The 72,089-nt window shown below is 39.4% G+C and overlaps 1 protein-coding gene across 1 annotated transcript; it reads left to right on the forward strand.

The window, feature by feature from the left end:
• Window positions 1–56,004: 56,004 nt before the first annotated feature.
• On the forward strand, window positions 56,005–59,641 carry LOC134500399 (phospholipase A2 inhibitor alpha-like protein). The gene is made up of 4 exons (XM_063307714.1): window positions 56,005–56,110; window positions 56,438–56,538; window positions 57,086–57,169; window positions 59,199–59,641. Exons 2-4 carry the CDS (start codon window positions 56,454–56,456, stop codon window positions 59,534–59,536), a joined length of 507 nt encoding a protein of 168 aa, XP_063163784.1. The 5' UTR covers window positions 56,005–56,110; window positions 56,438–56,453; the 3' UTR covers window positions 59,537–59,641.
• The last annotated feature ends 12,448 nt before the right edge of the window (window positions 59,642–72,089 follow it).

Genomic DNA, 72,089 nt, shown 5'->3' on the forward strand with positions numbered 1-72,089 from the left:
CATAGGAGGTGAGCACACTGTGATGAAAGCATGACATCAGTCTGAAACTTTGCTCAACCGTATATGAGACAACCAATTTTAATATTTCTGTTAAAGCTTGATTCCATTTTAGCCTTGGTTTTTAAAATACACATTCATGATGGTTTGCAATGAACATTTAAAACAAAGGAAACAAAACAGAATGCTAATCAGGTCATTTTTAGAAAACAAATTTAGTTTGGTTGATTACTCATTCCTCTTCCTTTACACTTCCCTACCCTCCTTGTTTCCAGGTGGATTTTTTTTCTCTTTGGAAAGGCAGAAGTTTGGCAAAATAATTTCTGCAAAAAAGGAGAGTTCCCTCTGGCCTAATTGTCTTGTAAGTAGACTACTGTCTTTAATTAATTACTTGCCTGAATTCCCCTGCTTTTGCTATACATCTTTTCTTTCCTTGCCATGTTAGAAGGATTTGATTCTGTAGCTGGCAGCAACATCTCATCTTATGATGAGCATCAGCATTGTAACATGCATCTTAATTATACTTGAAACCCTTTGGACTTGAGAAGAATGCTTTATTGAATGAGCTCTGTGCTTCATACAATTTTTTCAACAGCATATAAGTGCAGATTGGGGGGCGTGGTGGCTCAGCGGGTAAGATGCCAGGCTTGTTGACTGGAAAGTTCCAAGTTTGGTGGTTCGAGACCCAAGCGCCACACAATGGGGTGAGCTCCCGCACTCGTCCCAGCTCTTGCCAACCTAGCACTTCGAAAGCATGCAAATTCGAGGAGATAAATAGGTACCGCTTCGGTAGGAAGGTAACAGCATTCTGTGATGGTCATGCTGGCCACATGACCACGGAAGAGTCTTCGGACAACACTGGCTCTTTGGCCGTGAAACGGAGATGAGCACTACCCCCTAGTGTTGGACACGACTAAACGGGAACCTTTACTTTTACTTTTATCAGTGCAGATATGGAGTCTCCTTGAACACCATCGCTTGATTCAGATACTTACTGGGCTGGTTCTCCAAACCATATGGTAGCAGAAGATGTGCATTACTCCTTTTTTCCTGTTCCTTGAAATGTATCATTTTAGTTCATCCCCTTAGCAGTTCTGGGTGGTTTACATGATACATGAAAACAGCAGATATGAAACACTAAAGCAGGCTAAAGCAGGCTAAAGCAGTAGTTTTGGGGAAAGAAATAGGTTCTGATTCTCTTCCTAAAAGCCTCTTCCCAGGAAGGTGGGGCTTTCTTTGACTACAGTGACAATTTAATCTATAATATGGACCATGGAGGAAGCCCATGGGCTGTAAAAAATGCCCCATTGATAAACTACAGGCTGGTCTATAGGAAAGTAGGTAGTACTGTAAATAGCTTGGGTTTCAGCCTTGTGTAAAGCAAGCAAACAAGGCTGAGCAAAACAATTGCAGTAGTTTTCCAGTTTACTTTTTTTTTTGTAATAAATCAGCATGTGTGCTCTGATATTTTTGCCTGCTTTGTTTTTAACCAAGATCCTGGAAAGATCTCTGCAAAAGCCTTCAAATGTTTCAGGAAATTACACAGTCCTTGAGCTTTCTTATGATCCAGCTGAGCTAAGGTTCAGGCAAGGGCACTTCTAACATTACTCTAGTCCTCTTCTTAGTCCACCTGTTGGTTGAAGAGAAGATCACTGGACGGAAGTTTGCCAAGTTTGGGCAAAGAGGCTTATAGACATATATTCTCAGCAGGCTTTTGCAAACAATTTATGAAAGTGTTCTATAGGAAGGGCATTTTTATTATCTTAACACAAACTCACTCCATAAGTATCTGAAATGGATCACAGTGATATAGTGAGAATCTCTTTTCTGAGACAAACAAGTCAAATGAATTAATGCATAAGGATCTGTTTGCAAGGATTACCTTCTTTAGTGCTTGCCTGCTTCTTAGATGAATCAGTTGCCTGATCACTCTTCATCAGCCCAACAGACCATCTGAGCTCTTGAAGATCCACAGATTGATTCAACAGATAATGGTGGGCACTGGGACCAATTATCTGTCTCATAAGAAAATTTTGGAAGTACATGGTTGACAATGTGGCAATGGGCCAGTTTGCTTTATATACTTTATACAGGAAGGGTGTTTTACTATAGCGATGATTTAATCTATATTAATATGGGCCATGGAAGAAGCCCAATTGCTTGGTGATGTCAAATGCATCTGTGACAAGACCTATAAAAGTGGCCATTTGAGTAGGACCAGGCATTTACATTAAGTGGCATGTGTATGAATCATGCCCCATGCTTTTGGGAATTTTGTGGTGTGGAATACAGAGATGGACAAGATTTGGAGGTGTCTTCCTGGAGATGTAGGAAGAATATGGTTGGCTAGTCTAACCAGGGTGAGAAGGTCCCACCAAACAAGCTCAGAAGCTTGAATCCTGTCTCTTTCTACTGCCTGTACAATAGCTCTGTAGAAAAGCTCGCACGTTGTATGACTGTTGAAGCCTTTCCAATCCCCTCATAAGTAAGGGGGAGGATGACAAGGTATCACTTTTTCAGTGGTCTCCTTATCACACAAGGCATATGATAAGAATTTTGAATCTTGTGCTTCCAGCTTTCTTGAGACAGTTGGAGGAAAGCAGATGTAGCCTTCAGCTTACCTTGTTCTCCATCCTGCTTCTATTATATGGTCCTGAGCCATTGCTTTATAGGCAAGAACCTAGAATGCAGGACATAGTAACTTATCAAGTTTGTTCCTTGAGCATGACTGTGGGTGGCTTGACATCCAGGATGCATCTTTAATGGTCCAGAACTGGTAGTTGCTGACTTCCTCCCTCACCCCCATTAGGAAAGCTGTAAAGGAAGCTTCAGTACAGCAAACTCACTATTTTCAGTGGAAACTGTGTGTGTGTGTGTGAGGGGGGGGGGTTAATTGCCTGGAGCCATGTGACAAGGCAGCCTAACTAGTGGCATGGCAACTTGTCGCAAGAAATCACACGTGACGTGGTGCTCTGATGGAGAGAGTCTCTATCACCCTGGTAACCATGTGCACCTGCAAATGGAGAAGTGAGTCACAATGTTGAGATCTGGCTTTTTTTTTTAACAGAACACACTGCAAGCTATTCATAGTCAAGGTTGCAGAAAATTGTCTCCTCCCCACCTCTTTTTTTTTTTAAAAAAAAACCACACTGCAGATCCTTCTTCAGACAAGAATAATATCTATCACAGATAAATAAAGTTGCCTTGTTAGATCAGATTCAGATCCTAGTCAAGATTTTATTGACAGGTCATTTTCTTATTCCCTTAATGAGTTTTATTGCCACTGAACATGCTGCTCCTCAACCTCTCTTCCCTCAACCCTTCTTCCCTTGCAAAAAGCTGGTCAGTTTTGCTCCTGAGTATTGAGTAGTCCTATTGCTGATGACTATCACCCATTGCCAAGGTCAAGAAAGAGAGACAGCAGGGATTCTCTATTGTTGTAGGGTAGAATGACAGAATCTTGAAAGCCTCTCAGGGTTCTCTCTGACCTGTCTTATCAAGGCAGGGTTCTTTTGCATTTCCTTCTCATATGTTTCTCTTTCTCAAGACCGAGTAATCCTTTCTAAGTGCCCCTCTTGATAGTTTGAAGGGCCAAGTCCACATTCCTTCACCCCCACCAAAATAGTTGCTATGGTAGAAAGAGCCAGCTCTGCATCTGGCCTTACCCATCTGGTGCAGCAAGTCTGTTAGTTCCCCTGAGAATCTGCATGGGCTCAGCATCCGTCTATCCTAAGACAATCTGGATAGATTGCCCCTCCAGCACTGAATCTCATCCTTCCCTGGAATCTCTTCCACCCCAGTTTATGTTGGCCTTTGCTTTGGTGGGACTGATGGGTGTTGTTTGAAACAAGGCACTGAGCTCTTGCCATGTATCAGTTTATTCCAAACCAGAAACATTCCTGTTAATAAGTTTGAAGCTGGATTAGGAGCTGGCATCTGGCTTTGCAGGATGCCAATTTCTGATTGAATTTTTATCAATTAAATAGAGCCTCTGTTGAATTGATTTTGACTTGTGGTGATTTCATACACATATCCGTGCTTTTTTTTTTCCTTGGCAATAGGATGGAAGTAATTTTCCACTGGCCTCTTCCCAGATGCTTTTTTGATTTTTGAGCCCATCCTTTGGAATCAAAATGGTGGTCTCTCATGTAAATACCAACCAGATCCAGCACTGACAAAAGCTAAGGTCAGCTATGCGGGCTTTGTAAGTTAGAAGAGTCTTTTTTTTTTAATGTCAACTGATGCAGAGGACCTTACTTGAGTACAAATGTGTCTACTATTATTTACTTGCAGGCAATCTGCAAATATGTTGTTTTTAGTATTCAGAGTCAGACAGGTGCCAGAGATCTATCATCATATAGTGCCATAACTGCTAATTTAAAAACTGGAGTGATTCATTTGAAGGCTAGCTTTGTTTTGCTTTAATCCTTCAGATCTAATCTGGCTAAGATCAGTTCATTTTCTTAGTTACCACTGTATTTTAAAAAGGCAATTTTTCATTTCTGCAGTAACATCATTTATCACCCCTGTACAAGGCTCTGACAAGGCTCTCTCCTCGTGATAATACATAATATCAGCTGCCCTTTTTCGAACTTCCAAATTATGCACTCTGCTATCTTTGTACAGCAAATGTACTTTAACTTCCTTGCTCCATGCCTCTTACTTCCTGTATGATCTTACTGTAACAAGTTAGTTAATTCCTCATTGTCCTACTTCATAATAGGCAGGACATACTTTCTTTGCTAATTGCAGGGGTGAGGGTAAGGGGCCAGGACTGTCCAATTGTTTTAACTTCTGAAGTAAGAGAGCAAATCTGGTGTCTTCACTGCTTGAATGTCACTAGATTAATGTTGCAGCAAAGGGCAAGAACCAAATCCATAAGGGTTTCAAGAGAACAAAAAGGGGTGACATTTAGGGGACCCATGTTAGGAATCAATTTTCTGAAAAATAGGATCAATTTTTCAGTAACCTCAGGAAGCTTAACTATCACACTGCCTCTTTAGTCTCCTCTGTTCAGTGCATAATTGGTATAGGAAGCTGTCTATTTCATCAAATGTTGGTTAACATTATTCAATTGGCCATTTCCAATAACTTTACCAGGCTACAAAGCCATGGAGTTATAATGAAAACCTAGTTCAGGGATATGTGGCCTGGTGTTCTTCAGATATTTTGAAGTATCCCCATGCCATCTCTTGCCATTGCAAAGTTGGCTAGAGCTGATGGGCACTGATGTCTGAAATTTCTAGAGAACACTAGGGCACTAACTCCAGATCTAATTTTTCAGCAGAAGTCCCTGATTTAGTAATCTTAATGAATGGACCTACTTCAAGCAAAGGTAGTCCCATATTCTAAGGTTCATTCAATGATACAGATTTAAAAACTGCACATCCCAGTATATTTTTCTTATTCCTGAAAGATGCACTGTTCCTTAAACTGCTGTGCGATTAATGTGTAATAGTGTATTTTGTGCTGTCACTGAATTTTTTTGTAATCATGTATCTATCAGAGCCAAATCACATACCAAGTGTTGATGGCAGAAAAAACGCACAGGTTGTCCCTGAGCAATTGATGCCCAGATCAGATGGAAGATGATGGTCACGCTGGAAGAACTTCCCATGGTTGCCCTACTGATGGGATACGGTCCTTATAGTAGATATTAAAGCATCATGATACAATTGATGGTTAAGAGGCTACCAAGTCAGGAATATATCTAAATGTCTATATTGGTAATGCAGTTAAAATTAAAACAGGATTGCTGTGCTTGTACTTCAGCACAGAAATTATCATTATAATTCTGCTGGATTTTCACCAGTGCTGCTGATGCATGTGTGATTTGCACCCTCTCTCCTGATCAGCTAAAAACAAGGTCCTCCTGTCAGAGATCCAGAAATAACTGCATTCTCATCATGAATTTGAATATCCAGCTGGGATTTCAAATTGCACCCCTAGAGAGCAAAGGGCAATGCATTAAAGTACATTTCTCATTAGCACCTTGAGTTTCTATATTCAGCTGTGCTAAGTCTAAAAGGGTTCTGCTGAAAAGCAATGCAAAGAATGGCATATAGATAAAAATAAACTAAACTGGAAGGGTTAGATATTTCCACTATTGCTTTTTTGTAATTGTTACTGAGAATATCATCCATCTCACCTTGATCGCTGCTGGAACTAATGAGGTTTTCAAAGTTAACCAGAACAGAAAGCAGTCTCAACTTAATCAAATTAGATTAAAAGCATTCGGGTGGCATCTTGGCTGTGTAACCTTACCACCTTTGACCTGACAAGGGTATGCCATTTGAATGGATAACAAGCCCTGAAAGCTGATGCTTTATACCTTGTCCTTCTAAATGGTTGTCCCCTCTATGACCCTATACAGAGGCTTTGGTGTTACAGCTTAGAAAACAGACTGAGCCCCAGCATACAGGTTACTTGGTCTGACTCTTTCCCTCCCAAGTGAGACACAGTTCTTTAAATCATAACCGTTTATAAATAGACATCTATATATATAGAATGCAAATCTCATGCAAAGCTATGCTCTCTTTATCCCTCCCCCCTTTGCCTTTTTTTTTTTTTTTTTGAGTGATGATGCCTTTTACAGGTAGCAATGTAGCAGGTGGCAACTAATTTGCGGGCCAGTACCCTTCTATATTATATTACTTGAATGGATTGAATTGGCTAAAACATGGGTGGGGAATTCCAAATCATTAGGCATCAAGCCATCATCCCATATGTCGTTGGGATGTTTAGCACCTTTCCCCCCACTCCCACATTCTAAATTTCAGGGCCATATCCATCTTCTGTGTGAGTAAAGTGTGAGTTTGTGGAAGGGAGGAGGGGATAGGCATTTTTTTTTTAAACAATAGAGCTTGCTTGTAGATGGTGTGAATGTCCTCTCCTTGTCATGCCCAGTGACAGCTTGCCGTTAATGCAGCATGAAATGTGGAATTAGATATCAAGACTTTGTGATGGAGGATCAGAGGTGGGATTGTAGTCATGCTCTTTCATGTTGTAAATGCACACAGTAGTAAAAAAAAATCAGCCAGCTTTACTCTAGGAAGGGAATGAGAGACAGATGTGAGACAGACCGAACATGGTCCTCAGGCCAACTTAGGCTCACATTATCATTGACATGGTTCCAAGCAAGGCCTTTTAAAGACTTTGAGAAGTCCAACCTGCAAAATATAAACCTGAATGCTTTCCCCTCCTCTCTAGACTTTTTTCTCTTTGCATGGTTTTCTCCATTCTTTTTTCTACTGAAGTCAACAATAAAGTCATCAGAAGTATGTGAGAATACCTGAAACAGGGAAACAGTTCTTGCCATAATATTGAGCTGATTAGATTTATTGCTTTGAAAGACAAACACTGATCCATAAGATACTTTCAGATGCTAACTTTTACTTCAGATGAGGTCTTTTACCAGTGTAGAATCTGGGGCAATTAATCCCAATCCTTCCCCCCATAAAAAGCCCCTGGTTTCCAGTATGCTTGCATTTCATTGGTAACCTGGAATAGTAATCTTGTGTCTGGTTATATGATGAAGCCCTTGTGGGTCCTCAGATCCTTCACACATGGAAGTTGATGCATCTTCACGAGCAGACAGAAAAATCTGCACTACCTGTATAGACCATTGAAGCTGCAGTCTTTTTTCCTATTTCTGGATCACTAAGTGCATAAGATGGAGCTGTTACCACAGTGAAAAGGAGCAGGTATGATACGGCATCTGATTAAAGAATAGTCCTTTTGAGGAGACAATTGGCTGTGTCCAAACAAGCTGAACATAATTTCTGGTGGCAACCATTAGCAGAACAAGTGTCTGTGGTATTTTGGGGTAGCTTAACCACATAATTGTTGGAAGTGTTAGCAAATCAGCAGGCCTCAATTAGCATGTAAGTTGAGTTTGTTCCCAGGATGCAAATCTCCATGCTTGTTAGAGGAAGCTGTTTGTTGCCACTCCCACTTCCTCTCTCCCTCTCTTCTTCCTTCTTCCATCTACTGAGGAGGCAGCAGTAGTATTCTTTTTCTGTGCACAGCTTCTCTGCTGTGTTAAGCTCTGCTCCAGTTCTGTGGTCCTAGCAGGCCACTAATGGCTTCAGTAATAACCCTGAGGTTGCCCCAGTTTGAGCTTGCCCATTTGGTAACTCCTAGACCAAGCTATGAAGACTCTTGAAATTTAAAATATATTTTTTTAAAAATCTCATCTTTTTTATGTTGAAGCAGTCATCTTCATTTTGTGTGGAACACACCCTTCCCAGTTCAACATGCACAGCGGTTTCGTTTTATTTCTTTGACTTTATTTTTGAATGGTACACAATGCCCAGAAAATGGGCTGGGATCTTGAGTAGTTCTCCTAGGAGCTGGTTTATCCATTTAGATAAATTTAAAACCTCCCCTGTCTCAATGAGAATAGAGAAAGGAGGATGTGTTCTTCTTTTTGCTTATTGCTTTGTTTTGCACAGTTAAACATTAATGAAATTTTGCAGTTTAGATTTTGATTAATTTGAACAAGCTTTATTAAATCTAAGCACAAGAAGGTACCTCTGAAAGCAGATTCAATCGCGATTCATGCAAGCAAAATCGTATTGTTCATGCTATGTTTTGCTTTGGAGAAGATAATGATTCGCAGGTTTAGTGGGGAGTCAGATCTGCAGTGTCAAGGCCATATCACCTAGGCAGGGATCGGAGATGAATAAGGAATCAGAACAATGGAGTTGAAGGATGAAGCAAGAACTAAGCGGGTGGTAGGAGAGAAAAGTAAGTATGTATCTTTGTTGTTCTTTACTCATGACTTCAAACAGACCAAATTCCAGGAAGATGGTGTTGACTTTTGTCAACCAGGTACTTTGACTTCCATACTAAAGGTTTACAATGCAAAAATAGTCCCTGTGTTAACCTGCAGTGCAGAATTGTGGGGCCTCTGAAAATTTTTGTATTTTTTGTATTTATTAATTATTAATGTTTCAAGAATTAAGAATGAAATGCTCATTTTTAAGAAATATTCTGGGAACTGATTAAGAACATGCTGGGCCCTGCAGTTATAGCCAAAATAGGCATTGATCCTGTAAGTCATCAATTACTGGCAGACCATCAACCCTGGTAGGCTATGCAAAATGTGCCTAGAAGAACAGATACCAATAGTGCAGCCCACCACATGGACAACCCAACTCACTAAAGACACCTTGTAGCATGAGCTATCAAATCAGTATTTACCCTCAGCTGAACACCAGGCCAAGGAAATCTTCAGACAGAGAACTTTGGATATTAGCGCCCAAACAGATTTACAGTTGGGCTTCAGGGTTTAGTGACCGTGGTCTACAGAACAGATTTCCTAGTGTTTCACTGGCAGATACCGGCCGTGAATACCTACTCCAGTATAGTGATATACAGTCGCTTGCAAGTTTCTAATCTTTAAAGCGCCTGGCCAGGAACAAAATAATATTCCAATTCAAAAAAATATCTACAAGCGGGCTTGGCACAGTATCAAAGAACAGCCCTTACTGGAGCAAGTTCTGAGTTGCTGGGCTCCATCATAAAGTCTGGATTCTGCTGCGTGCCATGCAGTGAGAGGAAGTGCATCTGTGGAGTCTCAGACATAGAGATCATTGCCATGTCTTGTTTAAGGTCAACTGTTCCAGCTAGGGCCCAGTATCTAGAATCTTTACTGGACAAAATAACTATTGGGGTCTTAACAACAGATTGTCTTACCTCCTTCAGGGCAAAAATAAATATATAGCTAGCAGAATGGCCAAGTTTATTGTTAAAGCTACTCAGCTGAGAACTCGTTCCATAGAAGAGATCTGGGTCACATGTAAAGGTGATGCATTCATTTGAATATACCTTGATTTGCACTGTGGAACATTTATACTTCTTTATCCTTTTGTTAGTTGACACAGTGTTGTGCCTTGATACAGTCAATTGACTGACTGATTACTTTATTATTGTATTGTGTTGCCATTGGCTTTTGCAAAACTCGTCTAGAATTGGAGAGAAATTTATACATCTCCTTGTCTAAGTCTGCACTGACATATTTAAGGCTTTCAAGACAGAATTAAATAAATACAGTGCCCCAAAACTTCACAGAGGAGGGGAAAACTTTTAGAAGTTTTCAAGTTATTTTAAGATGAGATTGTTTGGTATAAATATCATTTCCAGCTCACCCAGTATGTCTTTAATGGACAATAATCTGTTGGGATGCACCATGAGGTCCATATGTATGCATGTGTGTGAGTGTGTGTGTATACACACAACCATATGTATTAGCTATTCTGAAGGTGCCATGGCACCTTAACTCCAGAAGGGAGGAGAGACAAGATGAGGGTTTCCCACCAGTGGAGGGCAGATATTTTGCCAGGTGAGACTGTTCAGGAAAAATGTACCATCCCTTCTGTGAATGGAAAGTGGAAATTGTTGGAATTGTTGTTGTTTATTCGTTTAGTCGCTTCTGACTCTTCGTGACTTCATGGACCAGCCCATGCCAGAGCTTCCTGTCAGTCATCAACACCCCCAGCTTCCCCAAGGATGAGTCCGTCACCTCTAGAATATCATCCATCCACCTTGCCCTTGGTCGGCCCCTCTTCCTTTTGCCCTCCACTCTCCCTAGCATCAGCATCTTCTCCAGGCTGTCCTGTCTTCTCATTATGTGGCCAAAGTATTTCAGTTTTGCCTTTAATATCATTCCCTCAAGTGAGCAGTCTGGCTTTATTTCCTGGAGGATGGACTGGTTTGATCTTCTTGCAGTCCAAGGCACTCTCAGAATTTTCCTCCAACACCACAGTTCAAAAGCATCTATCTTCCTTCTCTCAGCCTTCCTTACGGTCCAGCTCTCACAGCCACATGTTACTACGGAGAATACCATTGCTTTAACTATGTGGACATCAGTGTGATGTCTCTGCTCTTAACTATTTTATCGAGATTTGTCATTGCTCTTCTCCCAAGGATTCAGCGTCTTCTGATTTCCTGGCTGCAGTCAGCATCTGCAGTATCTTTGCACCTAGAAATACAAAGTCTTGTTGGAATTATCAGGGGTCAATTCAGCATTGTCTCACAAGCATAGTAAGGGGGTTTCTCTGGTAGACGTGTCTCTATTGTGCTTGTGGGATGTCACGTGGGTCACCTGATTTCCACTTCCTCCTCCTTCTTGGGCTTGGGGATTAACAATCTCCATTACCTCACTGGCAGACCTGCAAGCAGGAGGTGTTGCAGGAATGCAGCCCTCCCCCTACCATCTCACCTGCACACAGACTTTCTATTCCCCATAGAAAGTGTCTACAAAGAACCAGTGATGATGAAGTGCTTTCTACTATGAACCTACCTGTATCCAGATCTACCAAATAAAAGTAAGCTATCTCTATTTTCTTAACCTAACTACAGTGTGAAGACTGAATTTATTTCTGAATGTAATTAAGCTTAATGTGCAAGTTCTCTTTTTTGGGGGGTTCACACTTCTACTCTGCAAGATTGCTGTTTGCTGCTTGGAGTTCTTTTACTAACCTTTAAAAACTCTACCAGGAATGAATGGTAAGAGTTTGAGAAATGTGGTTCTGATTCTGTAATGGTGTAGTTTGATCCAGTTAGGGGTCATTTTGCTGTCTCTTGCAAGGTAGTATCAGGTGAGTTTGTCACAGGTTTATTGCAAAATTCATTTCTGGCCTCATGCATAAGAATGTAGAGAGCCCCAGAAATAATAGCACACCAAAATCCCAACAGTTAGCACCATCTTATAAGGCATGTGGTTGAATGTGTGAGGCTTGAATTTTACAGGCATCCTTGGGTAATGCATGCTGGCTCTGCTTCATTGGTATTGCCTTTGCTTCTGACCTTCCTTTGTTCTGATTCTAAGCACATTGTGCTGAATAAGCATTAAACCTTCCATATGTGCTGAGCTTGCACACTCAACCCACCTTATGGCCACATCTTGCATTTGTAGTAAAAGCCTGGAGAGGACTGTTGAAAACATGGATGCTCCATGTATTGCTGGTTAGTGGAGTCCTTGGTGCTCTCTGAGCCTGGTTGTTTTCTTGCAGACGTGTCATTGCCAGTCTAGGCAACAACATTGGCAATGAAACGTCTGCAAGGAAACAGCAAGGCTCAGAGAGCACCAAGGACTCCACAGTTCAACCCTGAGCTACAAATATTCACTTCAATTGCTGGTTAGGTTGCAACATAGCATAACAACATAGAGATTCTGAGCTTTAGCATGATTTCCAGGAGGTTCATGGAGGAAGCCTAACCCATGTTATGTGTTAATTTATTATCAGGAGTAATTCATACTTGCAAGCTTCTGCTCTCTCCTCTATCAGCCATACTCCAGTCTTGGAACTTTAGAAGAGTAGCCTAAAAATACATTTATCTGTGGGGGAAAAAAATCACTAAGACCTGATATAAGACACCTCTACATTTAATAGAGCCTTCTCCCAAGAATATTTTCTAGAGTTTGGAGTGAAAATCAGAGATTACAAAGAGTCTAGGATTTTTTGACTTCTCCAACCTTCAAATAATATTTATTTTACTTGGAAGAAAACAGTGGTTGAAACCCTCAAAGTTCACTGCCTGAATCTTCATAGTACCAGCTATAGGTTTAATTGTTACAAGAACTCAGTAAAGGCGGATGACTTTGGGGAATACACACACACACACAACACACACACACAAACATTCATGTGTATGTACAGTCCTGAAGTAATCCCTGTCCCCTTGAAAGAACTTTCTGTCTTGTCGGGGAAAGAGGTAATATAAATCTTGTGGAGTACCGTTGTATTATGGTACTTGTTTTTTTCTGTAAATATATTGCAGGCAAGGATGAAGGCAAGAAATGGAACTATTAGTTTTGATGGTACAGTAGAGTAGTCCAGAATCTCAGTAAAAAGAATAACAGCCTGTGACTGGCCCCTGGTTGTGGTTGTTGTTGTTTTATCTGTGCTGAACACCTTTCATCTGGATGTGTTTGTTAATCTATTAAATAACAGCCTACAGCTTTGCAAATCCAAATCTCACTGCTTGCCTTCACTTTCCCTGACTCCTTTGCTAATTAAGTGGGATGAGAAAATGCCTGAATGTAAGAATGGAGGGGAGGAAACAGACTGTGTTAAGGCAACCTGCAATTTCAAAGACGACAATCCCCTTCTTCTTCCGTGTCTCCTTAAAAATTGCACAGAGATATAGTGGGTCTTTCTTTTCTTTATAAGCTCATCATTCTTTCTCCAGCTGTGACCTTCATCTCAGTTCTATTTAACATATTTACAGAGAGGAAGATGAGTTTTTTTTTGCTCCTCCATATATTTACTTGGGAGTTGGAGATGGGGTTGTCTCACAGTTGCTAAGAAGAACAGAAGCAGCTATGGAAAATGAGGAGAGCTGCAATGTTAAAAAACACATATAAAAAATAGAAAGGGTGGTTGTTCATCAAGAAGTGTTGCAAGTAGGCTGAGAAAGACCTGAAGCTAGTGAAGAAAGCTATGAAAAATGTTTTCTTTATGTACCTTCGGAAAGAGAGGAAAAGAAAAGAGTCAGTATACCAGCTGCTCAATAAAAATATTAACATCTTAATGGGGAACAAAAGGCAGAAATACTCAGCTCCTAAATTGGTTCACCTTTCTCCAGCAAAAAGATAACAGGGCTCCAACAGGAAATTGTGAAGAGCAGGATGAAAGGGAAGATTGAAACCTAGAACTGATAGAATTGGCATTGACCAGTAAATACCTCTTTAGTTTGAATGGGTTTAAATCCCCAGGGCCATTTGAATTTCACTGAACAACTTAGAAAAATGGGAACAGTTTTAAAGAAGAGCAATGAGAATGATTAGGGAACTCGAAACTAGACTCTGAGAAATAGATTGAAAGGTCTGGGTGTGTTTATCCAACACAAAAGAAAACAGAGGGGAGATGATAATAATAATAATAATTTATTAAATTTATATGCCGCCCAACTCCCAGTGGTTCTGGGGGATAACAGTCTTCAATTCAGATCAGAAAGATTTTTAAGTAAGTATTTATTTGGTCAATGACAAGCAAATTTAAACAACAACAACAACAACAGAGTAAAACAAATTAATACAGCAGTATGCTAAAAGACCAATCAAACAATACTATTACATAGACTCCTCCAGTACTTTAATAATACATTGATTACCTATGTGATGATAAATTTAAAAACTAAAAACTATTATATACAGTGAATATTCCCTGGCACCTTTTTAATTAAGAAATATCGATCCAAAAATGATATTGTAGGTAAAAGTGGGAATTTTTTAAACCAATTACTTCTTTACTGGGTTTTGCCTTATTTTCATTGCAGCAACACAAAATTTGGCTACTGCAGATGTAGTAGTGAGTTTTAAATCCTGAAGAAAATAATTTAGATAAAATTATTAGAACAATTTGTTCTCCCTCAATCCAGAGAGCACAATAAGGAATAACGGGGTATTTATAAATTTCAGTTGTAATTAATTAATAAGTTGTAGTGCACAGGTCCAAGTGGGTAACATGCACACATGGGGGAAAGGGGAGCTCTCTAGAATTGATTTCAGGAGGAGTTGGCAAGCTTCAATCTGTCATAATATGGCCCAAAATAAATATAAACTTTTAACGATTTACGGCACAGAACAGTTCTTTTGTGGAACAAAACTAAAGAGAATTACCTGAATTAAGGAAGTAGGGATAAGGCAGTAGTCAGAAGCCATCTGGTGGGGGGTGGAGGGAGGCAACAACAACTATTGAAAAGAACATGGGAAGGACATTCTCTTCCGCTCACCTGCAGTTCCATTCCTCTTATGTACATTTGTTGTTCTTGCTAATTCAGTCTCAAATTCCCTAGAAAATGTAACGTTGTGAAGGAACACCTTGGAAGTTGCCATAGGTTGCAGCGAGATGGGAGTCTTCTCTGTTAAAAAAAAAAAAATGGGCTGACGCTTGCAATGAATGTGCTCATGGACAAGCAAGTTTAGCACAGTGGATGAAAGACTTTTATAGATCCATCACAGAAAGTGAAGCTGAGCATTGTCAGCTCACAGAATAAGGTTACTCTATTTTTCTAGCCTTACACTTCTTGCTCCCTAGACAACCCTGCTGATTATTGCCATTGAGAGAACATGATAGACTTTATTCAAACACCTGCTGGGCTTCCTTTATGCCACTATTTTTTCCATCTGTTCCTTCCCCAGGAGGAACTTAAAACATCTCTCCATGATAAGAGAAATGACTTTGAAGCTCAGCTTGTCAAATTCTCCAGAGTTTTGAATCCACGGAAAGCATAATGGCCATTAATGAAAATTATGAATCATTGAAAAGCACTTTGGTATACTGCAGTGGCTTCTGCTCCTCACATCCCTGTTTTTTCAGGGAATGGCTGGAATATGAAGCTTTCTGAAGATGCAAAATCGCCAGGATGGGATGATACCAGAACTAGCATCTTGGACAGCAGCCTCCTCAATTTGTGGTTGATGTGTCCTCTCTGTCCAAAAGAATCTTTTAGATTATTATTTATTCCTGGGGAATAAGCACTACAGTCCCATGCTCTTTGGCTGAATCCCAATTCCTTTCCGTCCTAACCAGTAATCCGTGATGCGGGAATTTTAATCTACCAACATCTGGGGAAGGAGAGGTTTCCCACCTGTACCTTAAGCAGTTTGAATACTGTACATTTCTCCTTTTTAACAGGACACTATGATATTTCAATGAATCCATGAAAATCCCTTGCCAGTATGAACAGGGCAGTAGGACAGCATCAGCCAACATGGGGTGGCAAAACCATCTTTGCAGGAAGGTGAGCATTCAGTAGGAAACCTGGTGGATCCTTGTACTGCTGCATAGATTTCACAGAATCATATGGTTGGAAGCCTCTTCAGAGATAATCTGATCAACCCCCCTACCCCCAAACACACACTCTGTTTGGTGCAGGATCTGCTAAAGCATTTCTTACATGTTACCCTGGCTTGTTTATGTCTACACATGCCTTTTTGCAGAAGGGTATGCGCTTGGGGTATTTATGTACACAAATATCTCTTTACACACATCTGGGTGCTTAAGAGACTATTTGTTGACTGGAATCAGTTTGAAAAATTAATTTGGCATGATGAATCAAGTCAGTTTGACTTGAGTTTATTTGTTTATTTATTTATTCGGTTTATATAGCTCCCCATCTCACCTAAGTGACTCTGGGAGGCTTACAAAATTAAAAACAGCAACCATTAGAAATAAAAATAAAAGCCATTAAAGCCAATTAAAACAGTTAATTAAAACAATAAAACTAATTTGTGGGAGAGTACAATAAATTACTAACAACGTAACCAACCAGCAGGCTCTGTACCACCGCTGGACCCCCAGCGACAATGACAAAATCATGTCTTAAGAGCCTTCTGGGAGGCCAGCAGGGTTCCAGATCAGCTCCAAAAGAATGCCTAAAAAGGCATCTAATTTCACTCAATCTGAATCATAAATCTGCTTTGAAAAGTCAATTTGATTCAGAGATGCAATCAACTCTCTTTCATATTAAAGCTCCAGATCACAGCTTCACTTCTACATATGCATGCATGCATCTTTTATTTTACTTTATGTAAAAATATTATTTTAAAAGTTTAAATGTTAGGTAAAATTTATTAGTTGGAAAAGGTGCATCAGACTCCTTCTGATTTTTGACACTTGGTGTGTATGAGTGTGTTGGAGATGTGAATTCAGCAGACACTGAATTCATAACTTAAGCCAAGTGTTGAAAGAATACCGAGAAGGTGTGATGTATTCAGAAAATAATGTTTGTATTTTATTACCTCTAGCCATGCAGGCTGCCCCTTTAAAACAAAACCAAATTTTATTATTTTCATGCAAAGAATCTAAGGCTTAGAAGGAATCTTGCAGGTCATCTATTCCAATCTCCTGTCCAGTGCAGGAATCCAATTTTCAAATGAAATTATTTTAAAACACCCACTCTTTGTTTCACAGGAATATTTATGTCCCATATTCCTAAGAGCAGAGAGGGTTTAATATGTGCTCAGTGTTGATATAAGATTTATCTTTTCACTGTTTGTTATGCGTTCCACTCTTCTTGCTGGGATGGGGACCAACAGCTAAGCCACATTTAAAGGCACTCAGAATCTAAATGACATCCACAGTAAATTAATATTTGATTAGTTTTCCTTTTGAGACCATGGCAGCGACATTCTAAGTCTCCTTAGAGATGTTCATATTATTTGTCTTCAGCCTCTGTCAGGAAAGCAAATGTCTTTCTGAGTCTTTTGCCACCTTCCTTCGCCTAGATGTGAGTTACGCTTCTAATCTATGGAAACGGTTCTGGGAAAGCAAAGATGAGATTAAAGATTCCCAAGGTCCTTGTGGATGGGTTGGGGAGTGGCTGGCATCAGCTAGAACCATTTACCTGAGACACCCTTAGAACGGATTGAGAGCCCCCCCTCCCCCCCGGGTCACAAAAAGGGTGATCCTGAAAAAGAAAGAGAACTCTGTCTGCAGAATATTGCAAGATGCCTGCTTGGGCTAATTATCGCATAAACTCTTCCAATGGCTGTTTTGCAACAGTTTGGAAATATGCACCTATGCCAGAATTTCTTTAGCTATTTACCTCATTTTGTATATTCTGTCTAAGATCATGGTTTACTACTTTAGAAGCTAGAATTGATCTATATCAGGGTTTCTCAACCAGGGTTCCGTGGCACCCTAGGGTTCCATGAGAGGTCCCTAGGGGTTCCCTGGGAGATCATGATTGATTTAAAAAATTATTTCAAATTTGGGCAACTTGACATTAAAGAGGGAAGTTTAATTCTTTAAGTTTAGCTTCAGAACACTGTGAATGCCTTTGCTACAGGCCTACCCATGAAACGAATAGAATAATTTTGTAACTTCTGGCCTCTATTTGTGCCTGAATGTGCAGGGGTTCCTTCCCTGAGGCCTGAAACATATTTCAAGGGTTCCTCCAGGGTTGAGAAAAGCTGACCTATATTGTCCATCCATCCATCCATCCATTTTTGTCTTTCCTACCTTAGAGTGCTTATGTGATATGGTGGTAATACCAAGGGCAAAATACAGGAATAAGCAAATTGGTTTCCTTAAGGAAGGAAAAAAGGAGAAGCATGGTCAAATAAGTGTTCTTCAAAACCAAAAACCACCAGTAGCAGCTCAGAAGGTTCCTGCTATTTTAGCTGATTCCTCATCAACCTTTTAACCAGCAACCTGCAGAAATTTATTTGCTCATTTCTAGTACCTCTGTGCCGTTTTAAGGTGTTGAAGGATGGGTTGTGTTGAATCAGGCATGTGATCCTGCCTGATTCAACACAAATAAGTGCTTGTTCATTCTTATTGCAAGTTCCTCAGTGCTCTTTCCTTTTTTCATTCCTTTCTGCCCGAGGGCCAGATTGGAAAGCTCACATTAAAACTGATTGATTAATGAGTTAAGGATTTAGTGGACTGATTGACACAGCCTTAATTCTGCTTCCAGCTCTGAATTATGCTGGGAAGTGTCACGGAGTATAGAGACTATGGCATTGGATCTGCCCTTTTCTCAAGGCACACAATACTTTCTTCTTGCCTGTCTTTTGGACAAGTAGACGGGAGAATTCCTGCATTTGGATTCTTCCTGCCTGCAGCAATTCAGTGTGCTAAGTGAGTAGTACATCCATTTCCCCATCACCACCAAAGTCTATAATGAACCTCAAATAGACATTGATATGGCAAATCAATAGCATCACCAGCCCTTAGTTTTCCTGCAGCGGCATTTATTAAACATAATATTAAGGGAAAGGGCCATCAAAGAGAATGACCTCAGGGAAGGGAAATTGATTCTTGCGGAACAGAACAGATGCTGCCAGACAAGCTGAACTTCCTGTCAAATCCAAGAGCTGGGGGTCATGAACCTGAGCTAATGGAAGATCAGACCCTGGGGGAATATTGACAGCATTTCTTTCCCTTGACAGAGAGTAGTTAAGAAAAGGAATTGGCATGGGAGGAGGGTCAGACAGGCTTAAAGGGATTTTTAAGAAATACTGGGGGGGGGGGGTGGAGATGGAAGGATTTAGAACAGAGTAAATGGGAGTGAATCAGCAAGATTGCTTTCATTTTCTGGCCTGTTCAAAGCTGTGTTCTTGTACTCTGCTTTGCAGATTCTGATGAGGAAAGAACTTCTGGAATAAAATTAGGATGTTCCACAGTGCTGTAGGTTGTAGGACAATTCTGGAAATACAGCCCTGGGTAGACAAATAATGCGAGGCTGCTAGGACTACAATATACCAATTTCATATTAGATCTCTATCTAAATGCCCAGACTGAGTGACTGCAATCCACTCCTGGATTCTACATTCTGTAGCAAAGTTACCAAAGTCCTGTGGATCTGTTTTTCATTGCCACCACAGCCAAACTGACTGCCACTCTTTAGGCAGAAAAAAGAAAAAAGGAGGAGAAAGAGAAGGACCAAATAGTTACTCTCAACTTTTGGAGCTTTGCATTGCTGTCATCAATTTAGTCTTCTGACATAAGCCGTGCTTTGATGACTTCAGCTTTTCTTTCAAAGCCTAATTAGAATAGCCACTGAATTTATTGTTCTGTCCCTGCTTGTTTTATCCTCACAACAGCCCTGAGTGAAAGGTTAGTCCAAGAGAAAATGACCACCTGAAGGTCAACCCAATGACTAAAAATTGAGTGGCCTTCTCCATCCACATCTGATGCTGAACCCATTTGGACTCATTACATTACCCTACCTGAATCAGCAAGCTGAGGTCTAGCCACCATAAATAGAGTCACTTGAATTCATGTTTCTCCTTTCTAGCAAAGGATGCTGCTTAAGGCACTGTAGCAAGAAAAAGCTGTAGAAAAACAAGGACTTAGTGCAGGGGTTGATGGTCCCTCCATAGAGTTCAGGGGGTCCATGAACTTGGATGGGAAAACAATTACAACTTTATTTTCACTAAACTCTAAATGAAATTGAGCTTGTCTTGTTATTGACTTAATGGGTTAATAAACAAACACACATATTACTTTTTTTTTGTTCTTTAATATTTTAATAACAGTCTGAGCACAATTGGTTTCCTTTGTATGCAGTCTATACCTCTGTAGTTTATTTTATGCATTTCACTGTCTTTTCCTGAGAAAGGGCCCATTAGTTTCTCCAGGCTCTCCAAGGGGTCCATGGCACACAAAAGTTAAGGACCTCTGACTGAACGGAGCTTTCTTATGACCAGACCAGGCCAGCTTGAGCTAGATGAGGAACGACTCATAACTAGAAGGCAAGAAAAATGTGTTCTATCCTTATCAACATTTCTACATTTCCCCCCTGTAAAAAATAGCCTTGTATTTTGTCTTCTTCCACCCATCCTCCCTCCCTCCCTCTCTCTCTCTGTCTCTCTCTTTCTGCAATGCATATGTTAGAAATTAGTAATCATATAAGATGATTTGTGGCCATGTGCTTGCTTGGGAAAACTGACTCAGTTTGGATCTCTTCGTGGGTACCCTTGGTTCAACCATGTTTCCAGCCAGGACTCCATCTGTTGCAGCATGGGATCCCTGGTGGCTTGGGAGGCATAAGCTTTCTCTCTACAATGTTGTTAAATAGAAAATATGGATGCACTTATTAGACTGTTCAAGTCTTACAAACTTACACTTTGCCTTTGGCAGAGCAGGCAGTTTAATAATCATAAAGAGCAAAGACAAAGCAATTAAAAACCCAATAAAACACCATTTGCAAGCCTTATGAAACAGCTCTATCCATGGCCAAATAAGAGGGTGTCATGTTATTAATGCAAATATAAGAAAACGAATTGCCTTTATCCACAAATGCCTTAAATAAACTATATTCCCTTCCTTCCTTCCCAATGATGCTCAAAGCAGCAGAATATTGTAATGCTAAGTCTTGTAAGGTTATCTGTTTTATGCAGGCAAATAAATTGCAACATGCTAAAATCTGTACATAGAATAAAATCCAGTAGATTTTTATTATAATAATGTTTTTGTGTAAGTTAGGGCTTTTGTCACATGAAATTAATCCAACTACACTGAATTTCTCTGAAAAACTAAAAATTATCTCATAGATAGATGGTAGGTAGGTAGGTAGGTAGGTAGATAGTGTTCCTTCAATTTATTGAGTGTTCCCTGCATAAAGTGACACTTAAACGTTGGCAGTTTTGATTTAGATCCCTGGATTTATAATAAAAGAGATAAAATAAATCTCATATTACTCATTCTCCTTTGAAGTTATTAAATCCAGGAACAGTTTTGGGTGAACTGGACTTGAGCTTGAAATCAGTATCATCAGTGTTATCAGATTTAAGATTTTAAATCCAGGGTTAAGTAAGATCTCATTTAACTGATTTGTGAGTTGTTAGTAGTAAATATTGCTAAATTCAAGCATTCACTTTGAACTGAACAATTGCTATGCTGCTGTTTTTACAGAAACTTGACTTAAGGAAATGGAGCTATATGTTGGTATTGACACACTCCTCTTTGTGTGTGTGTGTGTGTCTGTGTGTGTGTAAACTGTCAGGACAAAAAAAAGTTTTGAAAGGAACTGATTTGCTTTGGAAAGAAAATAAATTATGCTCAACATGGCAGTCCTGCAAGAAAGACGCACATGTGTGCTGTTCCACCTTTAGATGGTTTCTTTCTTGTATTGACTTTGTCCTGGATGCAGTCAGTGGCAAAGTTCTGGAGTGGGTCAGTTGGCCAGGAGTGATCTGTGAAAACCTACACTGAACCAGCTAAGGGAAATGGAGGAAGTTTGCAACAGACCTGTTCAACATACATAAGATCTCAAGATGGTAAAATGGAACAAAGAAGTGGCATTAATTCAGTGCTAGCTAGAATCAAAACCCAGTGTCCTTCATAAAGCCAAGGTCAGCTAGATGTTACCACCTGCTGTAAATAAGGTAAAATATCTCTGGAGTCAAACTTGGTTCCTTGTGACTTCTGGGATGTTTTGGACTTCCCAGTCTATCCTACAGCCTTGAGATTTCTGGTGGTCTCCCATCCTAAGCAGGTTTGACCTCACTTATGTTCTGAGCCCAGACAGGTTCAGCTTGATGCGGCTTTCTGCTGAGACAATGAAAGCATAGCTGCTTGCTATAAATAGTTACTACTTCTTAAAGAAACTCAGTAGAACAATCTGTAGAGCTGCATGAAACTGTCAGTTTTCAAATATTCATTAGTGTTTGTTAACAGATGCCTTACACCCTGGAAGATTTAATTAGATGTTTGTTTAAGTAATGAAGGAATATGCAGGGAGGAATTGTAAAGATCTTCTAGGTAAAGCAAAAACAAAGCAAAACAAAAAGAACCCAACAACAACAACAACAACAACAAAAGTGTATCCAAATTAAAAATGCAGAATCAATTTTTGTAATGCCATTCCTAGCAAAGAAGCTGATTTTGAATTTGAGTACGTTGCTACTTATTAATAATGACAGATGAACCTGTCACCACATAAATGCAAGTGATAAAATCTAAATACAGATTGCAGTTTGGCACATGTCACCAATAATCTCAGGAAGTAGAAGAAAAAATATTTGAAGAGCTTGTCAGTAATGATGTATAGTAGAAGAGAAGCATATAATGTGATAACTGTTGTAATAGAGATCCCTCACTGCTTGATGTTCTAAAAACAAGGAGAACATTTCCAACTGGTTATTGGAAGAGGCACTTCAGTATGTGCTGTCTTGCTGCAACTTCTCAACTGGAAATGGAGAGATCTAGTGAATAATCAACATGAGTGTATGGAGAATGCTCTTCAACTCCTTATCATTTCCCCTTAGACATGACCTAGAGTTCCTCTAAGTGGGTAGACTGATGGTCAACCATCACTTCCAGTTCTCTTTCAGTTCTGGTTATGGAGTTTGTGGACAACCAGCTTGATGCAATGGTTAAAGGCACTGTGCTAGAAACCAAGATACTATGAAGCCAACTGGGTGACTTTGGGCCAGTCATTCTCTCTCAGTCTTAGGAAGAAGGCAAGTGCAACCAAGAAAACTGGAGAGGCCTGTCCAGATAGTCTCCAGAAGGCATGTGTGGAATATACCATGCTAGGTTGCTGTGTCATTAACAAACCATGATGGCATTGACCTGGTGACATGTGCATTATAATGATGACATCACACCAACACCGCCATGACCTACTGGCATCATGGTGCCTGACACAAATATGCAGCACAGTGTTTCCTTGATGTTACCATCCCACACACCTTTCTCTCCCTTGGATGCACCTGATGCCAAGCTCAATATGGCTTTTGAGGACAGCTAGATCAGTTTGTTAGGCTTTATGTAATTGCCTAATGAAAAAAATTCTTCTTTTTACAAGAGAAGGATCAGTCTCCAGAAAGACTTCTGTGAAGATCAGTATTATTTTTATTTCTCTCGGCACACATATTCTGCTATATAAAGTTACTCCCACACAGATGATGCACAATAATGTCTGTAAAAAAATGGATAAAAATAAAATAATCCCCAGCTACAGAAAAATGGATTGCATTTTTGTGGAGCTTTAAAACTTGAGTATGCAGTGTTTGAAAGGTCCTGTTTGTTTTATTTTTTTTAATCTGAGCCCCATTCTGCCAAAAAGGCAGGGAAGAAAACACTGGCAACAGACATGGATTCATGGTTCCTCTCCCACCTATGAAGCCTTCTGGGGGCTTCCACCCTCGATTTGACTTTCATCAGGCTGTTGAGAAAGAGGAAAATTATCCCATGTGCAAATGGAACTTACAGTAGTCAGCTGTCATTGAAAGATAAAACCTTCCACAAATTCAGCCCAATTCCTGGTGATTCCATGGATACATCCACATGTTTTTCTTGGCAACAATATTGAGATGTTTGTTATTGTTTTCTTCTGAATAGTTCTGATTGCCCAAACTGTCCTGCAGCTCTGGGGTGTCCTAGGGGTTTCTCATCCAAGGACTAACCAGGTCCAACCCTGCTTAGCTTTTTCCACATTAACCAAGGCTGACAAGATGCCACCACCCCCAGTTGGTCATACCCATCTATTTAAGGTACATATAAACACTGTTATCTTGTAGGCAGAACACCTTGGATCATCCCCCTTGTCTAGTTTCCTAAATTTCTACAAATCTTTCACTTCTTCCAAGCCTGCTGCTAGTACCTCTTGTGTGTGGAAATGTTGCTTGGATTTGTTAAGAAATAGGACTGGTGCACAACGGGAATTATTTATATTGAAATATACACCCAACTTAGTTTGATGTGAAAATTCAGTTTGAAGATGATTTAGACTGAACTGTAAAATTGAATGACTTTGATTTGGTGATTCTGAAAAGCCCTTCAGAAGAGCTTTAGTAGGGAAATCAAATTGATCTGATTTGATCTGTGATGTTGAATGGATTTTCTAAATTGAGTTAAAGCCTTGAATTGGATTGCATCAACACTTTGAACTGTTAATTTGAAATGAATCAAATAATCAAATGAGGACATCAGAAGAGAAAAGCAGTATTTTATTTTAAAACATATGAGAACACACGACCATCGGCAGCATCTAACCTCAGAGCGCCAACCCCTGACATCAAAGAACCCTGATGAAGCTTGAAGAAAGATGGAAGGTAGAATAGATATTGAGGACAAGTCTTATAGAAGAGATATTTGAACACCAGGAAAAAATATTCTTGATTGGCTAGAGAGCTTGACTCAGCAATTACAGAAAATTGCTGATGATTGGGACAATAAACCCACCAAGCAAGAATTGATTACTAGCATGGATGAGTGATGATGATGTATATTTCAGCTCACTTGCTTATTTTGTTATATTCCACTTTTTCTCAGAGTGCTTAAGGCGGTTTACATGGGGGTATCTCTACTAACTGTAACTTTACCACCACCTCTTGTGGGATAGTTTGGCTGAGTTAATGACTGGCCCAACATTACCCAGAAAACTCAGGGCCAGTGGTGACATACAACTTGGTCCAAGTCCAACACCTTAATTTCTACGGTTCACTGGCATCCCATTTGCAATAAAGTTTCAGATGAGTTTTCCTTCCATTGCAAGTCAAGTTAGCAGAATACAGTTTACACTTCCATCTTGCAAGGGTTAGAGCAGTCTTTTTCAAACTTGGCAACTTTAAGGTATGCAGACTTCAACATGTGTGAAGTCCACACATCTCAAAGTTGCCAAGTTTGAAAAACTCTGGGTTAGAGTATTTGTAATTAGCATGCATTTGCTTCTGTGTGATCCTGAAAAAGTCAGCATACATTAAACACTTAGGTTTAAGTGCATCCAGAACTGTCCCTTAGCTATTTCTGTGAATGGCATTTGAACAGTTTCTATCTTCTTGGTAAGCTAATTTAACTCATTCACATTCTGATAAAATTTGCCACAAGTAAGGACAAGGAAGTTGTTTTGGATTTTTTAAAATGATGATCTCCTCTGTTAATGTCTGTGAATAGCAGTGAACATTTTCTGTAATGTTCACTGCTAGTCTTCTATAAAGACTTCTATGGCCACCCATCTTAGGGACCATAACTCTAGATGGCTCACAGAAACAGCAATAAAAACATAAAAAGACAGTAGAACTAGGATCAAAAACTCCTGGTGCTCCCAAAACGAACACTTCTCCATACATCCAAATTTGATTTCACTGAGCTTCAGCCTCACCCTACCCCAATGCTTGCAGGGAGATCCAGGTCTCCAATGACTTCTGGAAGGCTAGGAGAGTCGGGGTCTGCCAGATCTCAGGGGGGAATCTGTTCCACAGGGCAGAGGCTGCCACAGAGAAGACACCCTCCCTAGGCCCTGTGAGATGACAACATTTAAGGGAAGGGACATGGACTGCAGCCACCTTATTGGACCTGGTAGAACAGGCCGATCGTCTCCAGGAGAGGCAATCCCACAAATAGCCTGACCTCTTGCCATGCAGAGCTTTAAAGGTGATAACCAGCACCTTGAATTTCACCCAGAAAACGACTGGAAGCCAGAGCAGCTTTTGCAGCAGTGGTGAAATATACAGTAGGTGAGCTGTGGAACACCAAGAACTCTGCATGCCACTGTAAGTTCTGAATGGTCTTCAAGGGCAGCCCCATGCAAAGCATGTTGTAGTAATCCAACTGGGTGAAAGTGACCAGAGCATTTGGCCTCCCAGTCCAGGGATGGGTGCAGTTGGTACACAAGATGAATCTGTGTAAAGGCTCCCCCTTATCATGGCTGTCGCCTTGTCTTTGTTTTTCTCCTTCTCTTTGTACTTGCAATTTCTAGGTGAACAATACCTTGGGAAATAGAAATGAAGTCATACACAACTTGTTTGGCCTCAGATTTTGTACTACTTCGTCCAGGTTGCATCTACTAAACCTACAGGTGAATCAGAATGCCCTTGGATGCTAAAAGCATGGAGGAAACTCTCTGCTGTAAGGAGATAAAGGATAGGAGAAATAGACTTAAAAACATGATGGAGGGAAATGATTGAGAAGGTTCCTATGCTATCAAAAATGAAAAATGTGTATGTGGCTCATCCAGAGTTCCCAGGGGAACTTCCCGCTGTTTCTTAGTTTCATACCTAATTCCTAGATGAAACTCTTTAACCAAGCATGCTGCTAACTTCCTAAGCAGGGGGCTTTAAAAGGGGTGCACAACCCCAAAACCAGTTAGATCCATCCCTTCAGGATTACCTCCTTCCTTATTTCAGTGTCATTGCAAGCTCCTCTTTATGTGCTAGAAAGCTTTTTATCTCAACATGGGATATAATTGCCTTATTTGTCTTATATAGATAGATGAGAGAGAGATGAGAGAGAGAGAGAGAGAGAGATAAAAGGATGGATGGATGGATGGATGGATGGATAGATGGATGGATGGAAAAATTGGTATTGCATGGATGGATGGATGGATGGATGGATGGATGGATGGATGGATGGATGGATGAATGGATGGATGGATGGACAGACAGATGCACGCTCACACACACCCATGCTTATCCATCTAGGCTACAGACCTTAGGCTTTGTAGTGGTCGTTCATTCAAGTACTAATCCAATCTAAACCTGCTTAGCTTTTTGAGATCAGCCCAGGTCAGATCTGCCACATAGCTGGGCATAAATGTGTGTCTGTCTGTGTGAGCATATTTATGTATCCAATACAAATACATTATACATTATACATGCCATGTAGAGGAAATATTGCCTTTCCCTGGGAGATCAAGATGGCAACTTAGTGGTGATTGGGGCATCCTCAATTTATCTTTGCAATCTCAGAATAATCTTTGTATAATCAGTGGGCGTTAGGGAAAATTCAGCCATTTTCACTGGACCTTGAAACTATCTGGTGCATCAGAAGTTTTCTCCAACTTCATCTTCACTGCCCTCCAGCAATTTTTTAAACCTTGAAGAGTGGTGTGGGGGTGACTTGGGATCTGCAATGTGGTAGAAAACTGTGGTGTGGAGATAGCATTGTTTACATATGTATTATTACTCTTCCTAGATGCTGATCTTTATAAAGGGCTGCTATTTTTATCAGTGCCACTAAAAAAAAAAAAAAATCTGCTAGGAGCTGGTGCTACCTTTTAGTAAAGGTAAAGGTAAAGGTTTCCCTTGACGTAAAGTCCAGTCGAATCCGACTCTAGGGGGCGGTGCTCATCTCCGTTTCTAAGCCTTGGAGCCGGCGTTGTCATAGACACTTCCGGGTCATGTGGCCAGCATGACGACTCGGAACGCCGTTACCTTCCTGCCGAAGCAGTACCTATTGATCTACTCACATTTGCATGTTTTCGAACTGCTAGGTGAGCAGGAGCTGGGACGAGCAACGGGAGCTCACCCCGCCGCGCGGTTTCGAACCGCCGACCTTCCGATCGACAGCTCTATTTTGTTTTTATTTTTTTATCCTTTATGGACTTTTTGCTTAAAATGGAAAAAAACAATGAACTTGTGATTTATCGGTTTAATGATTAGAAAAGACAGAATGTGGAAAGAAGGGAGCCATGATGTAATCTTAGAGAAAGAGGATAAAAAATAAATGCATTTACAACTGTTGTAAAGAAGATCGGAAGCCATTTCTTTATACCTTTCTTTTTCTCTTTCTTTCTCTTTTTGTCTTTTCTTCTTTCATTTGTTTTCTATTTACTTACCACCTTTCTTTTACTTTCTATTACTTTCTTTTTTCCTTAAATCTGTATTGTTTTTACCTTGTAAAAAACTTTTATAATAAAAATTAATTAAAAATAAAATATCTTTCTTTGAAATGAAACAGCCAAACTAGAAAAGTGGTATGAATTTAAAGAACTCATAGAAACTCTTTCTACAAGATATTCTGTTTCCATTCCCGGGGCGGGGTGGGGGGGGAATTCATTTTGTCCATCTATCTTACAGTATCAGCTTTCTCTATTTGATATATTACACTGTTGGACTCATTAATATAGAAATCATTAGCTTAGCATCACTCTACAGAGAGAAAAATACAGATTATGAGCAAATTGGTTTGCTTCCTGAGTGCCTGAATTGTATCTAACACAATTTTCCTCCATACATTTTTATTTGTTCAATCCTCTACTCTCAGCATCAAGATGTGACTGCTGTCATTTCTGAAACTGGCGAAAGTTAAAATCAGTTTTTAGTGTGATGAGGAAGGCTTATTAACCCACTTCGTATCAATTTTAGACCACTTTTATGCTGGCCTATGACCCTAATAAAGATTTTATTTTATTTTATTTATCAAATTTATCACCACCCATCCCCCCCACAAGGAGGGACTCTGGGCAATTTACAATAAAAACACTTAACTACAAAATAATATAAATACTGTACAATAATATAAATCAGCAATAAAATATAAGTATTAAAATATAATAGAATCCAGATGGTTAAAATTCTCTCTCTGTCCGTAAGCAGAACAGGGCAGTTCTAAGGAGCTAGCCGCCCCCAAGGGGAACTATGGATGATTGAATTCAGCACTTCCTTGAGAAAGAGTTCAATCAGAAAACCATAACCTGTGGAGTCCTTGGTGCTCTCTGAGCTTGGTTGCTTGCTTGCAGATGTTTCATTACCCAACTAGGTAACATCATCAGTGATGTTAACTGATGATCACTAAGGATGTTATCTAGTTGGGAAATGAAACGTCTGCAAGCAAGCAACCAGGCTCAGAGAGCACCAAGGACTCCACAGTTCAACCTTGAGCTACATACAGTATATTCTTTTCTATTGAAACCTTTACCCTTTAGTACATGTTGCCCTGTATAATCTGGATTCGTGATGGGCTTCACATGCAAATGTGTGATAAATTCAGTGAACATATCCATCATAAATGGGCTGGGCATTTGAACAGTCTCCTGAGCAATTTTAGAAAAGCACACCAATATAAGCCTTTAATTATTGGTCCTTATTTTCTTGGCTGCTGTATTTGAAGAGAATTTGGACTATTTTCCCTTCCCTGGAGAAAAGCATAGAAGAGCATAATTAGTCCTAGAAACATCTATACCAGCAACCAAAACATTTCACAACTGAAAATGTAATACTATGTAACTCATGGTCAGGTTGCTAACTAATAAAAACTGTTGGACCCAAATGTAATCCCTTAGACTGAATGTGGTAGAATCCATATGTTCTAAGGGCTTGACTACCATAAATAGAAGTTAAATCATGTTTCTTGGGGCAATTTATGATGACCTCATAATGGATACACATTTCAGTGTATAAATGATGGACTCCATCAACGAAATATATATGTACTATATACCTGTAGGAAACAAGGTAAAAATGGGTGTCGGGCTGATCTTTGGACAGCCTCTATCAGTCCCACAAAGCAAATTTAATCATTTTGCTTTGTTAGGGAATAAAATCAGTTAAATAAAATTATGGATCTTCTCCATTCTGGAACAATGTTAATAAACTTACCCACTGACAGTTCAGGCTTTTCTTTGAGATTTGAGAACTTTAAGATGGGTGGAATTCAACTGCCAGAGTTCCCCAGCCAGTCCACCTATTTTAAAATAGGGTTGAGGAACACTGCTTTAAGCCATCTATAATGTAATGCATTGTCTAGGTACTCTTAAAGGCTATTTGGAGGCAGTCCACAGTCCACAAAACCATTATACAAGAATTTGGGTTGAAAAATCTTGCTCCACAAGAACAGGTTCCATGTTGGTTTGCTGGGTGCTTTTCAGGCACACAGCAGGAAACTGATCTGGACAAAAATGTCACTGTATCGTTGCTTCATAAGAAAGAAATTCCACTTCAGAACCTCTAAATTGCTCCCTGGTGCCAAACTCATTATTTCAAATGGTTCAGCCCATCTTCCAAATAAATATAATTCACATTTTTTGCTAGATGTACCTGTGAAAAACAGTTCTCCTTTCATTCTCTTCTGCATCGACTTGTGCATGTATTCCCACTAGTTTTAGCAAAAACTGAAGAATGCACACATGTGTAACTTTTTAATTATAGGTAAATAATAAGAATAAGTAATTCTTCCGAAAAGGTACCCCACCATGTACAAGCACAGAACCTGCTAGCAAGTTCATGTGCAGCCATGTTATTTCCCAGGAAAAGACACAGCTGCTTTAAAGAGAATCTGCAGACAGAGTCCCTGCTGCATTTCACAGCACCTTCTCTAAAGTATTTCTGAAACATTAAATGGTCCACATCCATTCGGTCAGTAAAAGCTTTATTAAAAATATGTAAAGTGTCTGCAGTAATAAAGCAAAATTTCTGGAACAAGAAATTTGATGTTGACTTTATTCCAGCTTTACTTAATGCAAAAATGCAATCTCATTCTGCTTGATTTGCTGATTCACATATCCAATTAATTTCAGGGAATGTAACAACATAGCCAGGTAGCTTATTTTATAATGAAAGAAGCATTTCTAAAACAGAGTGGTACTTTAAATATGTCACTCTGAATCTTTCACAATCCTGCGAAAGTATTTTTTTAAAAAATATGTTTCTTTTCTGTCCTTAGGCACGCTAGCCAGATTGATTTGAAATCCAGTACAATTTAATGTACTTTCCTACCTTCCCACAGTTTTCAATTTTGGCACAATTCAGCTTTTATTTCGTAAGGATAAAGGCATCACATACTGAGGTTCATCTAGAAAAGTACAGCATCATGCCCCTTGGGTCTCAGGAAAATAGTCTGAAAAATACCCATAAGAAACTTCATGTATGTTAGCTTGAACTGTATTTATAGACCATGAGAGATCTGGAATACACATTTTCCATTTAGACTCAGAATGCATCCTGAATATCCTTTTCTGCTCTCCTCAGTAGCACAACAGTTTTGGGGCCAGCTTGAAGCCAGAAGGCACATCAACTGAAGTGAAATGAAAAGAATTAAGGAGTCTGGAGGGAGGTTTGGAGCAAAACTGACCTGCTTCTTTGCAAGCTCTTTAAAAAAAAAATGTTCTGGTGGAATATTGAAAGAAGTTACTGTAAAATTTCTCCCAAGATTTCATATGCATGAAGAAAATAATCCATTTTTTTCCCAAACCAATAGACTTTTGCAGGGGTGTCCTCAAATTTATTTATTTATTAATAGTACATGTATTAATATGTATTAATTATTTATGTATTACTTTATTTACTGAATTTATATAGCTGCCTACCTCATGCATGTGACTCTGGGCAGTGTACACAATTAAAACACAAAACTAAACGATCAACATAATTCAACTACAACCATTAAAAAACAGTTAAAAACAGTTAAAAACTATGATAACAAAAAGACAGAGGAGAGGGCGTTCTAAACTCACACACAGTGCAGCCATTTAACGGGCTCCACACTTCCATGGGATGCCCAGGCCCAATGGTATGGTCAAAAAAGTCAAGATGGCAGCTGGGATGTCGCAGCTGAAGCTCCACCTCTTTTTAATTTGTGTTGCGTGGTAACATTTTGAAATCCTCTAGAAAATGCTTAATTTAGCATGTTGGTTATATCGTTCATGAAGCTTTAAAAAGATAATGCACGCTAGCTGTCACAAATGATGGACTATTAAGAAATTATGTGTTTGCTGTTTTTTATTTCTTCCCTCTGCTCACAAACCAATCACATAATTGCTAGCACTAGTCATCCCCCCAAACCTTAACCTCAATTTGGAAGTGCCAATTTTGCCTAATACTGAATTTACATGGGGGTCCCCCAAAATGGCAGTGGCATACCACTCCCACATTGTTGCCAAGAAAACTACATGGCTGCTTCCATCAGGAATTAAGCTCAGCTTGAGAGAGACGATCTAAAACTTTATTATGAGCATAGGAAATATGTATTTCCCAAGTTCCATCGATTCTTGACCTAGTATCATTTGATTCTCACACCGGTAGGAAAAGAGAGACATTTCCTAACTTGTGGATCGGAATAGGGATTTCTCAGAAATGTCTTACAGAAATATGGACATTTTCGTACATAGGCTAACATTTTCTCTGGTAAATTGCACCGTGTGTGCAGTCATTACTAAAACAATTACAGTAATTTCCTTCAAAAATAATCATTTTAGCTGCTAACTAAGGTCAAAGCTATTCCCTTTTTCTTTCGAATATTCATTCATTGGAGCCTAGTTTAATGTACTCTGCCAATCATCCATAAATGCTCTAGGACAAATTCCTCATTAACAGAATTATTAATAATTGTCATGGAACAGACCTGAATAGCATCAGATGTAAATGTGGTCAGATGACTCGTCTTGTCTATCAGGATAGTGTGATGCCTCGTTAATTACTGCAGACCGTTTTCACGTAAAGCATTTACAGTGAATTCTGTGCTTTCAGAATTCCACAGGAGGGTTCATAACTTTTAAGCTAGTGCATTTCCCTAGTTTCTGAACTCATTAAGGTATTCAAGTCATTTGTTCATCCAGTCCATCAACTGTTGAAATGCTCTTTTTGAACTCTAGACACAGCTCTCTCCAAAATACATTATGATATTGGAGATGAAGTGCATATTTGCATCTCATTCCTTTGCCTACACGAACACTGAATCTATGTTATGAATAATGATCTGAAGCACATAAATCTGGTGCATATGTTGTGCCGGATCAGGCCTGTTGCTCTGCCACAGCATTCTCACAGTACTGTCAGTCTTGGGGACATTTTCAGAGAAACTGTTGAAATACAGTATTGCAGCATTTCTTCTGGAGCTGTGTGGACAAGGAGCTCTCTTCCAGTCCTATCTCCTCAGATCTCCTCCCTCTATCCTGGAATCAAGTCATCACTGTGCCTCCATCCTGCTAAGTGGATCTGAAGAACAGCTTTCCTGTCTCCACACATTGTCTTTTTTCCACCTTACCAGAAAATAAATCCAGCAATGCAACAAGAAGGATGGATGAGCAGGATGCTGGTTGGACTACCAGTTTTGTGTCCTCTACATTGGCCACCTACAAGGAGTACTGCTTAACCTCTCAGCAACAGTGGTGAGGACAGGTAAGGGGTGAGCAAGTGCAGTTTTGAGGTTGTGTGAAAGTACGGGCTATGTTCAAGGGCCTCTGCCTCCAAACTACACAAGACTTGAGAGCTGAAAAGATCTGTATCTATGTAGGCCTTCTAATCTTGCAAAAAAAAAAATAATCATTACATTGGTGCATGCATAAATATGGAGACATGTTTTAAGTTTTCAAAAGTTAGGTATAGCTCAGTGGAAAAACTTGCCATTGTGCTGTGGTTGTCCCCTATCCTCACTGACCAGTTCATTCTGATAATGTTTTAAAAACCTTAACACCACAGCTATCACAACACCAAGCTTCTATGAAAACACCCTGCATCTCATTCATGTTTAATGGATAGACAGAGAATATAGTTACAACCTTGTTTAACCTAATTTTGGCCCTGGACTGATTCTTCAAAAATCAACACAGATCCATCTCTTCTTAATTTAAAATCCTTCGTATCTTAAGGAGGGAAGCGTGATGGTACTACTCTTAGGAAATGGGTGAACAACTTTTCACCCATCTGGTGAGTGGTTGTCTTTAATATTTTTGTGGGATCGAGGTCTACAAAGTAGGTGTAGCCACTTTAGTCCTGGCTGAGGTACTGTATTTAGGTGGAGTCTGGGGTTTTCTTTAACTGTGATATGCCTATTTAGGGTTTAGCCTACCATTGTTGTATGTTTCCCAGTTCTAAATGGCAGGAAATCATGCTCACAGTTTCGATCACAGGGAATGAGAGGTGGCAAATTCTCCAGCCTTGTTCTAGGGTGTTTTAGAGAATAGGTATTGCCATAACTGTCTGAACCAGAGCAGTTGGTACGTCCTCGAAATGCAAAATGTTCTGTTTGTTTTGCCTTAAGGAACCCTTTTCTGTGGCAGAAAGTTAGATTTATTCTCGACAAGGATTGAAGCAATGACTGAATAAGAAGCAGACCAGCTGGGCACAGTGCTGTGGAACTGTAATGAGAGGTTTTACATTAAATTTCAGATTGCAAGAGATTGGGCTCTGGAGTGGGTTGTGCAGATTTGTTAAAACTGGGTGAGAGAGAGAGGCATGGTTCAAGGTACAAAGAGATTTCATTATTCTCCTCCTACTTGTGTGTTTTAGGGTTGTGCAAAAAATGCAAGAATCATATTAGTCCATTAGTCCATATCTAGAAAAAATACAGATCGCCACATCTATCTTTGCTTCTGTTCTCTATCTTAATGCCTTCTACTGTGTCCAGTACAAACAAATGTTAATAAGAGCTTTTTCATATTTTAAAGGGACAGCTATTGCTGCTTTTCACCAACAAGCTTTGGTGCAAAGTGAAATCTTACTTTAGTTAGTTGGTACTTAAAAAAAAAAACTTGGCAGAGCTTCACTTGCTTCTAAAATGATGAGAACCCTCATGGGGTATTTGTTGAGATGAGGGACTTAAGAGTAGGAAGACCCGGGTTCAAGTCCACTTACATTTTAGGGATATGCTACTGCTTTGATTATTTAAAAATAGGAAGCAATATATAATGCCTCTTATGTTCAATAACATAACAAAGCTGATTGGGGGAAGCCTTCAAATGCTAGAAAGTCTCTCCAGCAAAGTACATCTGCAACCAACTTCGTTGCTTTCCAGTGCCAGGAAAATATGTCATCGTCATTATTATTATTTTCTGTCATTTGAATGTTGGAATTAATATTAGATATGGTGAAGTGGCAGCTGGAAATAGTATCTGGGGATCATTCTGAATCAGAACATTTTATTTGTGGGATAAGATTCCCCTCTTATGACTCCATTTCTGAAAATGCTGGCAAGTTTTCTGCGCAATTCGGCTCCTGTACCTCCCCAGAGGCCATTTGCCAGTGTGGTCCAAAGGAGGAAACTGGATTTGTTTATTTTCCAGTTCTCCCTTAGGCCTCACATTCCCACCCTTAACTCTCTCCCAAATCACTCCAAATGGGTTGAAATCAGCCTCCTGTACGGTGATTTGGGGCAGGGGATGAATGGGAGGTTTCAATAGTGCTAATTTACCTATGCTCCTGTTTTACCTTTGCTAAGAAATAAACAAACTTGAAAATCACATCATCAGATTTCACTGGCGTGGTTTCAGAGTGCTGTAGGAGTGGCACTATAGGTATGGTGGCTGTATTTTCTTGGAAAAAATAAAGGACAAGCCTGAAAAAGGGACAAATAAGAAAGAGGTTGATAAGGATAAAAATAATAATTGTTTATGTTTATAACTTTGTTTTACAAAGGAAAATTCAAGAGCAAAACCAGGAAAACTTTACAAAAATGCATATTCTAATAAAAATATCTAAAATCAAACAGGATATGTAAATTTATTCTAAAATGACAATTCAATGTCCGTATCTTCACACAAATGGGAAAGATGGTGCATTAAGTGGTACCATTTGTACAAAGTTAAATGACCAAAATAGAGGGCAAAACTGAGCTTTTGAAAAATAAATAAATCTAAGGGACAGCTTTCTGAAATAAAGGACTTTCCTTTATAATAAAGGACGTATGGGCACAGTAACTATAGGTGACCTGTGGGCCCGGTTGTCCATCCATAATATCCCAAAGGAGTCCAGTAGGACATGGAAATGCCACATTTGGTATTAAACATGAATTTCCATTTTCACTTTCCAGCTGCTGAGTTGGCCATATTTTGTAGCTCTAGCAGTCTTTGGATGTGTCATGCATCACCATTTCTCCTGGGCTCTTCACTGGTATTCAGGCCACGTACCAGCACCTCTATATAACCTTGATAAATTAAAAAAAATGGCTTATTGGTATTCAATAGGGCCACCTCATTTGCCCCTGTTTCCCTTGCCCACATTTCCAAGTTGAATTTGGCACTGGCCAGAGTAAATGGAATTAAAATTGCATATTCTCTTTTTAAAACTGGAATTAAATCAGCTGTCTACTAATGTCATCCTAAAACACCATCCTTTAGCTGGGTTGATGTAATATATAGTGGCAGATGTAATATTAACAAGTGTTCCTTTTCATTACTGTACTGGATTTCTGGCACCTTATCAAACATCTGATTTAATATTTCACTGGGAAATTGAAGCAATGACAATTCGCAGATTTGGCAGTCCCTTTGACAAAAACTGTGTTGCAGAAAGGAAGGTGGCTGTTTCTCAGAAATTAAGGTTAAAGCATGGTGGCAGCTTGATCATTTCTCGCATCAGTTTCTCACATCCCTTCTGTTTTGAGTTCTATCTCTCAAGAATCCATTTTGAATTCAGCTACCGACAAGCAAGCAAAATTGCTTCTGGTTAAGCTTGACATTCTTAGCTGAGGAGAGGAAAAACTTGAGGCCAGGTTATACACTTGGGAATGTAACTCACTGCATGTAGGGACATACACGGGGATCAAAATCTGCATGTACAAAAGGGGTGGGGCTTCCATCATGATGCTGCACCCACCGTCTTGCACATTTTGATCTCCCACAAATGCCCTTGGTTGCATTGGTATGTCTAACCATTGAAATAGGGAGCCTCAGATATCATGTATATCAGACATGATTTTCGAGACTCAATGGTACCCCATTTCTGAATCTCAGCTGTGAAAACTGCCTGCAATCAACTGGGACAACAGGGAACCTCATCAGTATCAATGCATCTGTGTTACTAAGGTATCATTCCAGTCCGTTGGCTTTTTCATACAGATTATTAACAAATGATAACCAAAATATGCACCTGTTTGCACTTTGCAAATTTTCCTAATCTACTAAGGCTTCCCAAAGATTACTTTTTAACTGTAATGTTTCTGGCTTGACTTTTTTTTTAAAAAAACATAAATTTATCTAGTTTCTCCTTCTCTCCCTTTTTTTGAGGTGGAGGGGTGTTAATATAATTACTCTTAATGTGCATCCTTTCGAAAGCCACTTTTTCTGAATATACACTTGTCTTCTGCAAATACTTATTGTTTTGTGCAGAATTTTGACTGTAGTATGATAGATGCAAGCAGACTGCACTCATTGCTTTCTATATGCAGTGCAGAGTCGTGTTTTTGCTGGATTGTGCCAATTGGTTTCCACAGAAATCCATAGCAGATCTCTTCTCCATTCCTCTGTCAATTCTAAATGTGCACACGCACACGCACACATCTCAAGAGCTGGGTTTCCCTAGAGTATATAATGATGATTCATTTATTCACAGGGAACCATCTGGCATCTTAACAAAGTTATGTGAACGATAAATAGGTTCCTGCATTGAAGATTATGGCCAATTGTCATGAATAAATGGATGTATAAAAGATGCACTGCTTATTTTCTTTGACTTAATTTGATATTTTATCTCATAATTAAGCTTTTTTTTTCAGGAAGATCAAATTCATCATTTATTCATCATTTTTTTCAAGGCCGGAGTCTTCTCATAACAAACATCATATGCTGGTGGTTTTCCAGATAATGCCTATGTAAATAACTGAGTAACCCCTAAAAATCATTCCTTAGACATGACTTCTAATCCCAGTTTTTTTCTTAGTAACAGACTTCCAGAGATTTTTCTCCATTTTGTCCTTTGGGAATCATTATAGCTGAGAGACAGAGTGTGCTTGGACACTTCTTCATTTGGCAGTCTGATCTTTCCCATTTCTTAATGCCAAAAGTTATATACAAAAAAAAAAAGGATTGAAGATATTAAAGATAAGTTTGATTTACATTAGAGTGCTTCTTTGCAGTATATTCAATTTAATTTTTTTCATCTTGATTGCAACTACAGAAACTTCATATTTGTTACAACTCTTGGATTTTAATTTTACTGACTTACTGTAGCAGTAATTGAGAAATGCCAATGATATTAGTTCTATTAGATATAATAGAACTAATGTCTATTATTTACATAACTTTGGAAAATAAGCTTGAATGCTCTGTTCCCCTTAATGAGGAGCTGAGTGGGGATAGACATTTAAATTATTGAATATGAATTATAGCTATTTAGTGTCATCCCCAATCTTCCACATTCCTCCAGATGTGGTGAATTCCTTGATGGGTTGAAATTCCACATCTAGAGGACACCAAGTCATGGAAGTTTGCATAAAGAGCTGATTTTCATTCATCTTTTAAAAAATGGAATAATATCCCTGGGAATGTCAGGAAACTAAAATTGTTAGTGAGTTCCTCAGAGAAAATAGTGATACATTGGTAAGGAACTAATGAGACTTTGACTACTCATAGATACCCGTCTGGGTTGAGACTAAATGAACTGTGTAGCTGACCATTAAAATCAAGGTGACATACATCGTGACTGATATCAATGGGATTTGAACACAGCCGAGAACACAGTGCTAGGGCCCTGGGAACAGCATCCCGTGGTACTGGTCAGATTTCACTCCTGCCTTGGAGAGTTCCAAATTGGAGCCAGACACAAGATTCCAACTCCCTGAAGCTCTGCAGTGTGTCTCCTCAACACAGCAAAATTCTGATGTTGGAAACATCTGCAAAACAGGCCATGGAATGTTTGGATCCCAAAGCATCTTGCTAAATCATGTATTTATTTATTGGGAGGCTAATTCAATAATAATATAAAGATATTGGATCTGGACTGGGAGGACTCTCTCAGCCCAGCCAATTTCACAGAGCTTTTCTTGTGAGATGTAAAATGAAGGAAAGTCCCCATGCAAGCTGCTTGAGCTCCTGGAGAAAAAAGCAGGATAAAAATCCAATAAACAAACAAATGCTGTGGAGAACAAAATGTTTGCCTAAAGTTATAGCCCCTTCATTTGACAAAAAAAAATAATTTTACTCATGATTTTGTAGATGATTATAGTTTACCCAGTGTACTGGACCCAAAAGTCAGTCTGAATACACTTATAACAATGAGTTGCTTACTAACAGTTCCTAGCAGATTCAAAATACAGCTATAACAATTGAATTGTCTAAGGGAAAAAAAAACACTGCTGGAGTATTTATCTGTTGCAGCCAGAAACAAAGATTCATTTTCTCATTCTCTCCCAAGGACTGCTTGAAACTAATGGGTTTGGTTGGTATTTACTAATACTTAATAATTAAAAAAAAAAAATCTTTGATTCCCAGGGACAGTGATTGATGTTGGAAGGAGTGATTATTGTCCAGGAGGTAAGACTATTCTCAACTCCCCTGGTGCTTCCTTAGTCCCTCACTTTGTCTGGATCCACAAAGCCACTCAGCCAACTGTATTGTACTTTGTGCATCAGAGGTGGGAATCGTTCCTTGCAAATTACTCCAAGCTCTAGAAACCTACCAAAATAATCCAAGGAATGGCTATTCAGTCTTAGCCTAAAAAGCTGATTTTCTCTAAGAGGTAACCAAACAAAAAATCAAAGCAGCAGGAAGAGAGTCTGATGAGAACTGTGTGGATAGAATGAAATGCTGACCACACTGGATCTTTAACAGGATTTCTTAGATCCATCAGGTGAATATTTTGAGGCAGACAAAGGCAAGTAAGAAATAAGTGTGAAGGGGCTACACAAGCCCTGGGCAGCTATTCCGAGAGTTTAATTCCAGAAATAAATCTCTTTCAGCACATTTGCAGCACTACAGCATACTAATACTGATTCTGATCACACACCCTCACTTTAGCATGAGATTGCCGATTGCCTTCTGATTCAGACCTGAATGAATTGAACAGAAACTGGAAATTTTTCTGGAACCCCGGTGGTGGTGATGTCTCCAATCCAGCATAATGTATCAATGTCTGTACTTACATTCTTCAATTCCTGAAAAGTAATCTGAGCCTATTTTTCCCTGAGGCTATATATTCCTTTCTGTTGTAGGTACTCAAGTTCCTGAATATTTTAACATGCCAAAGAACAAAATGGGCTAATTTCAAATCATAAGAAGTTTGCATAGTTATGTCAGTTCGTCCAGTCTGATCCACCCCCAACTGGCTCCATAAAGTTAGCAGAAACATTGAGGCCCGCCTTTGATTTTGTTGAGTTTAGCTTGCATTCATCATTTCTCATAATATTCTATCATTTAAAGTAGGGATATTCAAAACTCATAAATTCGGAACAGAACCGGAATGTTCTGTTCTCCCTTAGATCCAGAAGGGAAGAGAATCTGTTAGAGTTCTCCAGGAAGTTCAGTTCCTAAATCAGGGCATTTTGCACATCTCAAGTTTATTTGTTCCCCTCAATACTGCATCGGATTTTGCTGTACTGTGGAGTTATTGCAATAAGAGGCACTAAGTGAACTAGTTTATCAAGAAGGTAGCTCAAAAGGTTATTTTACATGTGATAGAGTTTCTTCTAATCCTCTCCACTCCCAATCTGATTCATGAATGGCAAGAGCTATGAAAGTGGCCCAGGGACAAACTGACATTTTATTTATGCTCAAATGATTCCCTTGAAGTGTTTCGTTGTGACATACAGGCTATGCCAGAGCACCTGTTCCTTAAGCCAAACACCTCTTTTCCTGGTATGTGTAACAACCACAACCATGCAGGCCCAGGAAAAGGTGCAGCTGATTTCTTCAAATGTCACAGCTTTCCATGTACTTGACCACTTGACATACAGTGACCTCATTCCATTTCTGAGTGAAGATCCACATCTGACTGCCTTGAACATAACAAAGTGAATGTTTTGTCTTCTCTTTAAGAGATGGAAAGATTTGGTATAAAACCGAAGTGAGTGGATCCTGGAAGGGATATTTTAGAAAACTGTTTGGAATATGGGATAGTGATATGTCAAAAACCCAAATTGAAACAAATGCTATTAAGTGTTAGTGTTCAAGGGGAAAAAGAAGTGATGAAAAGGGAGTCATAAATAGTGTGAGAATGTTGAAAATCCATAAGGCTGCAGTTGTAGACAGGAGGAGTGGCTGGGTAACTGGTTTAATGTTAGTGTGAAGGCTATGTCTAATGTTTGGGAAGAATGCTGTTCTAGTGCCTCTACACAAAGGCAGTGGTGGCAAGACAGAATACAAAAGTAATAACGGGATTCATTTTTAAAACAATTCTGAAAGGGTATGAGAAATGACAGCAAAATTTAGGAAGTGCAGGTTGGCTTTATTCTGGCCAAGAAATGTGCAGACTGAATCTTTTCTCTCTATTCACTGAGAGGTGTCTGTATGTGAGAAGATTTATTGTACATTTGTTGAGTTAGGAAAAAAATGTGTGCAATAATGTGGACAGGCTTGAATTAAGGACTATTTTGCCTGAATATAGAGTTGAATATTGCTTGCTGAAGGTAAATAAGAACAGTATCTAATGGAAGTAAAGCATGAGTGAGACTAAATGGAAATGCTTAGCAAATGGTTGAACACTGAACAGGTAGAAATGTAGTCCTGTTGCAAGGAAAGAATGTTGAAGGAAGTGAAAAAGCTGTCTATGAAAGCATGTCAGCAGAAACATAGAAGTAAGTTGAACACAGTGAGAATGGGGTCCTTAAGAAACGTACCATAAAATGAGAAGCAAGAGGGTTACTCAGTGCAAATGAGTGCTGTATAAATGGGGAATGAATACAAAAGGGGATGAATAATACAGAAATCCTTGGAAGTGCTTGGTCATACAGAGAAAATGAATGAGGATCAAACTGCAAGACACATAAATGAAGAAAGAAGAGGACAGAGACAGCTGCAGTTGGTCGAAGTTGAGGAGGTCTTCAACTATGGAGAGGTGAGAAGTTTAGAGGAAAAAAGACAATGTTTGAAAGGAAATAGATATAGTGGAAGGAAAGATGGCTTGCAAGACTGAAAATATATGGAGAGCTATAGTGAATGTATTATCTATTACTATCAGGGGTCTTTTCAACACACATCTAAACTGTTCTTGAAGAGTTATATAGCCCATCAGTATTAAAATCTGAAAATTGTAAGTGCAGTAAATTGTGCTAAAGCCTCACCCCTCTCTGGTGAAACACTTCAAAGAGTTGTCCATGTGTGACATGATCAGTGCATGTCAGAAGCTCCAAGGAAAGATTTCCAAAGATCTAGTGTAAATTAAGGTGGGCAAAAATGACTGGCTAAGAACACCATGGAAGTTTCGTACCTGAATGAGATTTGTATTTGTATCTTCTTAGTTACAAAATTACTATATTCGTTTCATATGTAGGCCTGTATATGTCATGAGTACTGATGGTGAGCAGGAGGGGGCCTCTATCCAGGGGGGAAAATGCATGCGTAGTACTGAGGAGTTAAGCAGCCATTCAACGAGACACAGATCAGACCCGCCTTGACTTTTGGGGTTTATCTGTCTGGGTTTTTCCCACGCTTCTTCAGTTTGTTAGGATTTTCTGTCTAATGTAGCAGTAATAAAACACTAGAGACCTATTCCTTGTCTCAGCGTGGTTCCTGGCTGTTAGGACAGTATATATGCATTAACAGTATTCTTAAACTAAAAATAAAGAATGAAACTTGCAATGTGAAGTTGCCTGAATTTTTTTTTTAAAAAAATAAATCATGATCTCCCAGGGAACCCCTAGTAATCTCTCATAGAACCCTAGGGTTCCACGGAACCCTGGCTGAGAAACCCTGTTCTAAACTAGGCACATTTGCCTGGCATGTAGTTAGCAGTTAACTTTGGGGGTTGCCTGGCTGAATAATTGTCTGGCTTCTGAAAATTTCCTAAAAAAAGTCTTATGTGTATATCCGTAGAGGAGATGTTTACATAAAAATCCTTTTCTATCCCCAACTCCCATAACAATTCTCAAGAGAAATTTGTCTGTGGGCACTTTCGGAAGCATCTAGGAAACTTCATAATTATGATATTTGCCATGAGTACGGATGCTGAGCAGGAGGAGGCCCCTATCCAGGTGGGAAAACGCATGCTTAGTTCAGACACTTTGAGCTGTCCTTCAAAGAAACCCAGAACAGACCCGCCTTGAGTTTTGGGGTTTATCTGTCTGGGTTTTCCCACACTTCTTCAGTTTGGTAGGATTTTCCATCTACAATAGCAGTAAATGAAACACTAGAGACTTTCTCCTCTTCTCGGCATGGTCTGTGCTTAGTCAGGACAATATTCCTCTGGTGGTCCTGTTCATAGCATCGCTGAAGACAAACCTATACACACACACACACACACACATATACATATATAAAACAATGGTAAGATAGTGGTGATAACAGAATGGTTGAATTGGTTGTTCACTCAAAGTTTTGTCCTGCTGATGACTGGTCAAAAGTTTTTGAAAAACTCCAAAACGTTTTTGGTTAGAAGTAATCGTCATTTGCTAATCAACATTTGGCAATTATTTTTTAGCAATGCTAATTTTTTCCTAGACTTATTTATTCATTTATTTGTATTTCAAATTTCTGTCACCGCCCATCTCTCTATGTAAGAAAATCATTCATTTTTGTTGTTGGCTACCAGAACAAAACACTGAAAAGCTAAAGTACATATTTCTTTGCTTCAGTAATATTTTAAAAAATGGGACATAGCACTGGCTGAATAATTAACTTAATAGAAAAGAGTATTGAAGAAATCTTTTTTAAAAGATCATTTTATTCACATTTCATCTCCATTTCTGAGTCATATTAATACAATAATTCTTAATAGATCACCTGTTCCTATACAAGAGGACTTTGGGATCAATAGTTTGAATATGGATGTTTAAAATTTCAAATCTGTCCTTAAGATTATAAATGTATTTTTTTTTAATTCTCCCAAATTCTCTCAGTTTTTCTTTAGCTCTTGTGCTGTTTTGTTTTTGTTCATTATTGTGCTTTTTAAATTATTCGGTGTTGCATTGATATACTCTTTAAATAAAAATAGAATGAAAGAAAATAAAAACAAAAATAATGGGTACATTTTAAAATACAGAATATGAAACTGGAAGATAAGAATATAGAGAGAGAGCAAAACCAAAATAGAAATCAATATTCATCCCAAGAATAGCAAAAGCAGAAATACCAAATTATGGCATTGTTTGCATTTATGATGAATTGCACTTAAACAGTATGTTGTACATATTCCAAGTTTTAATCAATCAGCATTTGTTATGCAGGAAGAATGCAGTGTTATTTCTCACCCTAATTATAGATAATTTATTTTTTTTTCTGCATCTCCACTTCTTCCTCTTTCTTTCTGCCTATGCTTTGAAAATTAGGAGTTCCCAATGTATGAGATATGGAATATACTGAGATATGAAATATATATTGACTGTATATTTTTAATACCCTCTGAAGACTTTGGATGTTATCTGCATTTCTTAGGAGCTGGTTCAAGCACCTTTTTCCAGCAGAATCTTCCCCTCATTAAATGTCATTGGGTCTTGATCCTCCGAAAGTGCTCTATCACATCTCATGCTGTCAGTTCTACCTTGTTGCCTAGCAATTATCAAAACCTAGCAAAACCAGAAAGTTAAACCTGAAGACTGACTGGGGAAAAAATAAATCTGGTTTCCTGAGTCTTATTTGAAGGAGAGGCTTAAATCCATTTTTATTGGGAATCAAAATGTCAGGGATAGATCTGCATGCTTTTCTCCATTCTATCGTTAATCCATGGGTTGCCTATCTTCATTAATCTGCAAGAAGATCTAAGATATATGAAGGGACCTAGGAAAGCACCACAAACCCTGAGATCACCTACAGATTTGAACTCTATGGCCTTATATGCCTATGCAGAAAATGCAGCACTAAGTAAACAACCTCCCTCCAGTTCCACCCTTCACTCTTGCTGCATCTCTTCATCTCCTTTGCTTTCCTGGACCAAGCTCTGAAGCAAAGGATCATGACTTCTTCCTTCACTCCTCCAATCATATTCAGAGCCAGACAGATTCACAGTTGATTTCAACCATGATATGCAGCAGGACAACTTTAGTGGCCTCCAAGACTTGTCACTGCTCCCTCCTGTCCTGGAGTTGCTGTCTGAAGTTGCCACTTTGCTCTACCTAGTCATAGCAATGGTCCTATCACTATTCTTCCACCTTTAGATTTGGGACACAACCCTGGCTCTCTCTTCTCAAAGAACGAAGAGACAACATGGAGAACAAACATAGTTTGAATGAAATTTAAAGCAGGTTCTTCAGAACAGGAAATGCAATTGATCTGTAAGCTCTAGTAATGAAAATCAAGGGCCAAGGTGAAAAAAAAATGGGACTAAGTTTAAATATAAAGACCAGAGTCATGCCATCACCCTTAGCATTGACAATGACGTTATTGAAGTGGTAAATGGCTTCTGCCTTTTAGGATCAACCATCAACGGTAAAGGAACTAGCAGTCAAGAAATACGCTGCAGATTGGCACTTGGTGGAACAGCCATGAAGGCCTTGGAAAAGGTATTCAAATGCTGTGATGTGTTTATACCTACAAAGATCAGAATAGTGAAAGCCATGGTATTCCCTGTGACTTTCTATGGAAGCAAAGGTTGGACTTTGAAGAAGCAGGATCGGAAGAGTGTTGATGCCTTTGAACTCTGGTGTTGGAGAAGACTCCTGAGAACTCCATGGACAGCCAAGAAAACAAACCAATGGATCATCAAACTATTATTCCAGAAGTTTCACTCAAGGTACAAATGACCAGCCTCAAACTGTCATTATGCAAAGACCCAGCTCTCCTAAAAAGTCCATAATTCTGGGAAATGTGGAAGGAAAGAGAAGATGACCAACAGCATGGTGGATGGATTCAATTGCAGCAACAAAGAGTACACCATTGGAAGACCTGAAGGACTATATTGGAGACAGATTGTCCTGGGGAAAATCATTCTGTGTGGTTGCTAAGAGTCCACATTGACTTGATGGCTCATAATCAACCAACCAACCAACCAACCAACCTTCAGAACAGAGCTGAACAAAAAGTACTAAAAACTCTTGATGAATTTCCTATGTTGTGTCTTTTTACATACCTCTTTGTCCATCGTGGTCAAATTGTTTCTGAAAATGTAGAATAGTCCTGTCACTGATATTTATAATGCCTCATTTAGAGGTGGTGAATCTACCAGTACTCTGGGTGAAGGCCAACACATTTCTGCTCACCTTGAGGACTCCTAATAAGCATCTAACCAGCCTTTACACCAATGGGTAGCAAGGGGATCTTGGATCCCAGTGAATGGTGCTCATAGGGCAGTCAGCATTCAAAGCTATGTGAAGATGGAAGTCCTGTTGATGTCAAGGCATAAGACTGGTTTTGATTGTTTCTGCTCTTTCCACCAGCATGACATCTGCAGTCATCAACTGATAACAGTACTTGGTGACTGGAGACCAACAAATGTTCAAAACCTATCCTAGATTTCTTATTATTCTTCGTTGTTCTACCCTTACAGTGTATGTGATATTTTAGGCACTTTGGGATTCTTCTCACTGTTTCATTCATTTCCACCATTTGTCTGTTCCCCTTTTAAATTGTGCTTTTGTATTATTATCCTCTGGAAAGTTTGAGGATATGCTGTTCTTGTTCTTGGATACACATAGATAAGGTGAATGTAACACCTCTAACACACCTGATTTAATGTTAATGGACGTACTTACTTGGAAATGTAATCAATCAGTCCTGCTGTGTCAAGTGACCTGGTGTATATCTAGTGCTCAGACTTCTGGCCCAGAGTCTGGTGCAGCGTGTTCATTGCCATTGTAGAGCAACATCACCATGTGACAGCTGCTCCATTACCTAAGCATTGCCAAAGGACATTTGCTTATAATTCTCTCACCTTACAATCAGTTCACCTTATGAAGAGTCCGGTTCATCTGACCAGCCCAAGTTTTAGTAGCAATAACAACCAAAATGCCAGACTGGCATTTTTTGAAGTAAGAATGGATTCTCTGAAAATTCAGACTTTCAGGCAGTTGTGAAAGAATGTTCAGCTCCACAGTCCTGCAAGCTTGAAACAGCATTGCCTGTATAAAAGGCAAACTGGATGAACCCCTGTTGCTTTCTGATCACATTCATTATTGGCAATAGACAGTCAGAATCAATATTGCATATTTCCAGGTGCTCTGTTCTTCCCCAGAGAAGCCATCAAACAGAAAGGAAAGAATTGTGCCTCCAGGAAACAGTTGCAGTATCTTGGAATGGATGCCTTTGAAGTAAGTTTGTCTGATCCAGAGTACCACCAGATGCAATTACAGGAAGCTCAGCATGTTTCTGCAGACATTTATTACATATCTTCCAGTCTCAATATTTTTTTTCAGAGGCAACTAAGTATTTTGATCTCCTTGCTGCTGCCACCAGAAAACCCCCTCCATTTTGACCAAATCTTAGCTTCTGCCAGTTCTGCTGATGTTCATTCCTGTACTATCCACATGAATGTTATGACTCACTGCTCTTCTTATTATTGGTAGTACTGTCATAATTGTCAATTATATATATATTACATTATTCACATGTATTTTGTTGTTGTTTATTCATTTAGTCGCTTCCGACTCTTCGTGACTTCATGGACCAGCCCACGCCAGAGCTTCCTGTCGGTTGTCAACATGCGCAGCTCCCCCAGGGACGAGTCCGTCACCTCTAGAATATCATCCATCCACCTTGCCCTTGGTCAGCCCCTCTTCCTTTTGCCTTCCACTCTCCCTAGCATCAGCATCTTCTCCAGGGTGTCCTGTCTTCTCATTGTGTGGCCAAAGTATTTCAGTTTTATTCACATGTATGATCCCACCCAAACAAAGAACATGCATTGAACAATATGCTACCCAAAGCCACTCAACATGAAATTGGAACAGAAAAAAAAATTGAAAAATCATTGGAAGCACAGTATATGCCATTTTATATGACCGAAGAAGAACATGTAGTTTCAGCATAACTCTTTATTTTTCCATCATTCCAAAGGATGCTTTTAAAGCAATGATTAATTGTTTAGAAATAGATAGAACATATACACTGTTGATTTGGTGCTGTCTCATCCACTTTCCAATTTTGGCCCATACATTTTTCACCTGTTTTTTAATCTGGCCCTTGGCCCATAATACATTTGTCACCCAATACTTAAGATATGAGGGGCTTTACCTCCTCCTCCTCCCCCCTTCCCTACCATGTCCCTTAATATGTTCCTGAAAACCGTATCCTTTATATAAACAACCTATTTAGAAAAAGGGGCAGGGGAACCTTTCCCTTAAAACATGTTTCTAACTTTCCTTCCCTTTCGTTTCTTCAGTGAAAACTAAATTAAAAGACTGTGAAGGCTATTATCAGGGCTCCTAAATGATTGCTTTTGAAAAAGGCATTTAGCTGAGAAAGATGGAGCCAGATAGCAGAACCAGGCATTAAACCACACAATAGGGATAACAAAGGAAGTGGGATCAGCTTGTCAACAGAAGCTGATTCAGATACATTCAGGTAACAGAAACAGATAAAAGGCAATTCCTCTGTCAATGAAATCCCATAAAATGTTCGGTTTAAAGTGCCCCCTAGTGGTTCCATTTGTTTCCTGGTCTCTTGTTACAAACTACTTCCATATCATTGGCAAGAAAACAGCATAGTTGTGTCACACTTGATCTGAAGGAGACGTTACCTTTTTAATTGCAAAAATTACTGACTTGACTTCCTTCTCCTTCTCCTTCTCCCCATCATTCAGCAAAGAATGCCAAATTGTATTTCTTTGCAAAAAGCAAGGATTGCTATTTTACGCATTGTGATTTTAAAGTGACCGTCCTTGATCATATTTCAACCAAAGGGGCAGTGAGAATATGAGACTTACTGAGTAATTGGCAGCATTGTTGGGTAATTAGATAATTGGTTCTACTCTTTCTAGCTACTTGATTCTACTCTTATGACAGTCCCCACCCCACTCCCAAGAAACAAGTCTGCTTAACTAGAACTGGGCTGCCAACCTTTGGATGACCACTAGATGACAGCCCTCCAATTTCTTTGCTGACATCTAGTGGTCATCCATATGTTTGCAGCCAAGATCCAGTGGTCCTACCTCAGGATATACTGAGACTGAGAAGGTCCTAGAGAAGTCCCGCAGAAATGGGGCCTTACCTGTTTCAAATTTGTCCACAATGATGCCAACCAAAATTACAACTCCATGCATTTTTTTTCTTTCTCTCTTTTCTCTCCATTGTGGGAAAAGAAGAAAGGAAGTGAAAGCCTGTGGTGTCTTTGGCAGACCCATCACAGTCTTGGGCATGATGTCAGCCTTACCAGGTGGAACAGACAGGAAGCATGACCAGATGAGCTAATTCTGCCTTATTTTAAGGCTGCATTAACAGACTCTTGCAAGTCTGAAAGTACAATTCTCCCCCCATTTATATTTACATAATTTTTCATCTTTGCATGCAAATACTGCTGGCAGCTTCATGTAATCACATCAAAAGCAAATCGTATCAATGGACCCATAACTTTTTTGGAGATAAGCAGTAATATCAGTTTGAAGTCATTTGATTAAACATTCTTTCTGCCTGAGACAAATTCGTTGCACTGTTATAAAGTGTGCACTTGCAATACATTTTTTTTAAATGCTGCATTTAGGCTTATTCATTAACTCCAGCAACATATTACTCAATTAATCATCTGTTTCAGCTGATAAATCAAAGTAATTAATTGTATTCAAAACCAGTCTTTGTATTATCAAAATCTCAGCCAGTGGCTTGTTAGGATGCCACTTAAAAGCATCCTAAATAAATTAAATTAAAATATTTTCATTACTGATGTATCAATGATCCATATTTCAGTTGGATTATTTTTCTAATGAAAGCAGTCCAAATATTAATCCCTTGGAGTGTGATAACAACACAGAACTCATTTTATCATATTGTGCTCCTACAAGATTCCTTTATATTCTTACCCATATTTTTTTTTGCATCATTTTCATTCCCCCTCCTTCCTCCTGCCTTGATATTGACAGAAGATAAATTAATCTCTTCCTTCCTTGCCTCCTGAGAACTTGAATTCTAGATAAGAACATGAGAATGGATCAAGGCACCATGATGACCAACCAAGGTCACAGGATATAAGGGATATAAAGGATATAAAACCCTAACCCATAAATTTGTCTGAGGCATTGAATTCCATAACACTAATTATTACTGTGAAGCTTTTGACTGCTAATACGTTATTCTGGTGTTATGGATGAAGGAGGAAAAAAAAACACTTTTTGTACAATTTCCATGAGCCTATGCCCCCCACTCCATTCATCTTTCTCTCTTCCTCACACAAATTAAAGTGCCAAATACTTTAGGAATCATGAAGACATCCTTTCTTGCTTCAGTGTCTCATCTCATTTTTTTAAGGATAGGCCAAATAGTGCAGGTGCATGGTGTACTATGCACTGATACTAAACTCTTGAATTGTGAACCTGTTTTCAAGTATTGAGGGCTACAGCCATGCACTGAGTGTATTGGTGTTAACAAACAGGTTTTATTCCTCCCTGTTTCAATTATACTCTGTCATGGATTGTACAAATACTTTACAGTGTCTTCTTTTTTAAAAATGGACATAGAGCCAAGGTTATATACCTTGAAAAATCTATGAATGAGAGACCTTTCCATTCTAATCAACATGGGAAGGAACACTGAAGAAATATTTGCTGCCATTAACGTTCCCACCCCTCAAAGATCTGAGAACCAATATGCTTTTCTGAAAGACATTTTTTGGCTCTTCCCCCCCCCCACCCCCAAAGATAGATTCTACTGAGTTCAGTTATATTTTTGATTTAATACTTTTTTGGAAACAGATGGTTTTGATTGTTTTGCTGCTATTGATGCTTGAAGGAGATTCTTGTTTATATTTTATTCTGGAAAGACCTTGCGAAGGATTTATTTTTAAAGGTATTAGATCAAGATTTTAAATAAATACCTATATCAGGATCATTCATATGAATGAGAGCTTAAGGACTGAGACTTTAAAAATTGATACTTTTATTTTTTGTAATATTTGTTAAAGGATTTATGTCTTCCCTGGAATTGCATTCTATTTATTTATAAAATAATTGTTAAAATATGCACTTCTGTTCTTATAAATATATAAAATAGCAATGATAAAATGTCATTGGTGGTTCTTGGGCAAACTCAGAAGTCCCCATTTCTCATGTGATAGCTACAGAGAGCTAAGCAGTTGAATAATTTATAATTACAGCTTTAGGGAAACCAACAACAGAATATATGGAAAACAAAAATTTAGCCTAGCTGAAAATAAGTCAGGATTCTTTACTTTTAGAATAGCCCATGTCAACTTTGTTCTTTTTCTAGTCTTCCTCAGACTTTGAAGTATGCATTCTCCAAGAGTCAAATTCCTCGGCTTGAGAAGAAAAAGGATTGCCTTGGGATAATGATCTACCTCCTCTCCTATTTTTGAAGCAACAGCCTTTAATCTTAATTGGCATGACTGAAATTAAGGAGGGGGCAGCTAGGTTGGCAAGGTCCCCATAAGCCAGTATGGCAGGTCTTTTATGATATTTTTATAATAATTTCTGACAGTATAAAGATGCCTACTGAGGCAGTATTTTAAAAGAAGAAGAAGAAGAAGAAGAAGAAGAAGAAGAAGAAGAAGAAGAAGAAGAAGAAGAAGAAGAAGAAGAAGAAGAAGAAGAAGAAGAAGAAGAAGAAGAGGAGGAGGAGGAGGAGGAGGAGGAGGAGGAGGAGGAGGAGGAGGGGGAGGAGGAGGAGAAAGGAATCGAATAAAATCAAATACTTTTGGAAGTTTGAGAACAGGACTTGAGAAGCAGGGAACTGATTCTTCTTTTCTCCACTATAGGAAGCTTACGAAAGAAACCATTTAATTATAACACAAGGTATAACTTTTTTTTTAAAAAAAAGGCATACAGCCAAGGGCCTTTTTAGTAACTTCCTTGCTAGACAGAAGTTTTAGTTGCTGGTTCTTAGTGAACTAGTTTCTTCTTCTAGAAGGATGGAGGAACAGAGATGAGAAGAGATACAAACTATTGTAAAGTTTTCTTTGGATCTCTATGTATATGGGGATTGAGAGAGGGAGGGAGGGAGAGAGGGATGATTACTGTCCTGCTGATGCACACAGCAAACGGAGTTCAGTTTGGCAAAGGTTTTCTCCAGATTTGCCTATCTCTAGTCACTAGGAGTCTCAAAAGCTTCAGAGAGGTGCTTTGATTGGAGGGCGGAGGTGCATATTCCCCCCAGCATTGGCCTGAAGGACTTTGAGCCACTCGAATTGTTTGGTTGAAATGATTCAAGGAGAACTGATAGCCCCTTTTCTTTACGAAGGAAATCATGCTTCTGTGGCATGGATTGCTCTCTTGAAGCAAATCTAGACTGCTCCTACAGGCTGCTATCCCAAACATTAAAACCAACTTTTGCAGAATGCAGACAGTTCCTGTTCTACATGTATCACTGACTATAATGTGGAGTTAGAAGAGAGAATTTAGATGTGTTAAGTTGTGGAGGACATTTAAGGCCATGCCAAGTCTATACAAGTCTACACTATCCACTTGAACAACAACAGAGCCAGATCGCTAATATCAAAAACATCAAAGTGCAGTATTTAAACTGATTTCTTGGGGCAATGAGAATGAAGCAGAGAACCTCCTGTTGGGACAATGTCTTGCTCGGTCTTAGGGTTATGTAAGCTTCAGGTTACATCATTGGGTGTATGTTGAATTTGGCAATGAGCAGATAGAAATGGATTCAAAGCTGTAATAATGTGACCCCAAAAAAATCACTGGAAAAATTACACAGAGGAAAAAAAGCGTAGCTGGATAAAAACTCATGTAATCTACCCTATCATGACATTTGCTTTAATTAGTTTACGTTATGCTGCTGCTTCTAATTATGGAAAGGGGATATGGTTAGCAAAAACAGAATAAAGTAAGTAAAATAATAAAATTACATAATAGAGTAGATTGTACGAAATATTTGCATATTAGATTTTACAAAATATCAATAATAGATACAGAAAGAGAGAGAGAGAGCTAAAGTAGCTGACTCCAAAAAGGGGTGGGTTGGTTAGAACTGGTTAGCTAAGGTGGGCTGGTTAGAACTTCAATAAGAGACCACTAAGAAACTCCAGGGCTGTCAGCTGTGCTAGGAAGTTGAAAAAGTTTCCTTGAAAAAGGTAATCACAAGCTACTTCCATATTGTCCAGAAAACTACCCCTGGAATCACCAGGATTTGAAAACGACTGTACCTCTTAATTTATTATAGTACAAGCAATGAGAATATATCAAACTGGAAAGTTCTGTATTGCATGTGGGAAGAGAGATTTATTAATTATTGTCTTTCCCAAAAGTTGGTGGGCACTTCCTTTAAAACGCATCTTCCCATCCAGGAGCTATCTCTGGATTGTATTTGGGGCAAATTTGCTATAATTGTGTAAATCAACCATTGAACTGTTAGTATCTCTGAAAATAGGTCAAGTTCTAACCCCCACCCCCCCACCCCCAATCTCTCTGGAAAAAATCTGCTGACTCTGTTGCAAACGTTGATGTACAAAGGTTGCATTATGATCTCTGGTCTCCTTTATATTGGCATTTTTGTTGGGGTCTTGAACACTAAAGGCTACTAACAGGCTTATGTATTCCAGAGGCCCAAAAATGCAACTATCATTAATAACAAGTCAATCCAATGTAGTAAATAATATTTGAGGCTAGTGACACATAAGGGACCTGGTAATGAGTAAATACAGTGAGCAGGTTACAGGTTATGATCTTAAACAGTCCATGGAGCATTTAAGACATTCAGTTCAATGACAGAAAGATAAAAAATGAGTTCTAAGAAAGGTAAATGAAGCAATTTTGGGAAGAGATTCACATTAAGGAAGGATATACCAAGTTCATCTATTGACAGGGAAAACAAAGACAAAATTAAAAACTTATCACAAACTAAAATACAATAAAATTATCCATTGTAAAACAAAAAGAAAGATAGTAAAACTTCGGTAATAAAAAAGAGGTGGAAAAAGTAATTATTTTTTTCCTTTACCATTCCTATATTCCCTTTAACACCAATAGAGGAAATAAAGGAACAAAACAGGAAAAAGTTGAGATTGAAAAAGCTCAAGTCAATATTAAGCAAGATATTCAAATATGTAGGCAGTGATTCCTTAAAATGTCTTGGGTAATTCGGGATTTTAAAAGAATGATTTTCACATAAGTTCCCAGAAAAGAGAAATAATTAATATTTGGTGAATAGATTCCTTCTTCATTTTTTTTTAATCCATTCAATTGTGTCTGATTCTCGGAGACTGCCTGGACAAATCCCTGCAGTTTCCTTGGCAAGAATTTTTGGAAGTGGTTTGCCATTGCCTCCTTCCTAGGGCTGAGAGAGAGTGGCTGGCTCAAGGTCATCCAGCTGGCTTTGTGCCCAAGGCAGGACTAGAACCTATGGTCTCCCAGTTTCTAGTTAAATGCTAGAGCAGACTGGCTCTCTCTTCAATTTTGTTTTTAGCAAAAACTAAATTGGCAGTTATAAAATGTCTCTTCCTCAATTCATTTCAAATCCTATAATAATTAACAAATTACCCTGAGATACATTTGTATAGCTCTAAACTTTTTCACAGAAAAACAGATGCCCCTAGATAATTTACCACATTCCCATCCTTTCTGAAGTTGCATCTTGCATATCCTCAAAAAGAGGGACCTTATTTCCCCCCAAAATATAGAATTCCTTTTGCTGACTGAAAACTGATGCTGTTATTAGAACACAGAAGCTGAGTTAACAAGCACTAATATTATGTGCTACAAGGAGACTTTTTTTAAAAGAAGTCATAGGCATTTGGCCAGGGGTGTCTGGAAGTGGGAGAAGGGAGGCTTCCAAAAAATCAAGATCGTGGCCATAAAAAGAGGTTGGGGGTTGAGGATTCAGTCTCACTGTTATCTGGACATTTTTTAACCCTCTGCACACACCATTGCTTTTGGCCCACCAACATTTTTGGAGTTTGCTCAGCATGTAGGCAGTCTCTTTTAATGGATTTGCCCCTAATCATTAGGTTCTGTCACTACGTTTTCATTTCTATATACACGATGCATAAATAACAGACACCCAGAAATACTTTGCTTGGAAAGAATAGCGCCATTAGTCAGCAATGGTAAGAGGCAATCCAAAGCTAAGAGTAAAGTAAAATTAGATTCTATGTGCAGTTCAGCAAGAATAAATATGCACCTTCAAAGTAAATATAACCATTGGTCTGCAAATATCCTAGGGCATTCCCATTTCGGAGAAATTTCAAATGCATTTCCAGTCCAAAAATGTACATTGATGTGTCTCACAAACAATAATATGCAAAATGGCATATTATTAAGGAAACCTCTTACAGGATAAGATTAGAGAAAAATGTGGACAAATATCTGTAAATGAAGACATATGCATACACATTTTTTTAAAAAGTCACAGACATGGAAGGAGATCTTACCTAGGGGAATAAAGAACAGGAAAAATCAGGATTGTCAGACTCTAATCAGTAAAAATTGCCCTATAAATCTGTTCAGGAGTATTCCAAGCAACAATTATTTCCAGAATGGGCAAAGCTACTTTATCAGCTGAACTTCTCTTAACTCCGTCTCAGCATCTCTACCAGTGCAAGCACCAGCTAAACTGAAGGAGTTTTCCAATCTTTATATAATGCCCTTTTGCAAGGTATCTCTTTCTGACTAAGGTGAAAATAGTGGTTTGCAAACTTCTGGATTTGTTTAGTGTAATCATGAAGGGATCTTTCTGCAAAGCTATGAAACATAAAGGGTTGGTGTCTTATTGCAAAGTATTGCAAAATCTTTCAGGGACATTCTTTCACACGCACACCCTGTATTCTCCAGTATTTCCTCATATTTTGGGTCCCTAGTGACAGGAAGATTTCCAAATTTTCTAAACATTCCATGAGAAAGGCCAGGCTGTTCTTAAATAAATAGCCACAATTTACCATTGGGTGGGAAGGGAAGGAAAGAGTAAAAGATAGGGGAACCACCTTGAGCAATCAATTTGCACAGCCCTCATGACTGATATAAAATAACCCTTGCATTGGGGAGAAAGTAGTTTTTGTGAGCCTCATCTAGAACAGCAGAAACCTCAGAGTAAGTGCAGAATAACAATTTGCTTGTAATGTATGATAGCTAATTAAGAACATTATAGTTTCTAAGAGGCATCCTTCTGGAAAGTTCATCCCTAGGTATAATGAATGGGCTAGAAAGTATGATTAATGTATGCTTGTAGTTTGTTAAAGTTAGTAATTTGTGCAGATATGTATCAAAATGTCTTAGGTTAGATTGGGCTTGTACAGATTGTAGACAATGCATGAAATGAGGCTTTTGATACGTATTAGCTATGCAGAGTGGAATGTGAATCTAAAGTTTAAGAATCACTTGCATGTCATAATAACTCTGTCTCTATGATTTGTATAGATTATCTCACCAAAAGATGCATCTGATTCTGGTGTCCAGTCTTCTTCTTTTGGGAACATCTCTGGCCAATGGACATGCATCAGATCCTGAAGGAAAATGTGGTAATCCTAACCCTATATATGGCACTGGGGAGGGGACTAAGCACATGGGCAGAAGTGGGAATGCAGGGATGCAATTCCTGTTATCTGAATTCAAAAAGGCTCCTGGAAGGCAGAGTTGGTAAAAACGCTCTTCTGGGATCTTTTACTCCCTAAATCCAATCCAACAAACAAATCGTAACCATAGAATTAAGCATATCAGGGCTGAAGCTAGACTTGTAACGCAAGGATGCCTGTTCTTTGGAAAAGCCTTCGAATGTGTGAATTCACATCTGAAATGGGATAGTCAGGAAAGCAGGAAGCCAACTTCCTTCTTGTTCACAGAGAGTGAGGCAACAATCTAATCCCCTCATCCCCAAGACGTTTCATGCATTCTTCTGAAGACCGATACATATTAAGTTGAGATGCCAAGGGTTCACTTGAAGAGAAAGTAGGCAAGTCCAGGAAAGAATAGATGTTGACTGTTTCATGCCAACCAATCAGAAGCAGTTCAGTTTAGCTTGCCTTGCCTTCTGGGTCTCCATTCAAGTGATGCTGTTTTCCTTTCCAGCACCAACTACTGTGGTTGAAGATATACAATTAATTCAACAAAAGGTAAATGATCTGACAAACGCCTTCTACACAGTCCATAGAGGTAAGATACTCGAAAACCTGGCTTTTCCTCCAAATTACGTGTTGAATTCTAGCTGCCTATCTCTTACCAGAGTGTCTATAGGGGCAGGGGTAAAAAAGTCAAGATGGTTGCTGGGACTGTGCCATCTTTTTCATGCCTGTCACACATGCCACATAGGTAGAAAAATGTGGGGCTTTGTTTGTGTGGTTGAGGCTACCATTTTATCCTCCCTCCCTCCTGGACTTCCATTATTTCTTGTTTCTGGGTTGTGTTTTGCCCGATTGAATGAAAACAACAGAAGCAACATATGAATCCTCCCTTAGGCCAGTTTTCAGCTTTGTACCTCTGCCTGTAGCCTCTAGACACCTGATGAAAGTATCAGTTTCCATGCTCTTTTCCCAACTGCATAGAGAATGGCTAAAAAACTGTATGGATCTCCTGAACCGATTTACATTCATTTGGGGTGCTCCAACAGGGAGGAACTTACTCATGTTGAGTATTAGTCAAAGTAAGGATATCAGATCTGAGCTGCAAAAATTCAGATGATCAGAAGAGGCAGGAAAGGGCTACAGTTTCCTGTATCTTTTGGATGTCATATGATAGTCACCTGAAGTTCTGAAGTCTGCATTTGGTAGCCCTATTTTAACTTTTTTTGGGGGACAGGGTACTTTGTCCATTATTACTGAGTTTCTGTCTGAAGAATCTGCATTACCTTGCTGAGATCGTCCCCACAATTCCTAGGAACAGAGGTGGAGAGCCCTGATACAAGCTGATAGCTCCTCTTCAGGGAACTGCATCTTTTTTCAGGAGCAAGGGAAATGAAATAGGATTAATCATTTGGAACAAATGCTATCCATTAAAGATCCCTGATTTTTCCATTTCCCTGTAAAAAGATGCCACCCATTCAAGAGTCAGACTGAGTGCATTCCTTAAATCAGGGCGTTTTTTCCAGACTCTGCAAAAGTCTGGAAAAAGTCAGGACCCTTTCAGGAATAGCAGAAAAATTCTGTATTTGCCCCTAGTCCAAAATACAATTTTCGGAATGTGTCCAGCCTATGATTTCAGAACATTGCCAATCGTCCCCTTTTCCAAGTTTCCACCACCTTTCCTGTTCAAAGAGAAGTTGAAACATGTACAGATTCTTCTTCTTTCTTAGACCACTTCATGCTTTCTTCCCAGATATATTCTGAAGTTTGAGAAGTGCTAGTGCAGAGTCTCCTACTGTTTTAGGACACATTACCCGGGACAGGATGCATTTGAAGACTCTTGCTTAAGCAAACCACTTTTCTTTTGAAGAATGGCCAGCGAGCTTCCCTCTTAGCTCTTTGCCCACAGGCACACTGTTTACATTAAATGGCACTCCTGGGAAGATGGGTATTTTCAACAGAGAACTAGGTAAAGGTAAAGGTTTCCCTTGACCTTAAGTCCAGTCGTGTCCGACTCTAGGGGGCGGTGCTCATCTCCGTTTCTAAGCCGTTAGAGCCGGCGTTGTCCGCAGACACTTCCGGGTCATGTGGCCAGCATGACGACACGGAACGCCGTTACCTTCCCGCCGAAGCGGTACCTATTGATCTACTCACATTTGCTTGTTTTCAAACTGCTAGGTTGGCAGGAGCTGGGACTAGCAACGGGAGCTCACCCCGCCGCACGGTTTCGAACCGCCGACCTTCCGATCGACAGCTCAGCGGTTTAACCCGCAGCGCCACCGCATCCCTCTTAGAGGAAGGCCCTTTTTCAGATAGGAAGCAGGACAGCTTGGTTGGATGTCCATAACTGTGCTTTTCTCCAAATAATAAAGGACCAGATTTTGGCATTTTTAAAAAGTGAAATGGTGTATGCTGTTTGGCCCATTTGCAGTTCCTTGATTTCTCTCTTGACTTCCTTTCAGAACTAAGTACTAAATCATGTCTTCCTTGCTTTCTCTTCTTGTAAAATCTGCTTGCTGCCCTATATCTAGGGAGGGGAAAACACATTTTCAGGCAAAAGCAACCTGATCTGTGGAGCATTTTGTATTGTGCAACAAACATTTGCTTGCCTATTGCATTTCTAGCTCGGACTTTTGGCAGTGGCAGTGAAAGATTGTACGTGACTAACAAGGAAGAAGGGATATATGAAGATCTCAACCAGAAGTGTACCCTAGCTGGTGGCCGTATTCCTTCTCCTCAACTAGAAAATGAGAATAAGGCTTTTGCAAGTGTTTTGGAGAGGCACAACAAAGAAGCCTATCTTCTCATACACGATCCAGCGAACTTCACCAACTGGGCTGAGGGAGAACCAGATAACGCTGATGGAACCAAGGCATGCGTGATAGCAGATAAAGACGGAGCCTGGCACGCGGCATCCTGTGAAGAAAAGCTCTTGGTTGTATGTGAATTTTCTTTTATTTAATGCGAATGAAGACTAGTGTACTGAGGGGCTATGTACAGCACCTGTGAATGATTCCATTTGCATATATATTCAAGAATAATAAATAAATTCATGAAATAAATGTCACTATCTCTGATTGGTTTATTTCATGCTTTGTTAGCTTGTTTGTTCATCTATTTTGTTGTTTATTCGTTTAGTCGCTTCCGACTCTTCGTGACTTCATGGACCAGCCCACGCCAGAGCTTCCTGTTGGTCGTCAACACCCCCAGCTCCACCAGGGACGACTCCGTCACCTCTAGAATGTAATCCATCCACCTTGCCCTTGGTCGGCCCCTCTTCCTTTTGCCCTCCACTCTCCCTAGCATCAGCATCTTCTCCAGGGTGTCCTGTCTTCTCATTATGTGGCCAAAGTACTTCAGTTTTGCCTTTAATATCATTCCCTCAAGTGAGCAGTCTGGCTTTATTTCCTGGAGGGTGGACTGGTTTGATCTTCTTGCAGTCCAAGGCACTCTCAGAATTTTCTTCCAACACCACAGTTCAAAAGCATCTTCCTTCTCTCAGCCTTCCTTATGGTCCAGCTCTCACAGCCATATGTTACTACTGGGAATACCATTGCTTTGGCTATGCAGACCTTTGTTGTCAGTGTGATCTCTGTGCTCTTGACTATTTTATTGAGATTTGTCATTGCTCTTCTCCCAAGGATTAAACGTCTTCTGATTTCCTGACTGCAGTCAGCATCTGTAGTAAGCTTTGCACCTAGAAATACAAAGTCTTTCACTGCCTCTACGTTTTCTCGCTCTATTTGCCAGTTATCAATCAAGCTGGTTGCCATAATCTTGGTTTTTTTGAGGTTTAGCTGCAAGCCAGCTTTTGCACTTTCTTCTTTCACCTTCATCATAATGCTCCTCAGTTCCTCTTCGCTTTCAGCCATCAAAGTGGTATCATCTGCATATCTGAGATTGTTAATGTTTCTTCCAGCAATTTTAACTCCAGCCTTGGATTCCTCAAGCCCAGCATGTCACATGATGTGTTCTGCGTACAGGTTGAACAGGTAGGGTGAGAGTATACAGCCCTGCCGTACTCCTTTCCCAATCTTAAACCAGTCCGTTGTTCCGTGGTCTGTTCTTACTGTTGCTACTTGGTCGTTATACAGATTCTTCAGGAGGCAGACAACATGACTTGGTATTCCCATACCACTAAGAACTTGCCACAATTTGTTATGGTCCACACAGTCAAAGGCTTTAGAATAGTCAATAAAACAGAAATAGATGTTTTTCTGAAACTCCCTGTCTATTTCCATTATCCAGTGGATATTGGCAATTTGGTCCCTAGTTCCTCTGCCTTTTCTAAACCCAGCTTGTACATCTGGCAATTCTCGCTCCATGAATTGCTGAAGTCTACCTTGCAGGATCTTGAGCATTACCTTACTGGCATGTGAAATGAGTGCCACTGTTCGATAGTTTGAACATTCTTTAGTGTTTCCCTTTTTTGGTATGGGGATATAAGTTGATTTTTTCCAGTCTGATGGCCATTCTTGTGTTTTCTAGATTTGCTGACATATAGCATGCATTACCTTGATGGCATCATCTCACAAGATTTTGAACAGTTCAGCTGGGATGCCGTTGTCTCCTGCTGCCTTGTTATTAACGATACTTCTTAAGGCCCATTCAACCTCACTCTTCAGGATGTCTGGCTCTAGCTCACTGACCACATCGTCAAAGCTATCCCCAATATTGTTATCCTTCCTATACAGGTCTACAGTCAGCTCCAGGTCTTGTTTTTACCGACTGTATAGATGTCCGCCACCTTTGGCTGCAAAGGATGTAATCAATCTGATTTTGGTGTTGTCCATCTGGTGAAGTCCATGTATAAAGCCATCTCTTAGGTTGTTGGAAGAGAGTGTTCGTTATGCAGAGTGAGTTGTCTTGGCAAAATTCTATCAGCCTATGTCCTGCTTCATTTTGTTCTCCCAGGCCATGCTTACCTGTAATTCCAGGTGTCATTTGACTGCCCACCTTAGCATTCCAGTCTCCTGTGATGAAAATAACGTCTTGTTTAGGTGTGTTGTCCAGTAGGTGCTGCAGATCCTCATAGAACTGCTCTACTTCAGCTTCTTCAGCATCTGTGGTTGGGGCGTATATTTGGATCACTGTGATGTTAGATGGCTTGCCCTGAATTTGAATTGAGATCATTCTATCATTTTTTGGATTGTATCCAAGCACTGCTTTAGCCACTTTACTATTAATTATGAAGGCTACTCCATTTCTTCTGTGGTCCTCTTGTCCACAGTAGTAGATCTGGTGGTCATTTGATGTGAAGTGGCCCATTCCAGTCCATTTCAGTTCACTGACGCCCAACATGTCTATCTTGAATCTTGACATCTCACCAATAACCACATCCACTTTGCCCTGGCTCATAGATCTTACATTCCAGGTTCCAATGGTGTGTTGATCCTTAGAACATCGGATTCGCCGTTCACCACCAGCACCGTCGGCCACTAGCCGTCCTTTTGGCTTTGAGCTAGCTGCGTCATCACGTCTGGGGCTAGTTGAACTCATCCTCTGTTCCTCCCCAGTAGCATTTTGACCATCTTCCGACCTGGGGGTCTCATCTTCCGATGGTATACCGACATATCTCTGGTTGTACTGATCCATTTAGTTTTCACGGCAAGAACACTGGGGTGGGTTGCCATTACCTTCCCCAGGAATCGCATTTAGTCTGACCTCTCTGTCATGACCTTCCCATCTTAGGTGGCCCTTCATGGTTTAGCTCATGGCATCATTGAGGTGCTCAAGCTCCAGCACCACGACAAGGTAACAATCCTTTGCTGAAGTTGTTCATCTATCCATCCATTTATTTTAAAATAACAGAGGTATCCTTTAAGGTAGGACTTGCTTAACAACTGCCCTGTTTAGCAACTGCTCAGTTATGATGGCACTGAAAAAGTAACTTTACAACTGGTCCTCATGCTTACAACTGTCACAGTGTCCCACAGTCATGTGATTGAGATTCAGGAGCTTCACAACCAGCAGGTGTTAATGACCATTGCAGCGTCCCGCAATCCTGTGATTGCCATTTGTATGCTTCACAGCTGGCTTCCAACAAGCAGAGTCAATGGAGAAGCCGGCAGTGAAATCACAAGCCAGGTCATGTGTTGTCTCGTTTAATGACCAAATGGGAAGTGATGTCGTAAGTCCATCACAGTCACACGATGTTTGGATGGAATTGCCAGATCCAACTGTGGTCACTATACAAGTGCTACCTGTAATCAATCAAGTGATGAGTTTGTGTACAGGGACAATGGCCTTTTGAAATACACAATTTATTTATGCTTTGAAAATAGCCAGGTATCCTTCCAGAGAACTGGGTTTCCTAGGGCTAATAATGCATATTAGAGACAGTTTGGTGTAGAGGTTAAAGGCACTGCTGGGTGACAGGACCAGAGACTGGGAGACCCTGAGTTTTAGTCCCACTTTAGGCATAACACCAGCTGGGTGATCTTGGACCAGTCATTTTCTCTCAGCCCCAGGAAGGAGGCACTTTTGAAAAACCTTCCCAAGAAAACTACAGGCAGTCACTAGGAGTCAACACTGATTCAAAGGCACTCAGCCACCCACCCACACAAAGCATATTAAATAATATCATAGGTAAAGGTACAGGTTTCCCTTGACATTAAGTCCAGTCGTGTCCGACTCTAGGGGGCGGTGCTCATCTCTGTTTCAAAGCTGAAGAGCTGGTGTTTGTCCGTAGACACTTCCTCCGCGGTCATGTGGCTGGCATGACTACACGGAATGCCGTTACCTGCCCTCCGAAGCGATACCTATTAATCTACTCACATTTGCATGTTTTCAAACTGCTAGGTTGGCAGGAGAAATAATATCATAGTCATCACATAATTACTATCTTGGTTGGGTTGATTTATTCTCCCTGAATTGATGGTGCTATAGAAAGATGGCATCTCCTGGGTTAGAAATCGTTGGGGATTGGGTGAGGAAAGATTTGAGGTCTTTTGGAAGTTTGATTTCTGTTTTTGTTTTGTTGTCTTTTTTCCTTCTGAATTATGCTGGGTCATCTGCTGCTACTGGGGAGGAACAGAACACAGATGACAATAAATAAATAATGGTGAATCCTACCCAGGCTGTACATAGGGGGTCAGGTAGCCCAATGCTAATAAAAAAATAAATAAGGGCCATGCTTTTTTTGCTACATCAAAGCATAAATGGGCAGAGGTTTATTAGACATGGCTGGAAGGAGAGATAAATTTGACATTGTAAGAAGGAAAGAGACAGGAAGTCCTTTGTGATAGGAGCAGATCTGTGTAGCTTGCATGATTTACCTGTTTAGTTAGGTTTAGTTGCATCAGTGCTTAAACAATGAAGTTGTTATCTCCCCTGTCTACATCCACACATGCATGCACACCGAGCTAAAGAAACTTCATATATGCATGTGTATGCGTTTGTGTGTATGGCAGTGTATGTGTGTGTAGGTATTGATATCAGTATTGACTAGCATCCAGATGCCTCTGAAAGTTCACTTAATGTTAGGCTATAGGCAGTCTTGTCCAGCAGAGAACTTCTCGGCTTCAATTTCTGAGGTTTATAGTCCTTCTTCATTTGGAAGGCATCAAGAAGAGGATGGGCTATCGTAGATATACAAGGATGTCATAAAAACAGACCAGATGGGTATACCAGTTTCCTTTAAAAAAGTTGGAGGGAGGAAGGCTGCTGCCCTTCATATACCCTCCCTTCCTAACTTCAAAGTAATCTTTCTGTCCTTACTAAAGAAGTGGTAGAGTGAAAGGTCCCCTGCTTGCCTGGAACTTAATGCCATGTTCCTGCCTAGTAAGGTCATAAAGGGCATATTTGCTCCACATCCCCTTGCCCAGGGAGTATCATCTAAAGGAACTGCAAAAGCACACTTTCTTGATTCCCACCCCTTCCTTTGGAACAGTATCTCCCCAGACATTTGAGTAACACCATTTCTGTCAGCCTGTAGGAGGTCCATAAAGACTCAGCTGTTCAAATAAGCCCTGGGAGTTGAAGGAGATGCTTGCCCACTACTAATGGAGGCTGGATTGCAGCTATTCCCAGGGTTTTATAGTGGGATTTTGTATACATTGATTTAGATTTATTGATTTTTGTCTTAATCTGTTATGAGAGCCAGTTTGATCTAGTGGTTAAAGACACTGGGCTAGAAACCAGGAGACTGAAACTTCTAGTTCACCTTTGGCATAAAGCCAGCTGGGTGAGTTTGGCCCAGTTATTCTGTCTCAGCCCTAGCAAGAAGGCAAAGGCAATGGAAACATTGCCAAGAGAACTGCATGGACTTGTTTGTGGAGTCACCTGGTGTCAAGAATGACTCAAAGGCACAATTTAAAAAAAAGTCAGTAAAAGTTATCAATTTTGCATCATTCTGCCAAATACTAAGATGTTGTCCTGACTAAGCAAAGACCACGCCGAGACCAGGAGGAAGTCTCTAGTGTTTTATTACTGCTGTTGTAGACAGAAAATCCTACAAAACTGAAGAAGCGTGGGAAAACCCAGACAGATAAACCCCCAAAAGTCAAGGCGGGTTTATCATTCTGGATTTCTTCGAAGGACCGTTCAAAGCCTCTAAACTACGCATGCAGTTTCCCCCCTGGATAGGGGCCCCCTCCTGCTCACCATCAGTACTCATGACAGATGTTTTTTGTCATGCTAACAGATTGTGAAAATCATCATCATCATCATCATCATCATCATCATCATCATCATCATCATCTGTAACTCATCACTCATGGAAAGCAAAATACCAAATCTGGGCTGCCAAATCCAGGGAACCACAAGATGACAGGAAAGGGCTAGAATGTTCTGTATCTCTTTGCTGCCATCTAGTGGTGTCTGAAGCTGATAGTCCCAAAGTAAACTTCTACCTGTTTTGCTACATTCTGATCCATCCATTTCAATGTGTCTCTATGCAGAACAATGGGTGGGAAATACCTCCATGCAGCCCAGCACTGTTTATAAACATTCCTCAGATAGTTCTGCTTTCTGAATGGCTGAGATCAAGTCCCCTGAATCCAGCAAACAAAGCCAAACTCATCTCAATTACTAATATATTTGCAGTGAGGGAGGAGGTGGAACAGAGAGGACACAATAGCCTTCATTCTCTCCTATTGAATTCAACTTAGAAGTAATATGTCTGTTTGTAGATATCAATACCATCCAAGTTCAACTGATGCTGTATACAAAGCCTCCCTGTTGCAGGAAATCATGATTTGCCCACGGATGCTTGGCTGCTCGCTGAAATCAGAGCATAGCTTGGAGAAAGGTTTGCTGATGGTATTTACAGTACTTGCAAGTACATCCCCTAAATAGGAACCCAGCAGTAGGCAAGTAAAGACACAAGAATATTGTAGAACAGAGGATGGTTCTCTAACAGCCCTTTACACTCCCATTCTGTTTCCCTTCCCATTCAAAGGAGGTTTCTAAGCACAAACAGATTCCCAGACTGTAGTTCTGAGCTGCAATTCTACTCTGACATATTAAACAGCAGTGGTAATCATGCTCTTGACTCGTGCTCAACTCTAGATCAGCTCTGGCAGAGACACTGATGTGTTTTCTTAGGCACACCCTGGATATTTTGCATTAATTTGGTTTCTCTCAGCATTATTTTCTTTCTTTTTTCTTATTTTGTCCTCATTACTTCGCATGGCTCACCACTTTTTATCCTGATGGACAGAATATTGGACTTCGTCAACAGGGCCACAGTGGGTCCTGATTTGAAGGTGTCACCAATGTTCATTAAAAAGGTCACTTGGGGCATGAGAACCAATTGGCTGGGACAAATGAGGTACCTGAAGGGGCCCGAAGGCCAAAGTGTCAACCGTATCAATTCAGTGTTCCTGTGTTTCTCTGTAATCTTTCATGCCCAGCTAAGTGGCAACTTCTATCTGACTTTATCTTGGCTATGAAACTAAGCAGGGTCAGGCCTGATTACTCCTTTGATGGGAACCATCAGGACATGCCAGGACTGTCAGCTAAACCAGAAGTTGGAGGAAAGAATCCCAGAAGAAAGCAGTAAACTAGTCCATATGGTTGCCCAAGAAAGCCCTACAGGGTCAATGGAGTCACAAAGAATCTTCTGTGACTTGGAGACTTGACTTGACTTAATTTGATCCTTTGTGTCCAGCGTGCTACTTTTAATATGCATCTTTCCATTACATTTGGTAGAATCTTACTCCCTAGTGTGGAGATTTTCAAACAAAGCAAATCTCTCTCTTTGTTCAACTTTGTCATATGGGAAAATAGAAATGCTGTATTTGTATTTACCAGGGTGTCATTTTCAATTAACACTGTTATTTAAGTATTATCTTCCATACCACCATGGCTTCCAAAAATTACCTACAGCCATTTTATGGATCAGAAAAAGTAAACAAGGGAATAAGGATGATTTCCAATTAAGATATTTTACTAAGTAATAGAGACAGATTCCTATTAAAAGTAGTAGACTCTGGAGATTTTCTAAATATTTGTTTTCTTATACCATATGGCATTATTCAAGACTTCTTGGAACTTCCAGGGGCTCTTCTTTGCTTGACAGCTCAAGCAACAATTGAACATGCTGATTTATTTATAACAAAAAAATAAGATTTATAACCCACTCCATTTTACTGTCAAATTCTGATATTCCAGAGAGAACTGGCCAGCACAGTTTAAATTTTTGAAAGTTTTTTTTTTTTTAATCTCACCAAGCCAGTTATTTCTAGGGTAGTTCTCTGTGGAGATGCTGCTTCAAAAACATTGGAGTGAACTGTCTGATAAAGCAAGACAAAAGTCCTTTGCTTGTAAGAGTGAAGCAACGTAGCCACATGGATTTGTGCTATTCTCTTCTGTAGCTTCCTCTTGGTCTCCTCCAGTGCTTGCTGAAATCCCTTCCAGCTTTTGCAAGGTGGTAAGGATGTTAGAAGATGACACAAATACCTAATTGGGGGAAGTTTTATCTCCTCTTCACCTTAGTAAGGTGAATTGCATTGCCTTCATGGTGCAAAAGAGTCAAAAGTGCCTATTTATTTCGCTGGTGTAATGATTTGAACCCATAAGAAGAATTTGGGAGAGGGTGCTCTAACATTTAGCTAGGCAAATACGTAGCCTTCTCATCCCAAGTAAAAGTCGGGAGTGGACAAGAACATGCAGAAAAGCACAACCTCTTGATGTTTCCGATTATCTTTTTCCATTCTAAGCCTTTGTGCTTTCTCAGGATTTTATCCAGAGTCCAGACCACCTTGAATCTTAACCCAAGCCACATTTAGAAATCCTTTTCAGACCTGAATTTGGAGAGGTTTAGTGAGTGATCAAGGATGCCTCACAAGTGCACCTACTTTGTGACTTTTTTCTAGTTGTCTGTCCCTTTTTTCTAGTTGTCTGCCTTTTCTAGTTGCCTGAAATGAAAAAAGACATAGAACTTTGTGCTTATATATGATAACTGCAGCAAGATTATTATATGCTGAAAAGTGAAAAGGTTCTACACTACCCACAATGGAGGAATGGTTGGTGAAGATGATGGAACTGGCAGAGATGGCTAAATTGTCTTCCTTGATCAGAGGAAAGACAATATCTGTATTTATGGCTGACTGGAAACCCCTTATGGAATTTTTGCGTGAAACATGAAAAAAATGCACTTATGGCTTGTGGTTTTGATGACTAGAAAAAACATTGGATAATAGAAAAAAGTGAGGGTTTTTTTGTAATCATAGAGTAAGAAATAACTGTGTAATTATACTTGTATTTGCTGCAAAGGAAATTGGAAGCTTCGTCTTTCTATTTCTTTTTATGTTTTCTTTCTGCACTTTGTTTTTTCTTTCTTTCTCTCTTTGTTCTTTTTATTCTGTGTTAGTGTTAGTTTTTATGTTCTTTAAAAAAGTAATGAAATTTATAAAATGAAGCAAAACAAGGGCGGCTACTAGAAAATTGCTTCCCATTTTCTACCCCATCCATATCCATTCAAATGCATGAACAGAATTAAAACCACACCAAAATTCAGGTTGAGTGTTGACTATCACCCAGTTTTACAACTTATCACAGGAGGGGGAATATTTATTTTATTTATTTATCCAATTTGTCACCGCCCATCTCCTCTCACCAGGGGGACCCTGGGCAGTTTACAACAAGAGTAATCAATTAAAAAATAAATATAAAATGCAATGCAATGTAATATATAAAAATATAAACACCATTAATAAAACATATCAGGATAATTAGTGAGAGACACAAAGTTCATTCCACTCTGAATTCTCAAATCGTGACTTTTATGTTTTCTTTAAAAAAGATGGAAAATGAGTGTTTGTTGCACTGTGTTTACCGAAGAAAGACAGCTATTAACCAATGTTATCCTTGCTTGTCACTTGGTAAATGTTAATATTCTCAGCCTCATTCCTAAAGGTGAGTTTGGTGATGAAGTACACAGGAGGCAGTTCACTTCATCGCCAAAACGTTGTGATGCTGCTGATCCCTTCCTTCTTATTCCATGTTTAGGGAAGGGAAATCTGAAGCAGGAAGCCTCCCCACCTCAAATCTTTCTCCCTAGGAGTGGAGACAGAGCCAAGGGAAGGGGAATTGGAGGTGGCTAACAAAGACAGAACTAATCTTCCACTCCACACAAAAGCAATTGTGTGAGGCTTAACACCTCAAAGGGTTTCTGTATTTCTGAATCCTAATCTATGATTATGAGTCACGCTTACACAAGCAAGCATCAGTGATAATCCAGAGCAGAATGTGTGTGTTAAGAATTTGAATATGCTGCCTTTCAGCCCAAAGTTGTCAGTGAGTAGTAAACAAGATGCAAACTAAAAGAGCTTGAATCTAAATGTTCCACCCTACTTTAATCTATACTGTTTCTCAATTTTTGTAGGCTAAATCTAAAGAAGGTTTCCCAGCTTTCAGATTTCTTGGTGGAGGACAGTCTTGGAAACACTGGAGAACAGAGGAGTAAAGGGTCTGCTATTTTACCCTCTTATCTGCCTTCTTCAAAGTGAAAAGTAGTGCAAAACATTTTGGATTTGTAATGTTCGGGTTGTTTTCTACTCCCAGAAGTGTTCTGTGCTTCAGCTGGGTTTCAGTAGCTCAGCTACTGATGTTGAAATGGGTGCTTGGCACTATAGGGATAGGATCTTGGTGTGCTTCCAGAATAGTTGGAACTGCCCATTTCAAGCTAAAATCATTGCTTCCAGCTCAAAAATGGAGCATTTTAAGCACCAGATGTTTGAAATTTGAAATGTTTTGCACACCCCTAATAGCCAGTTTTAATCTTGAAGTATCTTAGCAAGAACAACACAGAGTAGCAAAAAAGTATTATACTCTAAATGAAGCTTTCTTAATTTGGACAGATTGCATTAACAATGTCTAGTTCCACAATGCTTTTCAACACACCCAGCCTGATAATGGATTTTATTTCCATAGTATCTACATTTTTAATGTGTTTCAAAATATACCCTTCAAGCCAAACTTGTTTATCCTGTTTTTGCTAGGTATGCCAACCTTTTTGCACTTTCATAACACTTTTAGTCATCTTAAAGAAAACCAAATGTAAAAATGTGCATTCAAAATAATGAAATGATATATAGTTTTATACTTTAGCATATTTAGTATTTAGAATAGGTACTGAAGATATCAAAGTGCTGGAGAGCTTCTGCCTTTTAGGATCAACTATCAATGGTAAAGGAACAAGCAGTCCAGAAATACACCCCAGAATAGGACTTAGTAGAACAGGCATGAAGGCCTTGGAAAAGATGGTCAAATACTGTGATGTGTCTATATCTACAAAGATCAGAATCACACAAGCCATGGTATTCCCTGTGACACTCTATGGAAGCGAAAGTTGGACTTTGAAGAAGCAGAATAGAAAGAGTATTGATGCTTTTGAACTTTAATGTTGGAGAGGACTCCTGAGAATACCCTGGACAGCTAAGAAAACAAACAAATGGATCATTGACCAAATCAACCCAGAGTTATCACTAGAGGCATAAATGACCAGGCTCAAATTATCCTTCTTCAGACACTTTATGTGAAGACCCAGCTCTCTGGAGAAGGCTGTAATGCTTGGAAAGATGGAAGGAAAGAGAAGAAGAGGATGACCAGCAGCAAGGTGGATGGATCTCAGTTACAGTGGTGATGGAGGCATCATTTAACAACCTGAAAAACTGTCATGGAGAAAATCTATCTATGTGGTCACTAACTGTTGACACCAACTGGATGGCACATAATCAAATCAAGTATTTAGCATACTTTAGCATGTTATTACCAAATTATTTATATTCTTGCAAAATAAATAAGTCTATGATTGATTGTTTCTGCACCCATAATACAGGTGTACAACCAACTTCAAGATGCACGGTAACACCAAGCAAAATACAATGTATAAGAACAGTTTTGGTATTTTTCTCCTCACATAATTTACTCTCTGTTAAATTCTGAACTTTCCTTAGGAACACCATGTTATTGTTCCTTGCAGAAAGCCAAACCAAGACTCCAGAGATACCAAAAAGTAGTTCATCTAAAATAAAATTCCTGTAGTGCCATAGCTGATGCAAAATTGAGGACACCATTAGGGCATTTAAAATAATGTCTCACAGATCTGGCAACCTCACATTCTGAGCGAGGGCCAAAAGGCCATCCCAAGATGCTATAGCTATAGAAGAATGCCAACTGCTGGCACCAATATTGAAAAGGCTGTACTCATGTTACCATAGACTTATTTTTCTAAAGCTCTTAGCATCACTGCAAGAAGAGGATATTCAACATTCTTAGACCAGTAACAAGGATAATCCTTACTGTATAGTCCTTGTTTTGAAATTGAGAGACCTATTAAACTATCACCATGGTTTTGGGGAAAGACTCTCTCTCTCTCTCTCTCTCTCTCTCTATATATATATATATATATATATATATATATATATAAGCAGAGAACTGTGTAATTATTCAACATTTAGCTCCTAATTCTTTTAATTCTATTGCCCATCCTCTGATGCACACCCCATTTGTTATTCTTCACCATATCATAGCCATAAAATCTCTTCAGTTTCACAACCGGATCAAGGAAGGCAGAATGCTTGCCCTTTGGAACAATGTCCCTGAAGTTTTGCTCATGTGGATTTACCTGAAGAACCTACTCCTTTATCTGTGAGCTCCTTAAGTTTCAGGCTTAAACTTAAGGAACCTTTAAAGTTGTTGATTTTGCCAAAAAAAAAAAAAAGTGTAAATTATAATATCGCCACAACATATCATTGTCAATCAGAGTTATGAGACATGAGAAGGACAAAGAATACTTTGTTGGCAAATGTGATTTTTTTTTCGTAAACCTATTTCCCGGATTATGATAGATTTAATAATAATGCGAATGCAGATTGAGTCTAATTTCAGAGTACTTATTGTTCCCATGAAAGTTAGCCCTATTCAAATCCTATTGAAGATCTTATTCTGCTGGGTCAGAGTTGAATTACCTAACTACCATTCAATAGCCACCATTTTATAGTCCATAACATTTTTACGAGCCTCTCTGTTTATACATATCTGCCTTAGCTGCTCACTCATCAACTATA

The sequence above is a fragment of the Candoia aspera genome, chromosome 6, assembly GCF_035149785.1.
Source record: "Candoia aspera isolate rCanAsp1 chromosome 6, rCanAsp1.hap2, whole genome shotgun sequence".
Taxonomy (NCBI): domain Eukaryota; kingdom Metazoa; phylum Chordata; class Lepidosauria; order Squamata; family Boidae; genus Candoia; species Candoia aspera.

Bases quoted from the DNA above. Each gene is read 5' to 3' on its own strand.
- LOC134500399 (XM_063307714.1), top strand. From the start codon at position 56,454: ATGCATCTGATTCTGGTGTCCAGTCTTCTTCTTTTGGGAACATCTCTG. The intron at 56,539-57,085 runs GTAATCCTAACC...TTTCCTTTCCAG, and splicing joins AGATCCTGAAGGAAAATGTG to CACCAACTACTGTGGTTGAA. The intron at 57,170-59,198 runs GTAAGATACTCG...TTGCATTTCTAG, and splicing joins CTTCTACACAGTCCATAGAG to CTCGGACTTTTGGCAGTGGC.